General features: G+C 39.2%; 1 protein-coding gene across 1 annotated transcript; it reads right to left on the bottom strand.

Annotated features, from left to right (window-relative positions):
* Positions 1-27,103: 27,103 nt before the first annotated feature.
* Positions 27,104-65,838, bottom strand: LOC115776165 (protein crumbs homolog 1). The gene is made up of 13 exons (XM_030723739.1): positions 65,639-65,838; positions 53,996-54,691; positions 52,545-52,740; positions 47,971-48,110; positions 46,431-46,616; positions 46,214-46,327; positions 39,674-40,624; positions 37,764-38,305; positions 36,666-36,831; positions 34,284-35,145; positions 31,514-31,630; positions 31,239-31,365; positions 27,104-30,969 (listed from the first exon to the last, which is right to left on the bottom strand). Exons 1-13 carry the CDS (start codon positions 65,706-65,708, stop codon positions 30,748-30,750), a joined length of 4,389 nt encoding a protein of 1,462 aa, XP_030579599.1. The 5' UTR covers positions 65,709-65,838; the 3' UTR covers positions 27,104-30,747.
* Between the last annotated feature and the right edge of the window lie 6,251 nt (positions 65,839-72,089).

The raw sequence follows: 72,089 nt of genomic DNA, 5'->3' as shown, positions 1-72,089 counted from the left end.
ACTGCTGATAGAAGCAGAAGGATGAATTCTGAAATATCCAGAGCTGCACTCTGTGCTTAGATTCCACCAAATGCTGCAAAACTGGTGGATGGTGCTTCACGGTGCTTTACGGTGCTTCACAGTGCTTCACAGATAATGACCAGCAAGTCCACTTCTGAGTACCCCCTGGACAAAAGTGATTGAGATGCATTGGCATGACCTTAAACAAGCTGTTCATGCTTGAAAACCATCCAATATGGGTACACAGCAATGTAATATAATATTGTATTTACCTGGGTTTTCTTTGCCAAATATCGTCAAAAATGTTCTGATGACATGATCTGAAACATGTATCATGTCAAATGTGCAAAAAAACCCCAAAAGAAATCAGGAAGGGGTAAATACTTTAATAAAAAATCCCTGAGTGAATTACAGCTACAAATAATAGAAAGCCAAGCTGATTTGACAGGCTGTTATACAGTGGGTTTTTGAGCTTCAGCTTAATTAAACAACCTTTTGTTTCTCACTTCATATTGTCTATTCAGGCTTGCCCATCCAAGCCAGCTTGACTGTCTGTCCCTTTTTCATATGCTGCCTTTGTAAAAGTTGCAGCATTAAGTTCTGTTAGGAAAATCTGACACATTTTGGACACTTCTTTCACAGTTGAATCTGAAAGAATTGCTTCCACAAATGTTTGCTCTTTTGCATTTAAACATTAGTATCTACTTTTTCTCACTATTACTTTTCCAACAGTTATGAAAATGGGAAGAGTTTCAAGATTCTGTTTCTCATATCCACATTTTCTGGTGTGTGGGACTGAGTAGTAGCTTCCTCCAAAGCGTGGCTGGCCTCTTCCTTAGAAATAGGGTGAAGAGTGCAGTCATTCAGGAGAGGCTCAGAGTAGAACCGCTACTCCTCCACATCGAAAGCAGCCAGTTGAGATGATTCAGGCTAGGATGTCTCCTGGGCACCTCTTGGGTGACCTGTTTTGGGAGGAGGCCACAGGGTAGACCCAGGACACACCGGAAAGATTATATCTCTTGGCTGTTCTGGGAATGCCTTGGTATTCCCTTGGATAAGCTGGAGGAGGTGGCTAGGGAGAGGGTGGTCTGGGTTTCTCTGCTTAGACTGCTGCCCCTGCAACCAGGCCCTGAATAAGTGGAAGAGGATGGATGGATGGATGGACGGATGGATGGATGGGTGGATGGATAGATGGATGGATGGATGTGCTTTTTACCATCATCACAATCTTTGCATGACTTTAGCCAAATAGTTTATGGTGCCTTACCTTAACTAGCCCAAAAGCACAGTGTAAAAGTACTGTGGTCTTGTGGCATCAGGATACAAGACCACAGTGTAGATCAACCTGGACTGTACCACATGTCACTCATTACATCTTGGATGTTTACATACTAGCTTTACTCTGCAAACTTGGATACTTTTGCTGGAGTGCAATGTATGATCTAATGAGCATAAGCCCATTCTCCCCAAAACAAGCCTATAGTCACTGTTCTCTATGTCAACATCGGGGGGCTCACAGCATTAAGAATGGATGCAAAGCTGAATAAGGAGGGTTCCACTGCAGGAACCTGCCTAAGTTTTCTAACTGTCCCTGCAAAATCATGTGCAGAGCTGTTTACAGGAGAGAGGGAAGCTTAATGCTAATGACTTGTTAAACTTGGAACAAGCACCATTTTTTTTTTAAAAGCTACCAATCAATAGAGTGAAGATAAAAACCAGCACTGAGCCAGAACAGTCATTACTGTCTAAAATGGAAGGCTTACAGAGCAAAAAGAAACCATTTTGATTCATTTCATGCTATCATTGTCCATTGTTTTAGCGCTGATGGAAGGAACATTGCAGTTATTTTATTATTTTATTTTATCCCATCCCAAGTCACAAATGGGTGATTAAAGGTGTAAACATTCAAGTCAGCTCACACCTGCCTCAACTCCCTGCAGTGGAGAGACACCTATAGCTACAGTGCCACAAAACAAGAGGAAGAAAAATAAATGTGATATTCAGAAAAAAAAACATTTACTTATGTGTCTGTAGCTTATTGGTTTAATTTCATTCTTACCTTTTCTTTTTGGCTGCTGTGGAAATAATTTCGTTTTTCTGATTCTAACTGGTCTGATAATCAGCAAAGACAAACACACTTTATGCTTATATTTTAACAGCAACATAAAACGCCATTACCAAAGTGACTCAATGTACTAGTCCCAGAATGAAGAATCTTTTAGTATTTCAGAGAAACTAATGGATGGATACTGACTGCCTAATACTGGATTTTTTAAAAACTAGAAAATAACAGATTTTTAATTTTTTTTTTTTTAGTATGCTAGTTATTTACATCAGAATTATATAAAATGAACATGTGAAATAAATCATTATTTTTAGCCTAGTGACAAATTGCCAAAAAGTGCTTTAGTTTTTGAGATACCCCTACGGAGGTAGAACTAGAACTTGTCCAAGAATCCATTTCATATAGAGGAGATGTTAGAGATGAGGGAAAAACATGGTTGGGTTTAGTTCTACCTCCGGTAGAGTTATGTCAAAATTTTGGGGGCATTGTCACTAGCCTCTATAGCTTTTCAATGTTCATAAAACATCCAGTGTATATTTTGACTGGTATTAATTTCTGTCTTCTCTGCAACTGGCTGACACCTTGATGTTGAGGAAGATAGGCATGAAAAATTTTACTCAATGCAGTTGCAATGTATTATATTAAAAAAATAAAAGAAAATGTTTAAGGATGCCAAAGCCTTACTTCTCTACCTAAACTGATGTTGCTGACAGCTAGATATTTAAAAATTGAATGTAAAATCACTGGATGTTTTAATGATAATTGTGCTGATAAGTCACTGCACACTATGTGATAGCTCTCAAAAGTTTAGCACCTGCAAAACAATATATGAGTGTAACCCTGATGTCCATGTCCTCACCCCTGCCTCTCTGTCCCTGACTGGCACAGAGCCATTTTGACTGGGCTTTGTCAGCTTCTCTTGACTAATTAGCTCTGCTGTTCTCCTCCTCCCAAGATTCTTTCTGTTTCAAGTACAGACCGTCAGCACCCGGCTTTCATGTTCACCTCTGCAACTCATCTACAATACAGCTGTTTATTTGTTTATTTATTTGGGTCCCCATTAACTTCCACCACAGCTATGAACAAAGCCAGCTAGATGAATATGGCCCTTCTGCACCCACCAAACTGCTGACCGCTCTGAGGAGTGTGTGCTACCCAGCAGACTTGAGTAGAAAAGTGGCATTTGTCATTAGCATCTGAGTTGATTGTACATACTTCTGAGATGGGTTATGTTGCCTTTAGGTACCATTGAGGGAACCAAATTTTAAATTTAATTGCTCAATTGGTATTTAACCTTCACTACAAAGCAGTGATGTTAGTGCTTCCAAATGTGCTTCTGATTGCTGATCTAAACAAAAATATATGTGTGTTTATGCAAGTGTACACAATTTGCAAATTTTGTGTTTCCAACAAATGATCAGCTTACCATGCACAGTCTTTTCTGCTACAAGGTATTACAAATTGTGGAATGCATTACATAATGACATTTCTATCACATCCCCAAAAAGACATTTGGACGTTGTTATAAATGTATATATGCCTCAAAACAAGATAACAAATGCAGTACAAATACATTAATCCAATCGAATTCAATTTTATTTATATAGCACCAAATCACAACAAACAGTTACCTCAAGGCATATTATATTGTAGGTAAAGAACCTGCAATCAGTACAGAGAAAACCCAACAGTCAAAACAACCCCTATGAGCAAGCACTGGTGACAGTGGGAAGCAAAACCTCCCTTTTAACAGGAAGAAACCTCTGGCTGAACCAGGCTCAGGGAGGGGCAGTCATCTGCTGCAATCGGTTCATGCTGAGTGGAGAGACAGGACAAAAGGCACACTGTGGAAGAGATTAACAATAACTAATGAATAAATGCTTTTCTACTCTAATTGAGCACTCAAAGTGCTTATACAACATGTTTGCATTCACCCATTCACACCCTTTCACACAAGCACCCATTCAAACTCCAACGCTTGAGTTGGAGAGCAACTTGGGGTTCAGTATCTTGCCCAAGGATGCTTTGGCATGCAGCCCGGAGCAGCTGGGAATTGAACCACCAACCTTAGTAGGTGACCTGCTCTATCACAGCTACCCCAACTAAAATGCAAAAAACGGTCCTACATGTTTGCTTATTGAAGCATATATGTTGGTCAAAAATGACTCCAAGATTTCTCACAGTGTTGCTGGAGGCCAAGGTAATGTCGTCCAGTTTAAGTATCTGGTTCGACATCACATTTCTAAGATTTGTGGGGCCAAGCACAAGAACTTCAGTTTTATCTGAACTTAGAAGCAGGAAATTAGAGGCCATACAGGCCTTTATGTCTTTAAGACATTCCTGCAGATTAAGTAATTGATATTACTAATTACTGTATTATTAATGCAGTAATTAGTACAGTAATCCCTCGCTACTTCGCGGTTCGCTTTTCGCGGACTCACTGCTGGTGGTCCTGGAAGTAACACCCGCGATAAGTGAGGGATTACTGTAATTGCTCATTTTCTTTTCCTCCATATAAATCCTGAGAAAACACAGGAAATTGGTCACATTGGTCATCTCACCTATGAAGTCAAACTAATAATGAAAAACTGCTTTATATCTCCTAAAATATAGTTTAAATCTAATCAATCTAATCAATGTAAAACGTCTACAAATAAAATAATTTTAAATCCCATTTGGCCTGCATGTCTGCATCTGTACAATGTCCCAAACTGGCTTTTAACTTAGTAAACAATTAGATGTTAAAATAATCTAAATATAAGAAGATTAAAATATAAGATGATAAAATCTTGACGCAAACAAGCCAAGTTAAGACATCCTGCTTGTTTTCTCTGACTTACAGTGACTGTAAAAAAGAAGAAACTGTGATGGTGATGCAATATTTCTGCCTGAACATTTCTGTTGCAGAAGATGAATATTTAGCTCAGTTTAATTTGAACTTAAAGAACTTTATTTCAGTTTTTCAGGTGCATGGACAATCAGCGCTTTTTAAGTTTTGTTTTTTGTTTTTTGCCACAATCCTAGATTGCCATTTTCATCACTTTCCTTGCTGTTTTTTCTTTACACTCAGTTTGTGCAGTATGACCTGATGCCTTGTCACCAACAATGTCAACAGCATATTTTTTTAAAATTATTTTTACAGTCTTGTCATCAACACTTTCGGTCACTGACATAATCTAGTCACTAAATTATTTGCTTAAATCTGGGAACAAGGGGACACAATAACGAAACAAGGACAAAAAAATTAAAATGTATTAAATTATGTTAAACATCATCTATCCTTCAGCACTGACCTAGATTCAATATCTTGGATGTTTGTTCTTCTTCTCCAGCTACGAGTTTAAAATTAGACCTGGATTATGTTGTGTGTGAACAAACATACAGTTTAAGTTCTGCTTGCATGTCTGAGTATCTGTAGTGTGAGAGGTCCTCACAGTGGTGTGTGTGTGTGTGTGTTTGTGTATCTATTCCTGGGCCGGGGGATCCTCTCCTGCAGGTCTAATTACTTTAATGAGGGATGTCTCCCTCTCTATCAGCCCTACCCAAGGGTACACATTAACATTCCCCCCACATAGTCATACTCACCAACACTCACAATTAACCACAAATTCATCAGCAGAGTAAATACTCTTTCTTGCCGTATGAAACTTACTTCTCTCTTAAACTCGTACTTCCGTGAGAAAGCAGCCCCCACCCCCTCCAGTGAAGTGATTCAGCCCAGACTCGATTTGATTCCTGGGGTGCTTTAAGTCTATTTGCCTTCACTTCCAGGAGACACTTAAAGGTGAGAAGACACCAGGGTGTAACGTTTTCTTTTCTTTCTTTCTTAACAGATCAGACAATATGCAACAGAGTCATTATTCGGCTATGGTGTATCACTCTCATCTACTCATCCAATTTAGAAACCAAGAAAGTGGCTGACAGTTGGATATCTAATGATGTTTATGTTGTCACCGCAACTATTACCCGCGCAGTGTGTATTTTTTCTTCGTTTTTATGTGTGTCTGAGTGACTGTGCATTTAGCTTCAGAGAGCAGCCTAGCGTTTCCAAGAGATGGTGCAGGCACCACTAAGGGCCACAGCTTTATTCATGAGAGAGCTGTGGAAGCCGGGAGGGTTAGTTATTCAAACTGATCTGATGAGCAAAGCCCAAGGATGTGAAATAAACACGTTGAAAGTTGAATGTTTTCCCATTGCTCATCAGTGACGAGCCCGAGTTGAAGCTTGTGTCTGCCCTCTGCTGATAAAAACAGGGAACGGCATCACTGAGTCCAATTGTGAGGATTCACAAATGAAAAAGAATATCCAACAGCAATTTTCCATGTATTTCATGTTCACTCAGATGTCAGCTTTCACTGCCAAAATGGAACATAACAGACAATTGGACTAACACCAGATTTTTATATACATACAGTAATGTGAAAAAGAAAGCACGCCCTCTTTCAGTTCTAAGGTTTTTTGTATGGGGACGTAAAAAAAAGCGATCTTTAGCAGGTCTTACAATTAGGCAGATGCTACCTCAGATGAACATGTTACACCATGTCATTATTTATTTAACAATAACTAAGTCAAAATGCAGTTTTAATGTGAAAAACTAAGTGCACTCTTACTGCTTCCAGTTTAGGACCATTATCCCAAGCATCCGAGCCAATGTGCAACAGACAAGCTGAAAAAGTGAAGTCTCTGGGCTGATTTTCAACTTTGCTTTGTGTTGTTGGCTTTGTGTTTATACATAAACACTAAACAAAAGACTGTATGTGTATTCTCATTAGGATATGGATTTGAGTCAGTGAGTGGGACTGTAAATGGTAAATGAACAAGCTCTTATATAGCGCTTTTCTACTCAGTCAGAGCACTCAAAGCGCTATTACAACATGTTTACATTCACCCATGCACTCCCATTCATACAAGCACTTCCATGTTTGCTAAGCTAAGTGCTTTTTTTAATTAACTATCATTCACACACATTCATACTCCGACGGGACGGCCGGAGAGCAACTTGGGGTTAAGTATCTTGCCCAAGGATACATTGGCATGTAGCCTGGAGTAGCCAGGAATCGAACCGCTGACCTTCTGATCAGTAGGTGACCTGCTCTACCTACTGAGCTACAGCCACTGTAGTCTAAGGTTTCTATTGTTAACTGGTAATTACATGACAATGCATTTCAGGCATAACATTCTCTGGTGAGTAACTAAATGCAATGCAACGTGTTACTTTTAAGATAATGAGTAACGTATAATACTTTTTTTTTTTTTTTGAGTAATGATCCCAATACTGATGATACATTAAAAATTGAAAATGTCATGAAACGGCTGTGTGACAGGCAGGTTGTGGACCCAGATGCACGACGCTGAGCTCTCATAAAATACAAAACAAATGTGGGTCAAGAACAAGGAATTCAAAACTACAAATCTTTTGAGGAAAACACAGAACGAGGAGAAACACAACCATGAGGGAGCACATGACAAAGGACAAGGGGAGACTGAGACAAGGATACTTTGGCATACACAGTGGAACAGCCAGGGATTGAACCACCAACCTTGACAATAAGAAGATGACCTGTGCTGCCTCTTTAGTCACAGCCACTCCTAATCCAGAAATGCAAAAGCTAGAGAGAACCTAAAACCCGAAAACTCAAAACCCTGGGTCCAAGACCGCATGGCTAGCTGTTAAAACCAGAAAGTGATATGTTTCTTCACATCACTTCGATATGCTGTACATACCAAATAGAACTGCGTACACTGTCAATTTTATTTAGGTTACCTGTGTATAAAATTCTAATTTTCTTAATGTAATATGAATAAATGTCATTGAGTAATATTTTAATGTGACACAAATGTCAAGCATGGTAAGTAACTCAATAAGTTGCACATTTATTAGCATAAAAGATCTCCTTTAAGAAGACCTTTCCTCATTAACTAATAAGGTAAACTGCAAAGACCAGCATATGTAGCCTACATTCTGTTAGCATTTAAAATAACATTTCCTCTTCGCAGAATAATTTTTTTTCCATAAAAAAATTATGTAAACAAAAAATAATAATTCCAACAATATATTACTCCTTTGCTTATATCTACTCCTAATAGATCAAACTATTCCACACTTACTGTCAGGTGCTCTTTGTAAACCTGAGAGGTTCAAATGGAGGTTCAAAATTTAAAACCCACTAAGAACCAGTAAAGCAAACTATACAGGGATCAAAACGTAGCTATGATGCATTTGGCAAAAGTGGTGATTTTTAAAAAAAAAATCACTTTTAACAAGACAAAAACAAGTACAATATACTGCCAAAAGTATTCACTCACCCATCCAAATCATTGAATTCAGTGTTCCAAACACTTCCATGGCCACATGTGTAAAAAGCCAAGCACCTACTGTAGGCATACAGGAGCTCAGTGAATTCCAGTTTAGTACCATGATAGGATACCACCCATGCAACAAGCCCAGTAGTGAAAGTTTCTCGCAAGCAAATATTCCACAGGCAACTCTTAGTGCTATTATAACAAAGCGGAAGTAACTGGGAATGACAACAACTCAGCCATGATGTGGTAGGCCACGTAAAATCACAGAGGAACATAGTGCACAAAGGTCACCAACTTTCTGCAGACTCAGTCGTTACATACCACCAGCTTCATGTGGCCTTCAGATTAGCTCAAGAACAGTGTGTAGAGAGCTTCATGGAATGTAAAGCTTTATGCTTTACATCACCAAGCACAATGCAAAGCGTCAGATGCAGTGGCATAAAGCACACTGCCACTGGACTCCAGAGCAGTGGAGATGTGTTCTCTGGAGTGACGAATCACGCATCTCCATCTGACAATCCAGTGGATGAGTCTGAAGAACGGTACTTGTCTGACTGTCCTGTGCCAAATTTAAAGTTTCATGGAGGGCTGATCATAGTGTGGGGATGTTTTTCCGGAGTTGAGCTCAGCCCCATAGTTCCAATGGGAGGAACTTTTAATGCTTCAGCATACCAAGATATTTTGGGTAATTTCATGCTCCCAACTTTGTGGAAAGAGTTTGGGGGTGGCCCCTTCCTGTTTCAATATGACTGCACGCCAGTGCACAAAGCAATGTCATAGATGAGTGAGTTTAGTGTGGAAGAACTTGCCAGGCCTGCACAGAGTCCTGACCTCAACCCCATAGTACACCTTTGGGCTGAATTAGAGCAGAGACTGCAAGCCAAGCCTTCTTGTCCAAGATCAGTGTCTGAACTCACAAATGTACTTGTGGAAGAATGGTCAAAAATTCCCATAAACACACTCCTAAACCTTGTGGAAATCCTTCCCAGAAGAGTTGAAGCTTTTATAGCTTCAAAAGGTGGGCCAAAATTAAATGGATTAAGAATGGAATGTCATTTAATTTCATATGTATGTGAAGGCAGACAAGCGAATATTTTTGACAATATAGTGTATGTGCATCAAATGATTTCATGTTATTTTGTAGATCTTACAGGCAATAAAGAAAACCTCATGAGCACATCATACCAAGGTTCTAATTTCTTTGCTGCATGGTGATACACAATTACTGTATACCCGACAACCCAGGAAAGTGTGAGGTTTTTACATTGATAAAACAGAGTTTAACTGATCCACATGTGTTGCCTCATTCTTTCCCTCATCTCTTCTGATTAGGCTTGAGTGGCCAATTTGGCTTTGCTTTGGAGACCCCATCACAGGAAGCAGGGGTAAAGAACCTGTTGCTTTGTGCTGCTTCATCAGTGAGTTTGTGGGAGTTTCATTTATGGGGTCTCTGAAGCAGATTTGCCTGAGACTGTTGGGGCTGGACTAGGCTCATGCGCCCATATGTTTGCCACCCAGGCTGCCATCTGAAAGTGTGGAAAACTAGACTCAATGCGGCAGAAACCCAGATTTGCTCCTTACTCTGCTGTACGGACTCTGTTCCACATCTTTCTGCACCTGCCCCCATGGCTCTCTTTGTTAAAACGATGGCGATTAATGCCGGTCCTACTGCTAACAAGTCTTATATTTTAAATCACTTGTCCTGTAGTGAGAAGCTGGATTTTACGCTTATCTCTGAGACTTGGCAGCATGAGAACGAAGTCTTACATCTTTTAGAATTATGTCCTGGAGACTGTTCATGTTTCTGTGCACCACAGATTTCTGGCGGTGGAACAACCATAATTTTTAAAAAGACATTTTTATGCAAAATGATCTCTTTGACCTGTTATAGCTCTTTCAAGTTGACTATGATGAAAATTGGATGAGTTCAGCCCATGTAATGTATTTTAATTTATCATCTACCTGGCTCTTTTGTTTCTCTTTAAATACTTTTTATCTTCCATTATTAAATTAGGCAGGATTATCATTGTTGGGGACGTCAACATTCATGCTGAGGACACTTATACTAAGGAGTTCCTGAGCATCATGAACTCTTGTAACTTCATTTTACCACATAATAGTTGCATGAACTATGAGATTTGCTTTTTGTTTTTTAAATAACTTTACTTTGAGGGGTGGTGGTGGCTCAGGTGATCGACTAATCATAAGTTTGGTGGTTTGATTCCTGACTGCTCCAGTCTGCATGCCAAAGTATCTTTGGGCAAGATACTGAATCCCAAGTTACTCTCTGCAACTGCCAGAGTGTGAATGTGAATTTTAGATAGATAAGAAAGCACTTTGAATTAGTGCTTGTTTGAATGTGTGTGTGTGAATGGGTAAATGCAAATGTGTTGTATAAAGTGCTCAGCTAGAGTAGAAAAGCACTATATAAGAACTAGACCAGTTACCATTCATTCTACATGTAGGCATGGGTGTATTTACATTGCAGGGCATTCTTTGTCATCACTTATGGTGTTACCCATAACCATTTGCACATAAATTAAATGGTTTTCAGTAATGACAAGTCAGTTTAATTCGATCTTTCTTGTAACTCAGAGTGTTTTTCTCAAGCAGGCATATTGCTGATGATTCTATTATTTCTAAGATTTCTTTGTTTTTAATTTTACAACTTTTTCTGATGGTAATGTTGAGCTCCTTTTTAACCCTTTGAATGAACACTGCCACTGCCTTCTCAACCAGGTTCACTCCTCACAAAATGAGTCATTGTTATATATAGTCATTATCATTTCTCACTTACCCTGATTAAATAATCAGACTCTTGGCCTTTGATATTCCTGACTAAAAGCAGAACAGCTGTGAAAGTCCACAGGTTTGATTGTCCATTGTGAGATCTTCAAAGAGCTCCTTCACTCTTACAGTATGAGGCACTGAAACAGGCTATATCCTTTTATTTCAGCATTTCAGCATCTCATAAATCATAATAAGAATAATCCCAGGGTATTATTTGATACTTTGATATTTTGATCAACAGTACTGTTTCTCCTCCACCTCACCATGCTGTGTGATTTTCTGATGATGATTGTAACACATTTCTCAGTCACTTTGTAAATAAGGTAATGGATTTGTGAGCTGATATGTCCTTAGTGCAGTGAGCCACTTACATCATTCTCTCCTATCCACACTAAATGACTTAGTTACAGTAATAGACAAGATGAAACTGTCATCATGCTCCTTAGCAATATTATCTCCTTCTGTCCTGTTTGGGACACTCTCCAGCATTGGCCCTTCACTGCTGTCTATCAATAACAGCTCACTGAGGCAGGGTTGTGTTCCATCCTATTTTAAACATGTTGAGGTAATTCCTCTACCAAAGAAATCTAATCTTGAAGCCATGATACTTATCTGATAGGATGTTCTCTGTTAGGGTGAGCAGGCTCAGCTCTAACATTGTCCTTCTAAGCTGTGGGCTTCCACACAGTTCAGTCCTGGATCCATTATTATTTTCTTTCCACAGACTTCCTTTAGCTGGCACCATTCAATCTTTTAATGACATTTCTTATCATTTCTATGACAGTGACATTCATCTGTATAGGTCCTCACCAGCTGTATAGGAAATTACTTTGTTTTAAAAGCCAACAAGACTGACACCATGATTACAGCTACTCCTGAATTATATCCTAAAATCAGCCAGGCTCTTGCTTCTTTTTGTTCAACTGCTAAGTCCAGCATTCATAATCTTGGTGTAATATTTGAATCTTCTCTGGGCTTCGACTCGCATGTAAACTCTATGTCTTGTTCCTGTTTCATTCACTTAAGGAACAGTTCTAAATTGTAACATACGTCTCCTCAGCTGAACTGGAAAAAATTATTCATGCAGTTGTATCATTGTGTTTAGATTACTGTAATGCCCTGTTTAGCAGCTTGGACAAATCATCTCTTTCACGCCTCCGGGCTATACAAAATGTTGCAGCCAGGCAATTAACATGTTCTAGCAAGCAAGCTCACATCACTCCTATTTTTTTACTCTACATTGGCTCCCATTAGATTTTTGGATTTGTTTTAAAATTCTTGTATTATTTACATACAGAGCACTAAATGGCCAGGCTCCAGATTAGTGCGTGTGTGCGTGCGTGTGTGCATGTGTGCGTGCGCGTGTGTGCTATTAACTGAATGTATGCAAAACTTTATCTAGCATCATGCAGTTTGTTAACTGGTGCTTCTATAAAGAGCTTAAACTGTGGTAACTTGCACAGTGGCCATTTATAAGAATGGTTGTTTTTGCCTTGCTGGAGGAACCTGCTGGTGCAATTCTAAGAAGAGCACAATATCAGCTTAGGAAGATGGTGGGTATAATAATATAAGGTTTCCACAAAGGGAGAGGAGGTCCCAGGAGCAGGACACAAGGAGTACAGTTAAAGTTCTAAAATCCAGTTCTTTAATCTAGGCTGAGGGTAGGCATCGAGTACAGCGAATGAGCCAGGTGAGTTGCAGAAAAAGTATATGCAAAAAGTCATACATGTGAAGATCTTTTGTAACATGAGGAAAACACTGGGAATTTGCTAGAAATTAGTAATGGAACAAGCATTCTAACAAGGAACAGATGCACAAAGGAGAGTTGATTAACTGATTAGGGATGGATGTGGCAGGAAACTGGCAGGGAAAACTAATAAAGACCAGAGGAAAATTAACAGGAATAAAGAAGAATGAAGGATTACAAAATAAATGGAAGTGAAATAACAGAAACTCAGAACCGCTACAGTTGGGTCATGTGTTGCAGTGTTCAGTTTTTCAAAAGTAATCGGAGTAATTGTGCTCACATGCATTTGTTACCCCCAATGAAAACTTCAAAGAAGTGGAGGACTAAGAAAAATTGCTGTGTTAATGTAGCCAGTGAGGGAGTAATGTGTCAGACAGGGGTGGGTCTTTACTCTTTAGCAATAGGTTGTTTCCACTCCCACAATGTAAAGATTATTCGGGAGTTCATGCAACAACTGACTCTTTTAATGTAAAGTGTCTCTCTCACTCACACACACACACACACACACACAGACACACACACACACACACACAGTATTGGGATCCCAGTCAGCAGATGTCCAGTCTCTCTTCTGGCTCCTTGCAGTAGGCATGTTTTTAACTCATTAGTCTTCTGGTTCCAGGCAAACACAAAGAGGACAGAAGACTAAATCATGCTTATATGTGCTGCACCGACTAAGCAGGGATATATAATATTGAATGAGAAAAATTTATATTTATTCAAAAGTACAATGGGCTTAAGGAACAAATGGAGCAGTATCTTGGGCAAGATACAGAACACCAAGTTGCTCTCTGATGCAACTGTGTGAGTGTTAGATAAAAAGCACTTCGAAGTAGAAAACAGTGCTTGTGTGAATGGGTAAATGCAAACATGTTGTATAAAGCACTTTGAGTGCTCAGCTAGAATAGAAAAGCGCTATAAGAACTAGTCCATTTACCATCCATTTACCATCCATGTAACGTGGTCACTCTACTCCTGAATCTATATCCATATCAACTTTTAGTGATGCACTGGCTTAGGGGCTTGAGACCTGTACAGAACAGCAGCAGGGATAGTGCATCATTCTGGTGGATTCCGCACTTGATGGCAACTTGTGTAATTGCCTTGGAGTTGGCGTCCAGTAGTGACTTCCACAGTCCTGCTGAGTTCCTGATGAATGTTATTAGCACACTGTTAGCCTTGTAGCAGTGCTCAGGTTAATCTCCCTAGTCTTAGAGGCCTGGTGTACTGCTCCGTTAACCGGGAGCTGGTGCTTTGGCTCTCTGGTGTTATTTTCAGTGCCTTTCTGAGTTTTGTATTGACTCATGTGCCTATTCAGCTTGGTTGCTACAATTCCTGAGAGGAGCTTCCATGTTGTGGAGAGGCAGGTGATTAGTAGTTTGATGGTTTTGTACCCTTGTGGGGATCCTTCATGATCATGATTGTTCTGTCCTGTGTTAGCCAGTCTGGATGAGTACCTACTGTAGTCATGTCATGTGTTGTCTAGAGCCTTGTGTATCTTGTTGTAGCTCTTTTTAGTCCAGGACCTGTCTCTCATGATGCCATCAGTTACCCAAATAACATCCATTTTCAACCATTTTCAGTGATACCGGTAGTGGGGATGGTGCATAGAACAGTGTTCACATCTGCAAGCATCTCCTCTGATGGACTTTGTCAGTGAGCCGGGGGAGTCGTGCTCTTGGTTGGGTGGCTACCTTGAGTCCATACTGCTCACAATTGTTCCCACTGTGCTGAATCCTCTGTATGTCCAGCTTGTATTGGGTGGCATAGTACTGTAGCATTCCATCAATTCCAGATTGTCAGTCCTTGTCTATATATGCCTTATTCCAATAGCCCACTTCTCATCAATATATCTTCGTTCCCCAACATCTGACGGAACCTTAAAGAATACCAGAATTGGCAGGTTCTCCACTGGTGCCCTGTGCTTTTCACAGATGAGACCAGCTTTACCCTGATTACATGCGACAGACATGAAAGGGTCTGGAGAAGCCGTTGAGAAGGATATGACTGGTTTGGTGGTGGGTCTGTGATGGTCCAAGGAGGCATATCCAGGGTGGGATGTACAAATTTCTACAGGCTGGGCAACGGCACCATGACTGCCAGTAGTTATTGGGATGAAATCCTTGGACCCACTGTCAGAGCCGACACTAGTGTGGTGGGTCCTGAGTTCTTCCTGGTGCATGACAATTGCCCAGCCTCATGTGGTGAGAGCATATAGGCAGTTACTGGAGGATGAAGGAATTGATATCATTGACTGGTCCCCATGCTCGCCTGACCTAAATCCAGTAGAACACATTATGAGAACACATTATGAGACATAGTGTCTCTATGTCTCTATGTCTCATCCACCTCAGACTTTCCAGGGGGCTCAGTGATGCCCTGGTCCAGATCTGGGAGAAGATCCCCCAGGACACCGTGCATGGTCTCAGTAGGAGTATGCCCCAACATTATCAGGCATGCATACAAGCACATGAGGGCCATGCAGGTGCTGGTCATAAAATTAGAATATCATGAAAAAGTTGATTTATTTCAGTAATCCCATTCAAAAAGTGAAAATTGTATAATGTATTCATTCATTACACAAAGACTGATATATTTCAAATGTTTGTTTCTTTTAATTTTGATGATTATAATTGACAACTAATGAAAACCCCAAATTCAGTATCTTAGAAAATTAGAATATTACTTAAGACAATACAAAAGAAGGATTTTTAGAAATGTTGGCCAACTGAAAAGTATGAACATGAAAAGTCTGAGCATGTGCAACACTCAATACTTAGTTGGGGCTCCTTTTGCCTGGATTACCGCAGCAATGCAATGTGGCATGGAGTCGATCAGTCTGTGGCACTGCTCAGGTGTTATGAGAGCCCAGGTTGCTCTGATAGTGGCCTTCAGCCCTTCTGAATTGTTGGGTCTGGCGTATCACATCTTCCTCTTCACAATACCCCACCGATTTTCTGTGGGGTTAAGGTCAGGCGAGTTTGTTGGCCAATTAAGAACAGGGATACCATGGTCCTTAACCCCTTAACTGGCAGCAAATAAAATCACCTGAAACAACTACATAACACCCTCTGGTTATTATTGGCTCTGAACAACCCATTTCATAGCCTATTAATCGGCTGCGTCTGGTCCGCGGGCCGAATGAAGTGCATTTATATGGCAGGCTAGACCCGCCCATTTTGACTGACACCTCATTCGGCCAATCATGTTAAGAAATGGGTTTCCCAGAGCCAATAATACTCAGAGGGCGTCACGTAGCTTTGTCAGGTGATTTGGTGCAGCCAGTTACATGATTGGCCGAATGACGTGTCAATAAAAATGGGAGGGTCTAGCCTGCCATATAAAAGGGACTACAAACGGCCCGTCACCAGGCCCTTGCCAGTTAAGGGGCTACAGCAGATACTGGTAGCTTTGGCACTCTGTGCTGGAAAAATGCAGCTCCATAAAGTTGGTCAGCAGCTGTGTTGACTTTGGACCTCAGAAAACACAGTGGACCAACACCAGCAGATGACATGGCAACCCAAACCATCACTGACTGTGGAAACTTTACACTGGACCTTAAGCAACGTTGATTCTGTGCCTCTCCTCTCTTCCTCCAGACTCTGGGACCTTGATTTCCAAAGGAAATGCAAAATTTATTTTGATCAGAGAACATAACTTTGGAGCAATCAGCAGCAGTCCTGTCTTTAGCCCAGGCGAGACACTTCTGACGCCGTCTCTTGTTCAAGAGTGGCTCGACACAAGAAATGCGACAGCTGAAACCCATGTCTTGCATACATCTGTGTGTGGTGGTTCTTGAAGCACTGACTCCAGCTGCAGTCCACTCTTTGTGAATCTCCCCCACATTTTTGAATGGGTTTTGTTTCACAATCCTCTCCAGGGTGTGGTTATCCCTATTGGTTGTACACTTTTTTCTACCACATCTTTTCCTTCCCTTCGCCTCTCTGTTAATGTGCTTGGACACAGAGCTCTGTGAACAGCCAGCCTCTTTAGCAATGACCTTTTGTGTCTTTCCCTCATTGTGCGAGGTGTCAGTAGTTGTCTTTTGGACAACTGTCAATTCAACAGTCTTTCCCATGATTGTGTAGCCTACAGAACTAGACTGAGAGACCATTTAAAGGCCTTTGCAGGTGTTTTGAGTTAATTAGCTGATTGGAGTGTGGCACCAGGTGCCTTCAATATTGAACCTTTTCACAATATTCTAATTTTCTGAGATACTGAATTTGGGGTTTTCATTAGTTGTCAGTTATAATCATCAAAATTAAAAGAAATAAACATTTGAAATATATCAGTCTGTATGTAATGAATGAATATAATATACAAGTTTCACTTTTCGAATGGAATTACTGAAATAAACTTTTTCATGATATTCTAATTTTATGACCAGCACCTGTACAAACTACTGAGTACCATTTTCAGTTGATGGAGTGAAATTTTGGCGAAATGGACTAGCCTACGACATAATTTTTTTTTTTACTATGATTTTCAGGGTGTTTGAATTTGGCCCTCTGTAGGCTGATAACTCTCATTTCGACCAAATCATCTGGTATCTTTTCATTCCTAACACATTACCCAGTCCTGTATATATCCAGCATGATTTTTTTTTCCCATTGAAATCTGATGTGTTTTCAAAGTGTTCTAATAATTTGTATAAATATGATATATTACAATGATAAGTGTGCTTATAGATAATAGAATTATTAATTATATTACACAAACATACACACACACACACACGCACACAAGCTGATGATCTTGTGTAGCACAGTTACGTTAAGAATTACTGTTCTTTTTCAGGCTATTGAAATTGGCTGATTTCAATATATTTAAATGGCAAGCAGACAGTGTGTGCTGTGTGTTTTGGGAAAAGTGAAATGCAGTATAATTGCAAAGTGTAAATTTTTAATGAAGTTAGTGCACAAAACCATAAAACATTTTTTTTCTTTTCTCAAAAGATATAGCTATATTTTGTGTTTATTTTTGTAATAGAGTTTAATCTGCACATAATCTGCTGTAAATAAACTGTGAACTGTAGTCTTTATTTTCTTTGTAGTTTTGTTTCAATAGATGGCATAGTGAATGTGGTTAATTTTACCTTGCGGTGTAATGCAGACTAACCATATACTAGAATGTCTCATTAATAAAACTTGCATCATAACCACAAATATTTGTTGTATCATGATATTGTGGTGTCTGAATTATGCACTTATTAAAGCCATAATAGTTCCCCAAAAATTAATTAGCAAGCAAACAATAGGAGCAAAAGCCACAGTAGAATATCAGGTCTAATCCAGCCTTTGTCAGAGAGAGTTGAGATAGAGAGCTTGCAAAGAAAGCCCACCTGGCTAAATGAATAGGCAATGTTGTCAGGGTTTAGAAGAGTCAGTCGGCTGTGAGGCTGCCATATAATACAGCAGCTGTCAGCACTGACAAGTCTCAGAAACACACACCTCTAATCTCACCCCCCCTGCGTTTCTTCTCCCCCTTAACCATAAAAAAATGACACACTGCGCAAATATTAAACATCTTCCAAGGCCTATTCCAACATCTTCTTTTCTCTAACATAGTCCCCCTCCTGCTCCACCCTTCCTTCTCTCTCTCTCTCTTCCTCTCCATATCTCTCTCTCCCATCTTGTCTTGTCCTTGTCTCCTCAGAAGCCCTGGCAGCCGGATCATCTCCGTCTCTTAGTGTCAATTAAAAGTGAAATATCTGCATTTGTCAACATATCATTTGTGGTGGGCCCGTGATGCACTGCTGATTTGTCGGCCGATTCCTGACACTGGGGAGGGAATGCCGAGGCGGCAGTCTCCCTCATTAGACCTGGAGCTGGCACCATGATGGCTGACACCGCCGGGAGGCTTCGCTCCCCACCAACATGATACTAACCCAAGAACAGGCCTCGTCTGTCAGTCTTGTCACTTGCCAGCCAGCCATCCAGTCAGGGAGAGCGAGGGGCAGATGGGTAGAGGAGGAGGTGAGCGACGGTGGGAAGATGCAGCATGCACACTTCTTCAGGGCCAGGCAGGGATACAGCCTATAATGAAGTTTATTTGTAGAGCACAATGTCAATAAATGTCATACTGTTTGAAAGATATGTTCACCAGTGTTGACAAACTATAAACAGTTCTAATAATGATCTTAACCTCTTAACAACCACCAGGTCACTGGCGACCTGTCTAGGGTTAGGACTGGGTTTCATTTTAGCCACACACCAAGAATAAAGTAAGATATACTATAAGATACACTATGTACATTCCAAAGCTAAGAAATTCCTTTGTAACAGCAATTATGCTCTTTTAGAAGAGGTAGAAGAGGTTTAGAAGGGTTATGCTAAAGGATTCAGATTATTATGCATTGTCTTTGCCTCTTAAAATGCATTTTTATTAACATCAGTGCATCACTCACATCCAGTTTCTCTGATTGGACACCATCATTTAATCTTCATTCTTCAAAGCAGATGTCAGATTGGTTGTCACAACAACATATTAATAAAATCAGACCTACTTGGGAGAAGGTTTATTAACTGTTAAAAAGAAGAAAAATAAATAAATAAACTTCTGGGATCTTTCCAAATCCCTATCAGTTTGATGCAGTTAAAACTTTATTCCACATGCAGAAAACAGGCCCCAGCAGCCTAAAGCTCCACAACTTGAGCATGATTTAAATGTTCTAGCATTTAAAACTTCCCATGAATGTCATCCTTTTGGAAACAAGAAGGTCTTCCATAAATTTCAGGATCATGTGGCCATTTTGGCCAGATGGCAGCAGTCAGAGTGCAAACAGAGACTGAAGAGTACAGAAACAGTCTGATTGCTCCACGAAGGCAAATGCCCTATCTCACAATTTTTATAGAACCTAATCCACATCAGTACCCACATTTAATACAGAGAGCTCAAGAAGTTGATCAGGTTTCCAATCTTCCTTGATCCAATCTACCATCTGTTTGATGGAAACAAGGCCAATACATAGAGGCCTGACTCTGCATCTTCCTGGACCAAACAGATCTGATGCCAACGTTCTGGTGCCGGGCATCAGAGGACACCCCCACAGGTCCTGTGTTCATACCCACATTGGTCACAGCTTTTTTAATTGAACAAGGTGGACCTACACAATTATACTTTACCTGGTTTTAATATTTTTAATGATTCCACTCATATTTCAGATTTTTTTTTTTTTTTTTTTTTTTGCATACTATAGCATAAAACTGTTGGGTGATCCTATGAAAGGTCACAGAAAAGAATAAAAAAACACACAAAATGTTAAAATAGAAAAACTAAAACAAAGAATGAGATTTTTAGATTTCAGCAGTAAAGTAAAGAAGAATCAGTGACATTGAGTTTCAGGGTCTAAGCAAGTCCTCAGACCAAACGCTGAGTCATTCTATATTTTGCTGTTGTCAGCAAATCCTGTCAAGGGACAAAAACAAAAACTTTCTCTGACTCTCCAACTCATTTATTACTTGCAAACCTTAAATAAAAGTAAAAGTATTCCATATGGTGATTTTTAAAAAATTCTTATTTCTTAAAACTAATGTTCAGTAAACAGCAGCACTATTTTCAACAGTGAATCCATTAGTGCTAAGGCAGGGTGGTGTGTGTTCTGCTGCTTCAAAATTAGCACTCAGCAGTTGACAGACAAGAATGATGCAGAGCAATATCATATTGTAAATCCTCAACCGGTCTTAAAAAAATGAAGTAAAACAGTGTTTCATCAACCAGCTCAGCCAAAAACGTGTCAGACAGCAGATGTGCATATGACACTGGGTCCAGTGATGCATGCTCACCCCAAGGTTAGGTTAAACCATCCATTTAGCCAAATAACAAATTTTATAAAAACTGCAAGAAAGAAGCGGGAAGTGGAGACGCAACCAGGAAGACAGAGCTTGGTTACTTAGTTTATTTAAATAGAAAAGAGAAGCTTAGAAGCAGTTTGGCATGCAGGAAACAGAAAAAGAGAACAATCAGGAATTGGGGAAAAGAACAAAGGAGCAGTCAGAATGTAAGGTGATACACATGTGTGAGCCAAACTGACAAGGAACAAAGGAAAGCCAGCAGCTGAAAATATACTGTACAGGGGCTAATTGGAGAATAGAAAACAGGTGAGGTGTGTGTATGCATGTGTGAATCGGGTAGCTGTGAACAAGTCAGAGGACATCTGCTGGGTGGAGCAGGTGTGACAGGATGCAGAGTGTGAAAAAAAGCAGATATAAAGACAAACCGCTACAGTAAACAAATATTTTATGACTTTCTTACTCCCTTTCTCTAGCTGGCTGACAGTTTTGCTAGTTTGTTTTTTTGTCTTATTTTGTTTTTGTCCTCATTTCAAATATCTTCCTCTGATATTTATACCATCTCAACACAATGATTTAATTTAATTAGTTTGTGGTGCTCAATTTTGTTTTAAAATATTCCACAGACTAGAGTGTCCAGGTTATGGGGACAGTAAAATTTGCTACATTAACTTTCCAATTACACATATTTCAGTGAAAGAAAAGCTTTTGCAGTCTGACTGTTAAAGTGTGATTCTGGAGTTTTTGCTTTGGAATGGCACAGCCAAGCTAGAATTTTATTCTAGCATTCCTGGCTCCTCTGCCCCCGCACCGTAGGATCAGGGAGGAGGAGGATGCTTGTCCTGCTTCACTTGCCATCATTATGAGGAAAAGCACTGACCAAGCCAGCAGCCACCCTGGGTAGGAGTTGCTCAGAGACACAAAGAAATGCACTATTATAGCTTCAAAGAAAAGGGGGAGAGGAAGGGAGGAGGAAAAGGCTGAAAAACTGAGCAGAAGGCTGAGCAGTACAGAGTGGGAAAAGAAGATCTATTTGAAAAAGGAGGAGGGATGAGGAGGTGGTTCAGCATTTCATCTAATATGTATTTTTCAGTGCAAGTTTTTTTTTTTTTTTTTTTTATCCACTAACCATAACTATCCTGGTATAACTTAGAAGAGATGCATTTATTCAAATCCTTACAATAATAAAATTAAAATATTTTTTTTTCCCTTTTCTCATATTGGGGCCATGCTAAATAGACTTTTTCTAAATTATTAATTTGCTTCTTTTAACCAACTAAAAACCAAATATAATCTGTTAGCACACTGTAGTGTTACTGGAAAAAACTGCATTTTGCTCAACATCCTGTGCAAAAATCTTGAGTCACACCTTATTTCTTTACCTTTGCTTGGTAAATGGACTCATTCTAAAAATAGCACTTTTCTGCTCAACTTTGAGCATTTTATGCAACATGCCTCACTCACCCATTCACTTCTTTCTACAGCCAAGTGCTTTCTATTTATACATTCACACACACATTCATACTCCGACAACTGCATCAGAGAGCAACTTGGGGTTCAGTATCTTGCCCAAAGATACTTTGGCATGCAGACTGGAGCAGCCAGGGATTGAACCACCCACCTTCCAATTAGCAGGTGCCCCGCTCTACCTGCTGAGCTACAGCCACCCCTACTAGGCATTTTAGATAGGTGCACCAAGATATTGAAACATGTGCAAACAAACAAAATACAGTATATAAGGCAAAAAGAGTTCATAGAAGTCTGATGAAATCTCAGCCTGAACTCTATTAGGCAGCTTTCTTGTCATTTCTTTAATCTTCAGTAATTGTTCTTCAGGCTTCTTGAAGGACATTCTAAAGCTCTTTGGATGATGGCTGCTTTTTGTTCTGTTCTCTGTCAAGATGATCCCACACTGCTTCCATAATTTTGAGGGTGCTAGGGAGGCCAACGAACCCACTGAAAAATGAACCCAAACCAGGTTTCATGGATAGTTTTGCATGGGGGGTCAAAATCTGACAGTACAGTTTTCTGCATTCATAATTCCGTCAATTTGAAAAGATCCCCAATACCACTGACTGAGATTCAACCCTAAACCATGACAGAGCCTCCACTGTGTTTTACAGATGGCTGTGTTTAAACAAGTTCTCCAGCACTCCAACCTGTAATTGTGCCAGAACAAGAATATAACCATATTATAGTGGCTTGCAAAAGTATTCATACCCCTTGAACTTTTCCATATTTTGTCACATTACAATCACAAACATAAATATATTTCACTGGAATTTAATGTGAAAGACCAACACAAAGTGGTATACAAATGTAAAGAGGAAAGAAAATTATACACGATTCAAAACATTTTTTACAAATAAAAAACTGAAAAGTGCGGTGTGCAAAAGTATTCCGCCCCCCTGAGTCAATACTTTGTGGAACCACCTTTTGCTGCAATTACAGCTGCAAGTCTTTTAGGGTATGTCTCCACCAGCTTTGCACATCTAGTGACTGAAATTTTTGCCCATTCTACTTTGCAAAACAGCTCAAGCTCAGTCAGATTAGATGGAGAGCGTTTGTGAACAGCAGTTTTCAGATCTTGCCACAAATTCTCGATTGGGTTTAGGTCTGGTCTTTGACTGGGCCGTTCTAACACATGAATATGTTTTGTTTTAAACCATTCCATTGTAGCCCTGGCTTTACGTTTAGGGTCATTGTCCTGCTGGAAGGTGAACCTCCTCCCCAGTCTCAAGTCTTTTTTGCAGACTCCAACAGGTTTTCTTCCAAGATTGTCCTGTATTTGGCTCCATCCATCTTCCCATCAACTCTGACTAACTTCCCTGTCCCTGCTGAAGAGAAGCAGTCCCAGAGCATGATGCTGCCACCACCATATTTGACAGTGGGGATGTATGTTCAGAGTGATGTGCAGTGTTAATTCTTCGCCACACATAGCATTTTGGCCAAAAAGTTCAATTGTGGTTTCATCTGACTAAAGCACCTTGTTCCACATGTTTGCTGTGTCCCCAACATGGCTTCTGGCAAACTGCAAATGGGACTTTTTATGGTTTTCTTTTAACAATGGCTTTCTTCTTGCCACTCTTCCATAAAGACCACATTTGTGCAGTGCATGACTGATAGTTGTCCTGTGGACAGATTCCCCCACCTGAACTGTGGATCTCTGCATTTCGTCCAGAGTCTCCATGGGCCTCTTGGCTGCATCTCTGATCAATGCTCTCCTTGTTCAGCCTGTAAGTTTAGGTGGATGGCCTTGTCTTGGTAGGTAAGGTAAGGTAAGGTAAGGTAAAGTTTATTTATAGAGCACCTTTCACAGACAAGAAAAGTCAAAGTGCTGAACAAACAGTCAATATAAAAAATGAATTACACCTTTGCATTAAAAGCAGTAAAACAACATATTAAAAAAATTACAATGAGAGTAATTGATGAAAAGCTTGGTTGAATAAAAAAGTTTTCAACTGTTTTTAAAAAGAAATGACGGAGTCAGCTAGGCGAAGTTCGAGGGGCAAGTTGTTCCAGAGCTTGGGAGCTATAGCTTGAAAAGATCTGTCGCCTCTAGTCCTTAATCTTGTACGTGGGGGAATTAAGAGGTTTTGATCTACTGATCGAAGGCACAGCGCAGGGATGTATTTAACCAGTAACTGGGATAAATAGTCAGGGACTTGTCCATTTAAAGCTTTATATGTCAGCAGAAGGATCTTAAATTGATTTCTAAAATTAACCGGAAGCCAATGTAAAGCAAGCAGAATAGGAGTAATGCGTGTTCATTTGCTAGAACGAGTTAGAAGTCTAGCAGCTGCATTTTGTATCATTTGAAGCCTGGATACAGATGATTTATTTAAGCTGGTAAAGAGGGCATTACAGTAGTCTAAGCGTGATGACAAATGCATGGACAATCTTTTCCAGATCAGAAGGGGAAACTGTGGTTCTCAGTTTAGAAATATTACAAAGATGAAAAAAACAAGCGCGCGCAATAGATCTTATATGAGAGTCAAATCCCAAGGAGGACTCAAATAATACTCAGATTCCGAACTGCAGTCTTTGCAGGTGAATACGAGGAAGCAATCGCCTGGGTGATACTAGGGTAAATATCAGGAGGAGCTATGATCAAAGTCTCGGTCTTATTGGGATTTAATACAAGAGAGTTGCTAGAGAGCCAAGCACTGATCTGGGATAAACAGTCAACCAGGACAGATAACCTAACTGGTGAGGTTTAAAAGACAAGTACAGTTTGATGTCATCAGCATAAAAGGTTTACAGTTGTGCCATACTCTTTCCATTTCCAGATAATGGATTGAACAGTGCTCCGTGAGATGTTCAAAGCTTGGGAAATCTTTTTATAGCCTAAGCCTGCTTTAAACTTCTCCACAACCTTATTCCTGACCTGTCTGGTGTGTTCTTTGGACATCGTGATGCCATTTACTCCCCAGTATTCTCTTAACCAACCTCTGAGGCCGTCACGGAGCAGCTGTATTTGTACTGAGATTAGATTACACACAGGTGGACTCTTTTTAGTCATTAGCAGTCATCAGAGAAAAGGGGGCTGAATACTTTTCCACACCGCACTTTTCAGCCTTTATTTGTAAAAAATGTGTTGAATCATGTATAATTTTTTTTCCACTTCACAATTGTATACCACTTTGTGTTGGTCTTTCACATTAAATTCCAGTGAAATATATTTATGTTTGTGGTTGTAATGTGACAAAATCTAGAAAAGTTCAAAGGGTATGAATACTTTTGCAAGCCACTGTATTCATATGGCTAAGAGCCTTGTATTTTGCTAGAATAAAATAGACAAAAAAAACCCCCCAAAAAACCCAATACAATTCAATTAATTGGTATAGACCTTCCTCATTGGACACATCTGTCAGTTGATGTGGTCCAGGCATCTGACTAAGATGCCCCCGGGCATTTCTTGGGTGACGTATTCCGGGCATGTCCTACTGGCAGGAGGTCCTGGAAATGACACACTGTAAAGATATCTCCCTCAGCTACCCTGGAAGTGGTCATGTGTTCCTCTGGATAAGGTGGAGGAGGCGGCTGGGAAGAGAGAGGTCTTGGTTTCTCAACTTCGGCTGCTGCTCCTGTGACCTAGCCCTGGATAAGTGGAAGATAATGGATGGATGGATATTTAAAGAACAGAGCAAGTGTTAAAATATATGAAAGAAAGAATTATATTGTGACTGAGGAGCATTCTTACTTGAGAGATGTTGGGGAATACCTGGAGAAGGGTATGTTGGCAGGGAAGCTGAGCTCAGCGTGGGGCCGGGTCTTGATGGTGGAAAGTGGGCAGGCAGACGGGTCATCGAAAAACACTGTAATCCACAGTTTTCCCAGGCTTGAATGATTGCTTAATGAAAATCCAGCAGCAGCACTTGTGCTCCAGACTGAATGGCAGGTGAGTATCTTGACATGGATAACAGTAACACCAGGCAAACAACTAAGGAGCAGAAGACTGTTTATCGACAGAGGCATGAAGGACAACATTAGCAAACTAGAAGGCTAATTTACCAAAGACAGGACAATCTGGCAGAGAAACACAGCTACTGCCAGCCTTTAAATACACAGGATGATAATGGACTGCAGGTGTGCACAATTAGCCCGGGACACATCTACTCTGCCCACGGGTGGCACCATTGGATGCCCACACCTCCACCTGAAAAGCAAAGAGAGAAAAACACTACTACAGCTTACCCCAAAATAAAGAGTGTGATTAAAGTGGTGGGTGGGCTCATCTACATTTTGGGAGAAGTTAATTGAATCTAATAATAGATTAAATGTAGTGTTGAGGCTGTCATTTTCAGCATCTACATGGATGTTCAAATCACCCACTATAATTATTTTATCTAAACTGAGCTCTAAATCAGCCAAAAAGTCTGAGAAATCAGACAAAAACTCTGGGTAAGGACCAGGTGGACGATAGATAACAAATAAGACAGTTTTTTGAATTTCCCAATTAGGGTGGACAAGACTAAGAGTCAGAGTTTCAAATGAAATAAAACTCCATCTGGGTCTTTAGTTAATTAATAAGCTGGAGCCGAAGATTGTTGCTAAGTGCTGCTCCTCGACCTGTGCTTTGAGGATTCAAGGAAAATGGACACCACGAACATCCTTATCAGCAGAGATTACCTGAACATGCAACCAGTAGACAGTGATTTGTTTGGGTTATGGATAGGGTAAGGTTTATATTTACTCATTTATATGGAATTTTCATCTATTTGGAATACTCAAATAGAAAGATACATAGAGGGGTCAAGTCTTCTGGTTTCTGAAACTATTTAGCATTTCATTAGCATTTAGATAAAATGCATCCCAACCCTGACCTGGTGGATGTTAAGTAAAAAAGTACATATCATTGGCTTCACAGGAGAAAAAAAAACAAAAAACAAAACTTTGTACATGTTATTCAGTTTGCTAAGGTTTTATTTTTACTTTAACACTGATTAAGACACATTTCATACCAACAAACTTGATTCTATCTCCAGACCCATTTCCCTTATATACATAAGCAAACAATGTAACCATCAACATGGATTGGAAGAATACATTTTGCGTTGCACACAAGTCTTTCTCATACAAACAACTATTCTCAGTAAAAATGAAGATTCTTATGCAAGATGAGTTGACAGATGAGAGTTTGTAAGACAGTTACAGTGTAAATGTAGACAAGTGTAGAACAATTGTGTTGACCCATTATTTTCACTCATAAACCAAATGATGTCTCCAAACAACACAACAGAATTGTTGATGCTTCCTGAAGAGCCTATGTAATGTTTTGGAGTAGAACTCCTCATGCACAGAGCTAAAGAATGCTGTACATGGCACAGCTTTCGTAAAAACAACTCCAGTGTAAAATCACTATCATTCTGTACATAGCTGAGATATTTGTCTTGTGCATAATCTGTTAAATAATATTGTAAATACTGTGCGTACCTTAACGCTTTAATCAACATTTAAATATTTGAGCAGTGAGACATTTGTTAGTGGCTGCTCATGTGTGGTCTGCAAGAAGGTGTAAAAACATCTAAACAGGAACAAATAACACCACAGGATGCTCAGGTTTTACAGATCCAGAAGAACACAAAGGCACATACCTACACATTCCCTGCTGTCACTTTTAAAGGAGCCATTTAAGGATTTCAGACCTTTCTTAAACACTGTGGTCAGACTGTAGGAATATACGCAAGCCGAGATGCCAAAAGCCTGAATTACCACACATTATTACTATTACCACAAATAACTGTATAAATAACCACATTTTTTTAGAGCAATGATTTCGTCAGTGTATAGTCCAGTCAACAATGACATTTACAGCTCATCCATAAAAGGTTACAAGACTTACAAGTAAAGCCTTGGAATTTAATAATGAAGAGAAAAAAAACTTTAGCCCATTACATTTATATAGGGCATGCCTTGATAATTTGGGATGTTTGCCTTAAACTTGGCATTTACAATTAAACTCCATGCTTTGCACCAGACACCAAGCACAAACTAGACTGTGCCTGTGGCAATGTGGCTTACTGTAAGTCAACCAAAACCCAAACATAACCTCCAACCTGATGGTATGACAAAATGTAATTTTTGATCTTCTTAAAAATTGTCATGGGACAAAGAAAATAATAATTCAGTCATGCATCAAAAATCTCCCAAAAGGGGAGTTAGTATATAATTTCAGTATTATTTGTTAATTCTTGGACATCATAGTGCCAGAGATATCATTCTCACTGAAAACTTTGAGCATTAATGTGCAGCTGTAAAAGCTTCCACTTCCCAGCTTTCTCATTTTCCATCAGATTAAAAAAAAAAAAAAAAAACCTTGTTGAAGGGGTTTGCTTCTTCAGCCACAACACGTTTGGCTCATAGTTTGTATTCCAGTTGTTGGATAGGCTTGGGTTTGTCCAAAAAACAATGAAGAACCTTGATGTATAGATTTATGTTGAAACAGAACTGGAACAAATACAAAAACTATCAGCGTAAAGTCATACGCACGATCCTGTCGGAACTGAAATTTTCTTTTGGTGAAAGAAAAGACCAAACAAAACAACAATGGAGCTCTGCACCATCATTAACTGTAAAAGTCTCCTAGATTTTTGTAAAGTTAGCAGCACTGGTGAATACAGAGTAAAAGGCAAGTGAGCAGGTGAACAGGACTACAAATGTAAAGACAGTGGCATCAGATTTTAAAAGCTAATTCCTGGAATTCTTAACTTTGATGAGGACATTTTACACTACTCTCAAGGTCAAATTCAGTCTGATCAGTATTTGTGAAACAATATAAAACAACTAGCTTAAAATCAAGCTGAATGATTGGTTATTGGCCTTAATGTATAAACTGATACAATGTAATAATGGTAGGTGTGTTTTCTTGAAATTTATGTCCACAAATACAGATGTGACCACCTCAGACTACAGCAGTAAGATTTCTACAGCTAAACACTCCTCCACTTAAAAATATAAAAGAAAACAAACAGAAAAACAAATAAAGTGATTTCAAATTTTGCAACAAATTAAACACAACATAAAGACATACATACAACTATCACATTATAATTACATAGTAATAAAGAATGGGCAGAGTGGTTGACTGTGTTGAGTCATACAGTGCACACTGACAATATAATACAGCAGTTAGCTTTGACTCCCACTTAGGCCACAGTGATATCCATTTACACATTCGATTTGGAGCTCTGGTCTCATATTCCATCACATGAACTTTTTGCACTGTTTCATTAACGCCAAAGATTAAGCAGTTAACGTGCTGCGTACATCATGTGATTGAATAATACTGCATTTTTTTAATTTAACCTTTTAACATGCACCAGGTCACTGGCAACACAACTACGGTTAGGGTTAGAGTTAGGTTTGGGTTTTGTTTTAGCTAGGTGCTAAAAAAGCTAATTCTAATAAAGAGTTTATTAGATTTATTATTATTAGATAAAGTTATACAAAGTAAAGCCTCATCCACTCATTTTAGCACCAGTACAGATTTTCTGTTATAAGTTTATCCATTTGGTTTCAAATAGGCCAAAATTGTATAAAAAGGTATGGTATTTCAGCTAAATCCTACCCCTAACCATAGATGGGTCACTGGTAATGTGCTCGATGTTAAGAAGTTAAAAAATGCTCTTTTCCAATGGAACACCATTTGTATTAGGCAAGTATAATCCCTGACAACATTGTAGAAATTCAACATTTTTGAATTTGCAATTTAACAACAAGAGGTTTATATTCTAGATTAAAAAAAAAAACAAAAAAACAAAATAAAACAAAAAAAAAGTTCAATCTTCCCTGTGGAATGAAAGAAAGATGAAAATCAGATGGCAAAACCTAATATGGCAAAAGAGTACAAGGAAATAAAAATCCTGAAAAAAAAAAATAAGCAGACATCCTCTTCAGTGTGTAACTAATACTAGCACAAATAGTGGGGAACTAAGTGATCCTCAATTTACATGGATCAGTCAAAACATCAAAACTAAACTTGTGTAGTGTTTGTTCTGCCAAAGAAGCTCCAAACATAATGTAGCTATATATCCATGGACATGGAATCTCTGCAGGTGTCTTGTGGGGTCTGGAATTTGGGACTGACATGTTTTGGCCCTTTTAGCCTCCTGATCACATGCCAAAAGCTCAGATTAGACTGGGACCTGAGGAGTTTGGAGGATGGGTCTATACCTTGAGTTCTTTGTTGTGCTTTCAAACTGCTCCTGAACTCCTGTTGTGGTGCAGTCAGTGTTTTGTTCTTACATAGATGTTCCTCTTTATTTAGACAAAACAGACTTATTGTTGGAATCTGAGAAGGAATGCCCAGTTTTTCGGAGGGTTGAACATCAATGACCAGGCTCATTCTAACAGAACAGTCTTCTGTCAGCTTCAAGGTAATTGTTCACCTCTAAGGTGTGAACAACACAAATTTTTCTAGGCAGAAAATTTGATAATGATTATTTCTTTACCTCTTCCCTTCTAGCAAAGTATGACACTGAAGACTATATGACCTCTCACCCTTAATATACATCCTTTGGATGTAAGCCTGTGAGTAAAGGCTTCACACTTCAGATAAGCCTCTCCTCTGGGGGCACTTTGAGGACGCTGCCCATTTCCAGTCTGGCACCAGCTACCTCCTGTGAGCTGGGGCTGTATGTGCCCTCTGACTGACGCTTTTTTCGTGCTGTCATGATGAGAAAAAACACCACCAGGATGGCCAGCAACACACATAAGGTGGTTAGTGGAATAGTTACTGCCAACCAGGGAACTCGCCCATTTTGTTCTTCTTTCTGCAAGCAAAGAGCACAGAATATTTTCATTTTAAAGATTTCTCTGATCTGAAAAGGCCAGAACTTAACTGTTGCCAGAAGCTGAAGCACAATCTCAAACACTGCTCTGGAAGTTTAATCATGCTTTCTACTATGGTTAAAGGAAGGAGCTAAGGAGTCTAAGAAAGATATTTTAAACTGCAAACTCACTGAGCATAATGGAGCTTATGTGCAGTGAAAGTGTCTTAACTCAGAGCTGGTGTTAGTGAAAGTAACTGTCTGTCACTTACATTGCTCTCACAAAGTGTGCCACTGTAGCCTGGCACACACACACACTGGAAGTGATTGATTCTGTCCAGACAGGTGGCACCATTGAGGCAAGGATTGGACTCACACTCATCTATTTCTGTCTCGCACCTGAAACACATCAGCAGGGTTTAAGCACAACACTGACTGACAGAGCAGCAGCTCACACATGCCCTTCTGACCTTACCACTTAGATGTGGTTCAGACACACTTAAAAGAACGGTGTGTGGATGAGGAATGCGTGTTGTTCTTCTCTCACCTGGAACCAGCATATCCTGGCTTGCAGGTACAGTTGCCACCAGAGTCACCTCCAATACAAACCCCTCCATTAAAACAATCAGTGTTTACATTGCATGCCACAGGAGGAAAACGCCACCTATTAGACACACAAACAAACTTTTTTAAGTTCTCTATGTTTCTACAGCAGAGCTTCAGCTAATTATTATTTTTTATTAGCTGGAGCTAACTAGCTCTCCCAGTTATTAGATATTCTGTTCCCTAAACTATAAGACTAGAAAAAAATAAGCATATCCTCCAGAAGTGGGGGCCATCAAATGTTTCCTGTTTGTTTTTGTTTCCGCAGACACTCACAGATTTCAGAATAGTTGCAGATTTTCTATGTTGATCCTCTAGTTTATTAATTGCCTCAGTGTTTAAGCTCTATTCTATGAAAATATTAGTTTTAGTAAAAAAAAATAGCAGTGCAGGTGAAAAACAAACTGCCTATCTGGGCAATTAAAGAGTTGAAGAGTTTCCAACTTAAACATAATCAGTGTTTATTTCCAGGTATTTACATCTGGATCTGCTCCACAGTTCAGAATATAGCACTTTTTGTTTGAACCCACCCATTTCTCTTGTGAGCAAAAGTTGGCACAGATTAACTTAAAATCGATGAATGAATAAGACTTAATATTCAGTTGCAAATCCTTTGCTTGCAATAACAGGATCACGCCTGTTACTCAGTGACATCACTAAACTTTTGGATTCGTCTTTTGTGATGCTTTTCCACGCTTTCAATGTTGTCTCTTTCAGCTGTTGTCTGTTTTTTTTTTCCACTTCCTGCCCCTGTCCTTTTGTAGTTTTGGCAGTGTGTTTTGGGCCATTATCTTGCTGCATGATGAAAGATCTTCCAATTAGTTTGGTTGTAGCTTTCTTTAAATTGACAGACAAAATGTTTCTGTAGACTTCTGACTTCATTGCTGTCATCAGTGAAGATTAATGATAAGAAGAAGCCATGCAATCCCAAGCCATGACATTACCTCCGCCGTATTTCATAGATAAGCTCGTATGTTTGGGCTCATGAGCAGAAACCTTTCTCTAAACTTTAGCCTTTCCATCACAAAGATTAACATAAAGGTTAATCTTTGTCTCATCAGTCCAGAAAAACATAGTCCTAGATTTTCTGGGGCTTGCCTCTACTTGGCAAATTCCAACCTGGCCTTATTCTTCTTGCTAATTAGTGGTTTGCATCTTCTGGTGAAGCCTCTGTACTTTTTTTATGAAGTCTTCTATGAACAGTAGATTGTGAAAGCTTCAGTCCTGCCCTCTGGACGTTGTTGCTGATGTCACTAATAGTTGTTTTAGGGTCTTTACAGCATTTACACTCTTTCTGTCATCAGCTGCTGTTTTTTTCCTTGGTCTACCTGTTCAACATGTGTTACTTAGGGCACCAGTGATGACTTTCTTCTTCAGGACTGTTACACCCCTCTGCTCCACCTTATGTTGTGGCTTTTGAGACGGGTCATAATGAGGACATTCCAAACTGTTGTACTGACTATGGCCAGTATTTGTGCAGTGGCTCTGATTTTCCATCTTCTCTTCAGCTGTTTTACCTATTCTCTAGTTTTCATGTTGGTTACTCCTCTAACTGTAAGAGCACAGTCTGCAAAGGCAAAACCCAAATCTGAAACTGAGCACAAACAAGCACTATTTATTGTTTAAATAATCAATGTAACAGGATATACCTGGGTAACAAAACACACATGTTAGTCACATGTTCCAATACTTTTGCTCAGAAGAAAAAATGTGTGGGTTCAGACAAAAGGTCCTATCATCTGAACTGTGTATCAGATCCAGATGTAAATACCTGGAAATGAGATGAGCTGAGCTGAGATGCTGATCTCCTCATATTCATCTTTTAATGTCAAACCAAAATGTTTTCAGTTTATAGAAAAAATAAAGGGATTGGCCTCACTCTTCTAATACTTTTGGAAGTGAGTGTAGCAAACTGCTGAAGTGCTAATCTTATCTAATGCATCAAAATTCATCAAAACATCTTGGGTTAATCTGCTTTGTAAACTAGATAGCTTGCTTCTACCTTTTACGTACTTTATCAGCTAAGGTTGTAAAATAACCAACATCAAATTCTTACTGTTGAAGTTATAGTCAGCTAGCTGATTTACCTTAGCTTGCTCTCTCACTATCTCAATATTTTCAGATGTTAAACAGTGTTTCAGATATTGCACAATAAATGGTACAAACTGGCATAAAAAACTAGCCAACTGTCAAAATCAGTCTGTGAAAAAAAGATAGTAGTAGAAGGCAAATAGATTAAATATCAAGTCTGCACAATATTCAGGCAGCCAAGAGCACCTTTTTGAAAGAATAATTTTTGAATTCTTTGTGAATGTTAATAAAACAGTTACAATTGTCTAAACTTCTAAATTTAAGAATGGAAGCCATTTGTGAAAGGTTGAACCACAGTAATCACAAAATAGCACAACCTGTTGTGAGCAATTTTTTTAAGTGCTCCTGTGAGCTCTTAAGACATTGCCATAGAAATTGCTATAGAGAGGACTACTGCCTCTTATTAGAAGTGGAGAGATCATCTGAGAGACAGACAGTGACATAAACTAAAGCATACTCAGATACCCCGACATGCAACATTAAATCCTATACACTCCCCAGCACTTATCTCTGTAGCAGGTCTCTGTAGTAGGTCTTTTTAAGTGCAGTCAAAGTTTTGCCTGACACAGTTTTGCATATTTAAAAAAAATGTACTGTAGAGAAACTGAAGGCTGTATACTCACTGGCAACGCTTCCCAATGTAGCCAGGAGGACATGAACAGGTGTGATTTCCCAGTGTTTCCACACAGACTCCTCCATTCTCACACTTGAACTCCAGACAGTTATCCACCTCTTCCTGACAGTTTTTCCCCTTGTATCCAGGCTCGCATTCACACTGGAAATCTGCCAGGAGGTCTTTACATGTACCGTAGACACATGGAGTTGAAGAACACTCATTTATCTCTGTCTCACACAGTTCCCCCTCCCATCCAGGTTTGCAGCTGCAGTTAAACTCATTAAACTGGTCCTGACACACACCCTGGTTGAAGCAGGGCTGGGAATCGCAAATAGGTGCACCTTGGCACCCTATGCTTGGCTCATGCCCACCCACTCTGGTGAACCGGCTCATCTGAGGTGCATCTGCTACCTTTATGAGTGGCAGGTAGACTCCACCCAGTCTCACCTCTCCTAAGCATCCTGTGTATTTCTCTGCCAGCCAGATTTTGGTGTCATTAAGAAAGTTGAGATTACCACTGATTCCAAAGCTAACACCAGCTCTGTGTCCATCTACAGTGAGGCGCCAGCGCGATTCTGACTGTGTGGGGTCGACCATGGTAAGCTGAATGTGGTGCCACGCCCCATCTGCAACTGTCCTGTCACTGGTGAAGGCGAGCAGCTCTGCACCCTCCCCACTGTCCAGTTTGATCAGCAGGCTGGAGTTGAGCAAGCCCAGGCAGAAGACCTTAGATCTGCTGACAGCCCGCAGCAAGATCCCATTCTCATCCCGTGTTCGTATGTCCATGGTGATATTGGTTACAGGGCTCAGCAGGGAGCTATTGGCAACGTATTGGAGAGAATTGTCTTGAAAAGTGGCTTCAGTTAAACCTGTGAGAGGACAAGACCATGAGAATTACTGGCACTAATAAAAAAGTATATCAGCTTCTCTTCTCTTCTGCTTCTCTTCAAAAATACAGATTAAAATAAATAAAATAAAACTCCAAGAACTTTTCATGTAAGTCCACTATTGTAGCTCCTCAAAAATATACAGAAATCCAAATAAGATGCTTTTTTTTTTTTATTTCTTCTGATATCTTTGTTAGTTAATTACCAGTATGGGGATTTTTAGCCTCTGAAGGAGTTCATGTTAAAAGGTTTGACATCAAGGTGTTTTGCATTTGCTGTTTGACTGTTCCTCCCAGGATGAGTTGTAATAACTTTAGAGCAGGGGTATTCAACTCCAGGCCTCGAGGGCTGGTATCCTGCAGCTTTTAGATGTGTCCCTGATCCAACACACCTGAATCAAATGGCTGAATTATCTCCTCAGTATGCAGTCAAGTTCTCCAGAGTTCTGCTAATGACTTCTATATTTGATGCAGGTGTGTTGAAGCAGAGACACATCTAAAACCTGCAGGACACCGGCCCTCGGGGACCTGGAGTTGAACACCCCTGCTTTACAGGTTCATTGACTTATTTTCCAGTCAAAGGGAAAGGTCAATAGGAAAATATCAGAAAAACAAGAAAAATTGTTACATCCACAGTGCTCCAGCCATTTATGACAATGCAGTCCTAAGAGTAGAGATCTCATTAATTGTTTACATCTACCAAGAAGGTTTTGATTTGTTCCGTTTGTTTATTTGTCTGTCAGCAGTACTAACACACACTTACACTCCGATGGATGCATCAGGGACAATTCAGGGTTCAGTATCTTGTCCAATGACACTTAGACACATGGACTGGTATAAAGGGCATTGATCCACTTACCTGACTTGTAGATGACCCACTCTACTGCCTGAGCCACCACTGCCCCATTATAGATTAGATTTATAGATTTATCTACATAAAACACTGAAATGGGAATACAAAATTTGGAGGGCACTTCAACTTTGCAAGCAAATTTTAGTGATTCCAGAGGAAATTGTCAGATTAACTCTTTCATTGCAAAATTGTTAATTTTGCCATATAACACTAACACAATAAGCAGTCACTTGAAAATGAGTCAATAATGTGATGAGTCAATAATGTAGTGTCTATAAGTCTTATTTCTTGTGTGGATATTGTTGCATTGTATATAAACCCTGCTCCTCTCTGCTCCAACTTGAATAATGGTACATAGTAGAAGCAATATAAACTCTACATTTATTATACCTATATTCCAGGATGCTGCAGGATAATCTTTCTATACCTGTTACAGAACTCTTAAGGTCACTAAGTGTCTTGTTTGCTAAGAAATATCTCCCATGATGGAGTATAATCTTGGCAGGTCTTCCTAAAAATTTCACATTGAAAACCTTTCAAGACTCCAAGTTTAAGTAAGAGATAAAGAGCAAAAACAAATTCACCTGACCTGGCCTGAACTGAATAGCCCTGCCTTGAAAAAACAGAATCACTGCTAAGGGATCACTCACACTCATAACCATCCTGTAGCTCCATGCAGTGCAATCCATCAGAGCAGGGCTTTTCAATGCACCACAAGCGAGTCTCGCATAGTTGGCCCGAATAGTTAATGTAGCAGGTGCATCTGAAGTCATTCCAGGTGATCTGACACTCTCCACCATTCAAACATGGCTCATTCTGCGCACAGACAAACACAGATGGATGGATTAGACCACTGCTTGTAAAATCTCTCACCTGACGTGACCGTATAGGTAAAAGCTACAAAGAGGATTGAACGCTAACTTACAGACCAACAGGATTCACCATCAGATCATTGCTAATGGGGTTATCACAACTAAGCTATTAGACAATTCTGAAATTGCCATGGGTTCAGCTGTAGAGCCATACGCCAGCAAAATGTTACACTTATTATTTGGTGCCTGTAAATCAACTTTGCAGTGTGATACATACAAAAAATATGTAAAAACTATTACGAGTTAAATCTTATGAGTTACATTTTTTTTTCTCTATAGTTAAATGGACATTGATTGACATTTATGTGGTGTTTTTCTAATCCAACTGACCACTCAAAGCACTTTTTCCTACAAGCCACATTTAACCATATACTTTATTCTGTACAGTTTGAGCATTACTGCCTTAAATCCAAGGCCAATTTACAATCACCAACTAACCTAACATGCATGTCTTTGGACTGTGGGAGAAAACCAGCGAACACCCACACAAGGAGAACAAGTAACCTCCACACAGAGAAAGGCCCCATCCAGGGTTTGAACTAGGAAACCTGTTCACTGTGAGGGGATAGTGCTAACCACTCCTCCACCACCGTGCCACCGGGGATAATTTAATAATTATAAATAGAAATAATAAGTAATCAAAAAAAGGATGTCGGTGCCCAGGTGGCTTAGCGGTGAAGCCGGCGACCGCATACATATACCGTGTTGTGGCGCGGGTTCGAGTCCCGGCCTGTTGCCAATTTGCCCGCGTGTCTTCCCCTGTATCTTTCCCCCATTTCCTGTCTCCCTCCAATGCCAATCAAAGCCACTGTGGCCAAAAAAAAAAAAAAAAAGGATGTTGAAAGGAAGCCCTCCAACATACATCAAGTCTCTTACATTGCATGTGTCATCACTTTGGCATCCTGGCAGCAGGTTGTCCTCGGTGCTTGACTGGTAAACCTCCATTCTATCTGGATAACCTTCAGCAGCCAGATGCTTGTGATCCAGTCGAATGTCCTGCAGACAGCCCTTGAAGTTTCCACCCCAGGCATTCATGTTCTTGCCTGCAGGGAGCCCTCCAACATATACCACATCCCCTGCTTCTACACTTACATTTCCTAAGGCACGTTTATTCCCCGCTTTGGGGAAAACCACATGGCCACAATGTACCTTTACAGTCACCAGATTATTTTTCCCATCAGTAACTAACTTGGCTTCTGAGAGAAGTGTGGTGTGAGGACTGTAAATAGCAACAGTGCCTTCCTTCAGGTAAATAGTCAGGTAGGCCTCTCCTTCTCGACAAAACTGAAGCAGCATGCCATTGTGTTTGAGGGAGCGCATTAAAAAGGAAATGGTAAAGTTGTCTCCATGGGTTTCTGATATGTTGAAGGCAGAGTAGCTGGTGCTGTTTTCATGGCCAAAAGTCCAGGATGGATACTCTGAGGTAGAGGGAAGAAGGACACACTTTCAGCATTATGAGTATGTTTATAATTTTAGTCTTTACATTTTGCACTCAGTATTTTTAAAAAATAACTTATATTAAAGAATAACCATCTTGACTAAGAGGTATTGAATACTTTCTCCACGACTGCATAGAGGAAGCATTTTCAAGACATCCTTTTGTGTTTTGGCATGGGCTTGAACACTGCACATTTTTAACAGAGCCATGGTCTAATAAAAGACTTGACTGAGTTTTCATGGGAAGTATGATCCAGGAGCTGTCGAAAGGTGCAACAAATAAATAAATAAACTTGCCTCCATCAATCATTAGTATTTTGCCTCGTGCAATTCCAGTTTTGGTGGCAATTATTTTTAGTTGACAAGCGCTGATTTGAGATGAGGTGATTTTGCCCTGGAGGAACTTATCAATGTTTTTGGTTAACCACAGTCTGACTGAAATATGTGCTAAAACATGGCTCTTAACTAATACAGCAGCTAGCATTAAAACTGTTACTCATAACCTCTTAACACCCATTAGATTACCTCCAAACCATGTTTTGTAATATTGTGTTATAGTTATGTGTTATAGTGTTATAGTTTTTATACTTATTTGTTTTTATGTAAGCACGAAGTACCGCAGCAATTTCCTAATGTTGTGAATCTGTTCACCCATATGGCAATAAAACCTTCTGATTCTGATTCTGAGGTTTAGGGCTAGGGTTAGAGTTAAGGTTGCGTTTTAGCCACAGCCAAAATAAACATATTGACTAGCCCTGTAAAGTCTGAACCATGACATAATTGCCATTTTTAAAAACTGGAGTGTTTACTGAACTTTCTGACAAATAAAGAAATAGAAAAATTAAATATTAATTTGCATATATGAGGGTTTTTTTTGCTCAGTTGTACCGCATGTGTCTGATTGTATATTTCAGGTTTTTCACACTGATGATGTAGAGGTCTCAATAACTCATGTATCAAATATTATACATTTGGTGTTACAGGGTTACAATATGCTATTTTTTAACCAGATCTATTTGCATGCATTTTGGCCTCAAAGTTCTTTTGTAAGATTACCATTTAGTTATTCCCACTAGGCAAAAATTCCATAAAAAAGATAGATGTGAAAATAATCCTAACCAGGTCACTAGCAACCTGGTGGATGTTATGAGAGAAAACACCTTTTCCTCCGTGGAGTGCAGTAATTACATTCTTATACTGAGTTACTCACCCTAAGGAATTTTTACCTACTCTATAGCCACAGAACAATTCATCCAGAGAAACATAAACACACACACACACACACACATATATATATATATTTTTTTGGCTGTTAAAACAGTAGTGAGGTGTGCTGTGTATACTGCTACCTTCTTCGCAGTGTGCTCCATAATATGGCCGATAACACTGACAGCTGGCATGAATCCACATGTCCACACACTGTCCATGTTGCATGCACGGGTCATCATGACACCAGTCTTGTTTGGTACATCCCAGTTCCAAGCCCATATTATCTTCCCTGATGAGGTCTTGAGGCAGCAGCAGCTTATGGTCAACTTGAAGGTCTTCCATACAGCCAATGAATGTCTTTCCACTGGACAAGTTGTCCATATATTGCAGGGGTGTCCCCCCTATATACAGCTGTTGGAAGGAGCTGGATTGGAGGAAGATCAGATAATTTTGAATCTCATTCTTTACCTGGCATCCTTCCTCACAGCCGGGTCCTTTTATAGTCAGAACCAACCTCACATCCATGATCACAGTTACTTGGCGCCATTCTCCATCAGTGACTGTGCCTGGGTAAATGACCTGCAGTACCTTCCCTGACTTTACCTTTGCCTGGAGGGAACCTTTGACAAGTTCCAGAGATACAAAGCTCTCCATGGTGCCCCGGTAGTACAGCACCATGTCAGGTAGAGTACTTCTGAATCGAAGCTGCATGTGTAGAACGTTGTAGTCGTCAGAGTTTAGCTTTGTTTTGTTCTTGAAAACAGGCAGCTGCATATGGACATAGCCCTCAGAGTTAAAGGAGAAGGTGGTGGAGGTATTGCAGCGATCTCCAGCCCAGCCAGCAGGACACAGACAGGTGTACCCATGTTCACCATTTTTGGTCAAATTGGGGATGCAGCCTGCCTCATGCTGACACTGGTGCTGCCGGCAGCCAACAAGTCTGATATCACAGTCTTGCCCACCCCAGGGCTCATGGCCAGGCTCAAGTATAGGGCAGTGGCACCTGTAGGAATTGGCATCATCTTCACAGGTGGCACCATTCTGGCAGGGATTACTGTCACACTCGTTGATGTCTACCTCACAGTGTACACCTGCATGGGGAGACACTGATCTTTAGTGTTTCTTATTTCAGCTTACTGTAACAAAATGGATTCAGCTTTTACATGCCAAAATACATTCACATGGATCAAATTTATATCAATGACTTTAACAACATGACTTAAATGGTCTGAATGACTTAAATGATACTAAGTCAAAAAAGCACACATACAGAAGAAGGAGAGGCATGAGCTTTCCAGTGCAATATACGTACAAGAAAATGACCTGAGGAAATAGCTGTTAATTTAACAATTAGACATCAATAAGAGCTGCAATCTCCATTATCAGAATTAACTCAGTGACTGTCATGTTGATTGAATCAACTGAACCTTGAAATAATGCATTCGTTAGACTTATACACCCGCCCCACACACACACACACACACACACACACACTGTGCTGGAAATAAAGTCTATCTTCCTACTAATCAGAGTCTTGTCAAACTGGGTTCAACATTAAGCCTAGGTAGCAGCACCCAACTGGCATTAGCACAGTCCTTTGAAATACTCTAAACCCAAGGCGTTCCAAAGCTGTTCCTCCAGTCTGCCAATACTCCACCCTCATAAAAAGCATGCAACTTTTCTCTCTTTCTATAATGTAGCATTTTAAAGTGCTGCACCATACTGTACCTGTCAGCCACCAGGGCCCACAGCAGTAGCACAGCAGCAGCATCAACCTCTTTTCCTCCATGACCCACTGAGGCAATGCACTCCTCACACTGGATGACTCAAGTGACATAACCAGTTCCCTTCTATCTTTCGTTCCGTCTCTCTCTCACAATCCAGAAGTTCCTCCTCTTCTTCACTCAGTACCAGGCAGACAGGCAGAAGTGATTACAACTCAGCCCTGCCCACCTTTTCTTCTGCCCTTTTTCTCCCTCCCCCTCATCTGTGAATTCCTCCCTCCTTACCTTCCTCACTCACACCCCCTGCTCCTACTCCTATCTGCAGCTCAGCCCTAGCAAAGCGATTAGCCTGCAATGTCCAGCTGGCTCCTGTCAGTGGTTGACAAGAGGAATGCTGTGCTACAGTCTCCTGCCTGCTCCATATGCTGGTTTGTAGATACCCACTAGTGGCAAGTGCTTCCTGGAAAGAACCAGCAGGAGGTGCTACAAGTTCAAAGTTTAAAGTGTTTGGGACAGGTTTGAGAAGGACTGGATTCATACGTCGAGCCTTTTTTTTCGCTTTTTTTCTTTTTTACATATTTTCTTTCATGTGGGAAGACCTCATTTTTGAAGTTATTGAAGTTCTGTAGGAAGACTTCAATTTGGAAGATTTAGTCCTGAAAATAAGGTGGAAAAAAGAAGCCTGTTTGTCACACATGGACATGTGGGCAGGACCCTTGGCATTACAGTTTAAGGCACTAGTTAGCCTTAAGTGTCATATTTCAAAATTATGATTTTTTTCCTAAACCTAACAAAGTGTGAAAACAAAGCAAAACTAGTGTAACTGCATTTAGTGGTTTACAGCAAGGATACTGTGCATAGTTTTGACAAAACAGCAGTATTTGACAGTATTTGGGAATAAGAATAGATTGGAAAGATGGGGTGTTCGACAGTTATTACAGTCATAGTCATGAAGAAATATATTCAGCCACAAGAATAGCAAGTAGTCCTGTAACAGATGGCTTCCCATTTGATAAGATGGAAGAGTCTAAATCCACAGAAGAACCAAAAGAACATAAATTAAGTGCTCCAAGATACATGGAAAAAACTATACACCCAAAAGAATGGGTGCAAGGAGAAGGGGGCTTACAAGGTATACAATTTTTGATGACAACATCAGATTCTGCTCATGAAATGCAAAATAATTGTTTAAAAATTTCCTCATTTAACATTTTTCTCTTTGATTTGTGGACTGCATATAGCCTAAATGGCAATATGAATGTACTCTCACTTCCTCTCTTTGTTTTATTTTATTTTTTGGATCAACTAATAAACTAAATGCCACTCGGTCAAAGTTGGTTTAAGTCCACATGCTCTGGTGCCAACCCTGGATATAGTGCAGGATAGAAGGCACATGACATATATGTTAATTGGAGGTCCTCATGTTGCTCACGCTGTTTTGTATATTGCTCTTTTTTCATTGGACTTTAATTGGACTACTAAGCAGCTTTGGTGTAATCTCCCCTCCCCCTGACAAATTTCTTAGGAGACCTGTTTAATGCCCAGCATGAATGCCTGACATATGGCACCTTTATTGGCTCTGTTGTTTTCTGCTATGCCTGTCCATAACATATGTCCTCTCATCCCCTCCTATCCTCTGCACTAAAGCAGATGTCACATCTTGTCATAATACTGTTAGCAAGTAGGTGCTCATTTTCTTGATGAGAGTCTGGCTCAACTCCTCACTTCTAAGACCAGATTTTTAGGCTTCAGTGTTAGCTTTTGATTCAGTTCCTCCTGTTTTCAGTAATTAAAAAGTGCTCTGAGTCCTCAAATTGAGTAGAAAGGTATTATTTAAGTACCAGTCTGTTTACCGTTTAATGCAGGGACAAATCTCCTCTAATGAGGAATTAATGTGGAATGATAAGCACAAGGATTAACCCTTTATTGTTTGTCTTAGGAGATTCTGATGTTATCTGTCTACAGTCATTTCTAATGAGGATGTTCAGCTCACATCAGTTCACACATAGAACTGTCACACACAAAAAAAGATATTTACACCATGAGGCAACAAAAACAGTGCAAATTCTGGGTTGTAACACAAAAAAACAGGAAAACGTAAATGACACAATAAAGTATTGTACATTTAGACATCCAGCAACTTGTCACTGGGCAGTACCCTCTACCCTAAAATGCAGGACTTGGGAGTCAGAACATGAACAGAAAATACAGCTTTTAAAGAAGAAAAAAAAAAAAAAGAAAATACAGCTTTAATGCTGATGATTCAAACAGAATACAAACAGAACTGGAAGAAGGAGTCAGGCTAGGAAGAGAACACAGGACAGTGTATGAGAGACAATGCAACAGGGAACTGAGGAAAACTCAGGAATAAAACACATACATGGGGTGACTGGGGAAAGAGGACACAGCTATGGAGAACAGGTGAACTGAATCTAACTAACAAGACAAGGGAAGCAAAACTGAACACAATCACGTGCTACAAGTGACTGACAAAATAAAACAGGAACTAATACCAAACAGAAAAAGGCTAAACAAGGCACGGGAAACATATGGAAGGCAAGAAACTAGAAGCCCTATCATAACCCCAAAATATCATGAACTCTTCAACTAAGGACAACATAACAAACTCAAAGTGACCAAGAATAAACTAAATGAAGAAATACAACGATGAAGAAATAAACCATAAGCAAACTAAGAAACAAACTGAAGAAATGTAACAATAACAGAACCCCAAAGACCAAAAAACACAAAACACTGGGCAAAAGGCCCAGAGCCATGACATACTGCCATGGTACCTTTGACATGAGCTCAGCAACTTTGTTTCCTGTTCCAGAACTGCTGATCAGAGTTAGTTCCATCAACTCTGAGTATGCTCACACTGAGTTAAGCTCAGTAATAGTTTCACATTTAACTGAAAAAATGCAGGGCAGCTTCCCAAGTCTTTAATGAATGCACAGTTAATCAATAAAGGTAAACATGTTGCAAGAAATGTCCCAGCTTTATAGATTTTAAATAGTTAAGTACAGTTTTGGGAGGATGAGCCATTTTAAATAAAGAATGCAGATAGTGTTGGGAAAATTTAAGCCATTATGAACGGATCCGGATGGGATGAGCTGGGAAATGGAGCCTGAAGTGGATCAGGGTCTGATCCTCTCTGAATCCAGGATTCTGATACGTTTTGGTTCCCTCCTGTTGTGCAAATGGATTTGGACACAGTTTGCTGAGCCGTTACAGAGCCTGTGTCTGAGATTTTCAGTGGAATTTCAGACACTGTAACTTTCAAAATGTTGACAACATTTAAGTCACTTTAAATACATTTTGCTTAGTTTTCAAGTCTTAAAATGATTTCAGCCCCATCCATCCATCCATTCGCTTCCGCACATCCTGTTAAGGGTCGCGGGGGGGCTGGAGCCTATCCCAGCTGTCATAGGGCAAGAGGCAGGGTACACCCTGAACAAGTCGCCAGCCTGTTGCAGGGCCAACACAGAGGGACAGACGACCTTTCACACTTACATTCATGCTCTCATTCACACCTATGGGCAATTTAGATTAGCCAATTAACCTAACCCCAGTAAGTGCATGTCTTTGGAATGTGGGAGGAAACCGGAGTACCCGGAGGAAACCCACGCAAGCACGGGGAGAACATGCAAACTCCACACAGAGAGAGGGAGAGGCCTGGGCCAAGGTGGAATCGAACCCAGGCCTTCCAGATGTTATTCTAACTGTGAGGCAGCAGTGCTAACCACTACGCCACCATGCTGCCCTATTTCAGCCCCATCTTCACTCAAATATTCATATCATCTCCAAGATTCAGACACGTTTCCATCTGTCAGACCTTTTACGACATGACAAATCATTGATCAGTGTGTTCTGTGTCCAAAGCTTTATACAGATTGTAGACTGTAAAAGCGCTCATGTCACGTACAAAAATAATGATCTAACGTCTCACTGGGATTTCAGTGCTTGTAAAAACATAAACATATGCAAATTAATTTACTACTCTGATCGCTCTGACAGCAACTTTATGAATAAGGAAATGAATCAGAGTGTCATATAGGTGGTTCAGGTGCAGCAGGAGGGGTTCACAGAGTGGTACTGTAACTGACTCGGAGTTGAAGTTAACACTCTTTCTGGAACCGAAAACCAGAGTTTTCCATCATTTCAGGATTAACAAACTCAGAGTTTTAACTAAACTTGTTTCCTGGAACAGGGCACAGGTACTGCTAGCTAGCATATAAAATAAGAGTGTGTTAACAGGTGTGAGAGGCTGTGTCACTACATGCTAGAGCTTAAAGACCAATAAAGGATGAAGAAAAAGGACCAGAGATCAAAATTACTTGTGACCAAGAGAGGAGCTGTGTCTGCTGCTTTTTGGTTTAAAAACAGCAACAACAATAACATTTCTGATTCAGCCGCTTCACTCAGTGCGCTGATGGGCACAGATTTCTTTGGGCCACTTTGGTACAGAATAATTTGAGCTACATAGCTGAGATGAATAAGTCCAAACAGAGTTTGTTACAAAACTGCACTTCACAGTTGTGCTGTGGAAACATTAACACTAACTTTGCTTAATAAGTGCATGTTTGCATATCAAGCAGCCTGTTAACGACTGACTCTGTTTCTTTTGTGTTAACAGAGCCTAAGAGCAGATTATTATTTTGGTAGTTTGGTTCAATTTTCTTTCTTTCTTTCTTTTTTATAACAAAGTGTTCCATATTCTATATCCTCCTGACAAAAAAATTAACTATTGTAATCCTATAAGACTCACTTACACACAAATGTTATTAATAATACTGTGATGTACTGAGCTTTGTGATAGGCCTCATAAATCAATCAACAGTTGTTATTCATAAGTTGAAGACAGCGCCTCCCCTTTGTGCCTCTGGAGGAAGAACAGCTCAGAAAGCACAACTTGTTAGTTTTAAGATTAGATAGCTAATAAGAGGTTTCTCCTACCTGTAAAGCCATCTGGACAGACACACTGATAAGAGTTGACAAGATCCTGACAGCTTCCTCCATGCTGACATGGAGCAGACTCACACTCATCCACATTAACAGAGCAGTCATCTCCTGCAAGAGGATCATATCAGTGATATTCATTTATGTTCCCCTTCACATCGATGAGGCAATGTGCAGAGAAACTCAAGAGGTTTTTGCGGTGAGTCTGGCTTACCAATGAATCCTGGCGTACAGTGACAGATGAAGCCAGCGGCCACATCATAGCTGAACTCGACAAGGCTGAGTTCAGGAAGCTTCCCATAGTTCAGGACATCTGAGCGCTGGAAACACTCACCACCATTGTCACAGGGGTGCTGCTGACACTCATCTATATCCACCTGGCAGTTGTCTCCCTCATAACCTGGACACACAGGCATTTGGACATAAACACAAATACATTCTTCTTTGTGTCTACCACAAGAGCATTATGTGTTATTTTCTTAAACCTGCGTTATTTATAAACATCAACACAAAATTCACGTTTTACATTAGTAAGCCACTTCTGTCAAAATGCAGCCATCAAAATGAAACTTGGAAGGTGTCCACTTTGTCTACTTCTAAGAGTGAAAACCTACCTGAACCTTAGAAACTACTTGCTTTTTATTTATCTATTTTTCAAGAAACCCAAGTGTAAAATCTGTCTACTTTCTGAGAGTAACCTAGTCTCACCAAAATATATATTTCAAAAAAATATTCAAATTATCCAGCTTTTGACTTTTCTAAAAGCCGTTCTCTAGTTATCAGACAGAACTACACTGTTTCCTTCCTCAGTAAGACATTACTTCCACTTTAACCGTCTTCCACTGGATATGGGATTGACTTTTTTCCCTAAGCAATCAATGCAAACATGTGAGTCCACACTGATGATTAAGCATGTCAGTGTTTTAAAAGGGGAGTTGAGCAAGATAAAAGTACAAATAATTTCTCAAATTGTTCAGAAGTAATGGCCTGTCCACACTGAGCAGTAACCTCTGGGGCTGAAAAATGAAGCTCATTCAGAAATGTTAAAAAAAAATAAATAAATAAAGCACTTTCTGGAATGGCCATTTGAGACTAGCTTTAACAGTAAGTTAATCCCCATAGGAGCCTGAGGTAAAATACTCAAACCAACAGAATAAAAAAACAAAAAACAAATGAACAAACAAAACAAACATGTTTACAACCTGGTAGAAAACAATGTTTTTGTCTCATTGGATAGATTCACTTTCTATAACAAGCATAAGTTTCTTAAATATCTCATCAGATTTTTAAAAATTGGCTCAGAATGTAAATAGACTCAAAATTGGGGCAGCTATAGTCAAAGGCAATGACATTTGCAGAACAAACACTGGATGCGCTCCTGATTCTCCTTAGCTTTTGTCCATTTCTTTCAACATACATATCTACATCTTTCCTACAGACAAAGTACTTATGTCATACTCACTGGTTATTTTGAAAGTAGTTTAAAGAGTGTCCCTGCCATTGGATGCGTACTCTGCACTTTAGTCCCCTCCTGTTCCTCAAACTCAAGAGTCAGGGACTTTTACTCCTTTGTTTAGTTTGATTTACATGTGAGAAACCCAGCAGCAGCCTCCAGAACATACTTATAATCTACACATAGCTGCACATTCTTCACTTTTTAGCATTGATTTTATTTTCTGTGAACACTGTGACACTGTTCCTACACAATGGTGACAGCTGGAATATACCACACTTAAAACTGAACCACAGTGTACCTGTCAAACAGAGGCAGTAGTACTGGTTGGTCCCCTCCAAACATGTGGCTCCATGCTGGCAGGGGTCAGAGGCACATTCAGGAATATCTTCTTCACAGTGGTCCCCTACAAAGCCTGTCCCCTCACAGTCACACACATAGCTAGGAGAGAATAAAAAAATAAATAAATAAAATATTATTATTGCTGTTGCATTAATTAAAAAAAAAATCTGCTTTGGATAAGTCATCCATCGATCCATCTTCTTAACCACTTTTCCAGTTAATGGTTATGGGGGGCTGGAGCCTATCTCAGCTGACATAGGGTGAGAGGCAGAGTATTACCTGGTCTGGTCGTCAGTAAATAAAATTTTATTATTTCATTTTTTTTCTGTTATAACATAAAAAAAGAAATGCAGATCATAATGACTCTTAATGAGCGTCAAATGTCTTATGCCCCATTGACCTCAACATAATATATGAAACATAAATATCAATGAGATAAAAAAATTCAAAAGGAGTGCATCCTCACATGTGACAAGATAGAACCATGAAATACTATGTTTAACTTTTATGAAAAACTATCCAAATAGTAACAATTTATTGTTGTGTCATTTTGAATATTATACACAATATTATATTTGAAAAAATTTACATATGTGGATAGACCAGAGTAGTAGTAACTAAACCACTGAGTGTACTGGGTGTTTTTGATTTCTTATAAATCCTCCATTCATTTATAAGGGGAATATGAAATTAAGATAAGATAAGATAAGATAGTGTTTATTTGTCACATGCACAGTTATACACAGTACAATGCACAGTGAAATGTATTTTGTACCTGCAACCATATATACCCACACATATAAATAAGAAGAATAAAAATTAAAAAAAAGTAATTCACACTATACACTATACTCTATATACTATACACTATACACACTTTTAAAAAAGTGTGTATAGTGTATAGTATAGTGTATAGTGTACTGAAAGAAGAAATTCCTTCTTTCAGTAGACTGACAAGATCATTGCAGATGCTGCTCAGAAAATAAGGAACGCAATTGAATCTTTATGTATTAGACATCAGAAAACCAATTAAATAACTGATTTATAACTGATTAAATAAATGATTTTTTTTCTAGTTTACATTTACTTGTTTCATTCTGGCACAGTGTGAGTGTCATGGTTTGCAGTGTGGCAGACAGGCTGTGGACCCAAACACAGAACTCAAGACGCAGGAATGGAACATTAAGCAAGCCTTAAGTAACAAAGTTCAAAATAATCCAACTGGAAATCCATCCATTCATTTTCATCTGCTTATCCTTTTCAGGGTCACGATGGGCTGGAACCTATCCCAGCTGTCATAGCACAGGAGGCAGGGTACACCCTGGACAGGTCACCAGCCTATCACAGGACTAACACAGTGAGACAGACAACCATTCACAATCACCAGATAACCTAACCCTGGTAATTGCATGCTTTGGACTGTGGGAGGAAACCGGGGTAGCTGGAGAGAATCCACACAAACACAGGGAGAACATGCAGACTCCACACAGAAAAGCCCCGGTGGTGGATTCAATCCCAGGACCTTCTTGCTGTGAGGCAACAGTGCTAATCATTGCATCAAGGTGCTGCATCCAACTGGAAACACTACTAGAAAAACAAACATCTAGTACACATAGAACTGGGGTGCACACAGTACGAAGGGGACAACTCAACAAAGGGCAAGGGGCAACAGACAATATACACACACCATATAATTAGGGAGATGGGAAACACCAAGGAACACAGTTGCAACTAATCGGAAGAAACAAGACAGAGGAAAGAAAACTAAATACAACAATTAAGAGAGGAAAGACTAACAAAATAAAGCAGGAAGTAACTACAGTACAAAAGGAAGACCCAACACAGAGATGGAAGCTTGACAAGATATGTGGAAAACATGAGGAATGTAAAAGTAAACTGAAACAAGGAGCAGAATACATGCAAACTATAACCTTGAACCAAAACCCCAAAATTACAACTGAAAACCTGAGAATGTAAATATAAAGAAACAAACCAGGAAATCTTTAAAAGGATACAAAACTCAAAACTGCAAACACTACACTAAGCCAGCGCTGGGTCACAGACCCAGGATCATGGCAGTAAGAGGTATAATGGGTTCTTATAACCTGCTTTTCCCTAAAATAGAACATCCTTTATGTTCTTCACTTTATGCTGTTCTGATCAGTTTCACTGTACCAGGTATTCACAGTGCCTCTGGCTGTCTAATGATTATGACTATGATTGGAAGTAAGAGGATTAATTCCTATCCCTGGTCAACTTTAATGTCTGCCATGCAGCCCTGGGCAGACACAGCACACTGCTGGATGACACAGTGGCCTTACCAGGCTTAGCATGAACTATAAACGCAGAGTTATATTCTGCTATATTACACATATGTGTTTTATAAGGAGAGTCACTTGCTAACACCAGACCTCAGTTTTTTAATCTACCCTTATTATAATAATTTTTCTGTTTTTTTTTAGGTTTTTGTTGCAGTGATTACCTTCAATCTGCAGTTGTTTCTGCAGCATTATAACAGAGACATGAGAAAAAGAGAGATAGAAGCACTCAGTGACTCATGAATAGAATGCTATAGAGAGTTCTCTTATGACAAATACAGCAGAAGTCCTGGAAAACATATGAGATAGTTGTTATTTCACTAATGAATGTCCACACTGTGTAGAGTGATTATATCGACTTGGTATAGTGGTGAAGACGTAGGTAAGTGCATTTTCTCATTTCTCATGTTTTCCATTATAAGACTTTCAGAGGTCAGTGTGAATAAATATATGAAAATGACTCAGCTCTGTAAAGTGTTTTTTGATGCTCTGAATTCATTTTGTTTCTGTTTTAGCATTTTGTCAGTTTTCACTCTGAAACAATGGTGCTTAGTGGCTTAATGAACATTTGTTTCAGTTCAGTTAAAATCACTTTTATTCATATACTGTAGCACCAAATCACAACAACAGTTGCCTCAAGTCACTTTATATTGTAATGTAAAGATCCTACAATAATACAGAGAAAAAAAAACAAGCAGACACACCCATTTGAGCAAGCACTTGGTGATAGTGGAAAGGAAAAACTCCCTTTTAACAATAAGAAACCTCCAGCAAAATCAGGCTACAGGAGGGCCATCCATCTGCCGTGAGTGGTTGGGACTGAGGAGAGGGAGACAGGACCCAAGACATGCTGTTTATAGGCTAATCCAACCTTCCTTTTATCTCAAAAAACTTCTCCAAAGAGTAGCTGTAAAACAGCTAGCTTATCATCTGAAGAGGAATAGTTTATTTGAAGAGTTTCAGTCAGGTTTCAGAATTCATCACAGTACAGAAACAGCATTAATGAAGGTTACAAATGATCTTCTTATGGCCTCTGACAATGGACTCATCTCTGTGCTTGTCCTACTAGACCTCAGTGCAGCATTTGATACTGTTGACCATAACATTTTATTAAAAGATCAGAGCATGCTATAGGCATTAAGGGCACTGTGCTGGAGTGGTTTGAATCATATGTATCTAATAGACATCAGTTTGTTCATGTAAATGGGGAGTCTTCTTCACACACTAAGGTTAAGTATGGAGTTCCACAGGGTTCTGTGCTAGGACCAATTCTATTTACTCTACACATGCTTAATGTAGGCAGTATTATTTAAAAGCATTGCTTACATGTTCACTGTTACACAGATTATACCCAGCTGTATCTGTCCATGAAGCCAAATGTCACACATCAATTAGTTAAAGGAATGCAGGAATGTCTTAAAGAAATAAAAAAGAAATGACCTCTGATTTCGTGCTTCTGAATTCAGATAAAACTAAAGTTATTGTACTTGGCCCTACAAACCTTAGAAACATGGTGTCTAACCAGGTACTTATTCTGGGTGGAATTATCTTGGCCTAAAGTAACACTGTGAGGAATCTTGGAATCATTTTTGATCAGGATATGTCTTTCAGTGCACATATTACACAAATATGTGGGACTGCTGTTTTGCATTTGTGCGATATTTCTAAAATTAGAAACACCCTGTCTCAGCATTCTGCCGGAGGTTTCTTCCTGTTAATAGGAGTCCACCCTGGGACCTTCTCCCATGCTTCCAATGCCTAGATGATTGAAAATATCTGTTTTCCCAAATACCCACCAGAGTGTTTCTGTTCAGTCTCCCTTTTCAAGTGTCCACAGATACCTGTGTTTTGTGTGATTTCTGTGACCTTTGAGTGACTGTTCGTTTGGATGTTTGCATTTGAGTCATCCTCTCTGAAGTATGGCTCACATCGCATAACAGGTCTAATAGACATGTTGATGGTTTTGAGGAAGTAACTACTAAATTTAACTAAGACCAATCAGAGAAATCTGGAATAGATCTGGATCGTCCCCGCTTACACAGCTCTTGTTTGCGTTGTAGACTGTTTGATCAGGGGATAAATCTTTTTACATATAATCATTACGTAAATGTTAGTTTGAAGATATGGTTAAAGGTTAAGTTTAGGCAAAGAGCAGAGAGATTTAGGGCAATTCTCAAGAAATTAATGGAGGTTAGAGTATTGTGAGAAATACTACCTGTTCACTCTATCTATGCATTTTCCTTTATTTAGACAGGGCAGGCTGGCACATTCGTCAATGTTGACCTCACAATCTTGCCCCTGGAAGCCAGCCATGCACTCGCACAAGTACATGGCAACATGATCTTGGCAGGTGGCGCCATTCTGACAGGGATGACTCTCACACTCATCGATCTCCACCTCACAGTTAATCCCTACAGAGGACAGAACAGGGATAGTAGAGGGCCAAGGCATAAGATTTGGCAATGCATCTTCATATATAATAAACCAACACAACACATTAACACTCAGAGCTGCCATGAGCTCAAACTAATGCTACGTGAACCAAGACTCCACATGTGTTAACTGTAAGAAAAAAGAAAGCACTGTGTGCCCTCCTCAGTCTCAGTCCTGCAGCTGCCATGTACCACTACCTGCTATTATACACACACACACACACACACACACACACACACACACACACACACACACACACACACACACACACACAGGCCATTCGTGCACACACACAAAGACAAACACACAACAAGACACACTCATCCACATCAACCCATCTTCATCATAATCCTTCTGTGGGCTATCGAAAAATGTTTGACTCATCACTCCCCAACTTTAAATGTAGCATTTTTTAAATGAGCAGTTAGCTTGGGGCCTAGATGTCAAAGTCTGTGTTCTTATGGTGTAATAAATCAATCATTTGAAATGTATGTTGGCTGATAACTTCCTGTTGTCCACAGAAACTCATTCTCAATCCCAACTTTGCACATTTAGTCACATTTCAATATACCAGGTACTCCTTTCGAGGAATTTTCTGAGACACAGGGTAGTGCTGTGCTCCATATTGATATTTTACCAGTGGCAGGGCATATAATTACATGCCTTTCAAAACAGAAGACTAGAGTTTGAGTCCCATCTGAGACAACTGTTTTAACAGTTTAATTCACTTTTGTTTGACTTTGGTTTTCTTTGGTTTTCTCCTTTTCTGTGGTTTGTGTTTTGCAAGTTTAAAAAGGATGCAATAAATGTTTTGTCTACAAGTTTTCCCAAAGCAACGAGTATGTTTATAATTAGAAAGCTTAAGCATTACAAATACAGTTGTTACAGTTAATAGAAACCGATGTAAATTTAAGTATTTAACAGGACATAAAGTCTGGTCTCTCCCATGAAAGTCAGATATGCAGACTTAGACTACTGTCTCGCTACATAAAGGGAATATGATTTCCTACACTGTCACTGCTGAATCATCCAACAAGAACTTAATTAAATTGCACTTTTATTTGACTTTTATTTGTGAAAGTAATATAATTCTAGGACAATCAGTAAAAGCTAGAAATTTTAAATATGTTCATATGAAGCTTGGTAAATGGAGTTTCTGGATGAGCAACATCTGCCTCTCCTTTCAAAAGCCCAGCCTGTTTTGCGCCTGTTGTACTTCAAAATTCTTCTTACCTTTAAAGCCTGGAGCACAGTCACACCTGTAGTGATCAACCTCATCCTGACATGTGCCATTATTTTGACAGGGTCGGGAAGCACACTCGTTGATGTCCAAATCACAGTGGAAGCCTTGAAATCCTGGCACACAGAAACATTGGTATGCATTCACCCTGTCTTTACAGATGGCTCCATTCTGACAGGGCTCAGACTGGCACTCATCTATGTTCTCCTCACAGTTTGTCCCCTGGTAGCCTGCAGCACACTGGCACCGGTGCCCAGAGTCAGGGATGTCCATACAGGTTCCTCCATTGTGGCATGTTTCCTCTGAACATTTGGTCACATTATCCTGGCAGTGCTCACCTCCGAATCCAATTGGACAGTGGCAGGAATAGCCATTGACTGCATCAACACAGTAGGACTTATTACCCTTGCAGGGGTTACTCTGACATTCATCAACACCCTGGGTGCAATTGAGCCCTGTGAAACCATCTGGGCAGTGGCAGGTGTACTCGCCAGTTCCAGGTTTGCTTGTGCAGTTGGTGCAAGTTGCGTCAGTGCAGGCGTCATATAGCTCATCACAGTTTTTACCTGTATACCACAAGGGTCCTTTGGGGCAAAGGCACACATAGTCACCAAGGTGGTCGAGACAAGTGCCGCCATTGCTGCAGGGAGCTGATAAGCATGCATCTTCTGCTGCTGTACACAATAGGCCTAGAAATGAAGGAAAAACATCCTGTTAAGAACACATGAAGCAATATTTTTCAATTTTTTCTTTCTAGAGATCTAAATCCTAAACTGAAACTGATTTTAATGTCACCACTAGTTTATCCACTGTAAGTCTTTCTACTATACCTTCTTCCTAAAGGTACAGTACCAGTCAAAAGTTTGGACACACTCACCTTTTGACTGGTACTGTACATGTGGAGCTCCAAGGTCTCTCACAATCAAAACAGCATGCTAGGTAGGAAACATGCTTTGCTCCAGGACACTCACAAAAGAGATTCTTAATCACAAGAGTTTCACTTACTGGCTAACAAAGGTTTAAAATGTTTATATAGTTTAATAACAATACTACTAAACTGTAGATTAATAGATAAAATAAACTTTAGTAAATAGTTAACAGTTTAGTAAGTATTTGAAATTATAAAGTGAAATTACAATATTGTTTACTAATCATTCATTGTCATATTTATGTTTATGTCATGCATTTGTGTGATTAAAAAAGTAACATTTTATATCCATAATAAATTATAGATTTCTTTGATTTCCAAATGCTACTGTCACTTTGTGATAGAAGTTTCTTTACTAATTAGTGAGTCCCACAGTTGCTTTTTCAAATTTGCTTACAACTCAAAGATATACTTAAGCTGTCTTTTAGCATTGCAGGTCATGCTGCAAACTACATTTTTTTTACCACCCTGAGTTGTTTTTGCACCTAAAACAAAGCAAACAGAGAAAGTGAGAAAAGCTAAACTTAAGAATGAGTTAAATATATATCACAAACTGCTTTCTCCAGTTTCACATTCTTGTAATTTATGCCACTGAAACCCCAGCTACCTACGAACATAGTCATTAAAACAAGTCTCATGAACATCAGTCAATATAATAGACATCCAAATTATATGGTAAATGGACTGATTCAAATATAGCGCTTTTCTACTCTACTTGAGCACTCAAAGCACTTTATATATTATTATATATATAGTATTCTTTGGAGTGCCAAAGAATACTTCAGAATACAAGTTGGGGTTTAGTATCTTGCTCTTCGGCCACCTAAGCAACTCCATCAGTGGCCTCCTGGTTCGTCCCCTGAGAAGCTTTGGTATTGGCTTCCTATTCTGCATACTGGGGAGTCCCATATCCTCAGCCATTACCAGCTCCCTGCAAAGCCACCAGAGTTTCTTTGCCTCTACTGCTGGCCACACAGCTGGGCCCCAGAGATCTATCACCCCAACTGCTGGCCTCCCGCTAACCCCTTGAGCCACTCCGTTCCCGTTGCAGGGTTCTGTCATGGTCCCTGGGTTTTGGACTATGGGTTTTGAGTTTTCCAAAGTTAACATTTCTTTTGCTTTTTGTGAATAACCTGCTTGAGTTTTGTTTCTTTTGTAACTTTGCTGGCATTATTCTTTATTTATTCTTTATTCCATTGTGGTCTGTGTATATATTTAGTTAACCATTTGTGTTTCACTGTTTATCCTCGTTCTAGTTAGTATTTAGTTACTATTTTAGTGGTTGCTTTATTTTAATTCTCTATGTTTTGATGTTTAGAAATTTTGTCTGGGGCTCTTTTTGAATTTAATATATTTCTCTGTGCTTCAGTTATTGTTAATTTTAGTTACTGTTGACAGTTGATTCTAGTTAGTTCCCTTTTGTGTTCCTTGATGTCCCAGTCTCGTCTGCATTTGTCCTTTGTCTTTCCATATTCATATGTCTAGTAATTCTGTTCTCTCATACATTAAGTTAAGCTTTGTTTCTTGTTCAGTTGTGTCTTCCTGCTTTATTGTGGTAATTGCTGTTTTCTGTGGTTCGTGTTGTGTTTACTTCACTTGCCTCTTTATGGCTATAGTTTCCAAGTGTGTTTCCTACTTGTCTCTCCTGCTGTCTCACCTGTTATCCTGTGAGTGTATATATTATCTCTGTCTCTTGCTGTTCATTGTCACATTGTCCCTCATTAATCATGACTGTGTAACCCCAGTTCCTAGTCCCAAGTTTTCTATTGTATTTGTATCTCCCAGTGAGATCTGTATTCCCTGGCAATGTATAATGTTTTGATTCCCATGCTTTCTTTCTTGTCACCATTAAATGCTCCTTTCTACATTACTCCTGCCTCCTGTGTCCTGCACTTGGGCCTTCAACAAGTATCTTAACAAAGATATGAAACTGGTCCTCTGTTTTCAAGGAAGAAAGAAAGAAAGAAAGAAAGAAAAAGACATTAAGTAAAATAATCATTTTACTCTTATGTTTTAATGTTTTAAGGTTTTTTTATTTAGCTTAAATGAAAAGCACTGAATTCATCCTGAGACATTCCTGTATTTATCGTGTATACCAACAGGACTTTGGTGTAGTAGTAAGCACTATTGCCTCATAGCTCTGGTTTCCTCCTGCAGTTCAATGAAAGAGTTTAATTGGTAATTCTAATTTCAATGTAGGTGTAGAAGGATTAACCTTTGAGTGCCAAGTGAGACTAGAAAAAGTAATTTACAAATGCCACCCCATTTCCAAGTGTATGATGCTTCCTCCAGAGGTGTTTATCTCAGTCCTTATAAACCAACAATCTGACTGAATATGGACATTGAAACAAAAATCCTGAGTGCATTGAGCAGAACTAGGAGCCATTTATAGATTGAACTTTGAACTTTCCATTATGAGAGTTGTTTCAAAAGTTTCAGTGTTGCTGTAAAATTATCGCTCCTAAGGTAGAAGAAACACCTGTATGTCAAGCAAGCCAATTGCGACACCTTCCTCTCCTGTGTCTCCTAACAAAATGTTTGATTTTCACAACAGGAATCTACACTCACAAATTTATTGAAGGTGTTTTGAATAAAATCCCCCCCAATAAAATGGCAGACACTGTGCTCCTCTGCTGACAACATCCCATTAAGAATCTGTTTTTATCTGTTATAAAAAAAAACAACAAAAAAAAAAACAATCTGTTTATATCTTCCCCACAACACCCACAGTCCTCATTTCCCACTGTATCCACTTTAACACCCCCAGTTCCTCTCACATGCATTTGCTATCACTTTTTTTTATCTGCTTTCACACTGAGCCTTCCTTTTCACATCAGTGTCTCACTTCTCCTCCCACAACCTTTCTGTTTTCCATACCTGAGAAGTGCTGCATTGTTTGTGCTTCCCCAGTTTTAATTTGAATGCTGATAAGGATAATAAGCTCCAGCATGCTTGTTAATAAAGCAGTTTAAAATCAATGTCATTGGCCAAAGTGGTGTACACAGGTTTAAAATACATGTAAAAACAAAACAAAAAGCAAAACATAATGTAAAAAATTAAACAAAACAAAACAAAATGTAGAAGATAGTGGTTAGAGCAATAAAACAATAAGAGCAATAAAAAAAAAAAAAAGTTAAAGCAATAAGAACCAAAATCTCAGATTAAGGGAGATAATTCCACAGTTTTGGGGCAGCGACTGAAAAAAAATCTTTCAGCTTCCTCTTTGTCTTTGAGGTGGCCAGCACTGACAGGTCAGCTGACCTGAGTTAACGTGTGGCGGCATACAGGTGGAGTAGATGAGACAGATATGGTGGGGCAAGGACATCCTAAGACAAGTAAAACTATTTTAAATTCAAGCCTAAAACAAACTGGGAACCAATGAAGTGAGGTTAAAATCAGTGTACTGTGTTCACATTTTGTGACACCAACTAAAAATCGAGCAGCAGCATTTTATACCATCAGGAAAGTAATGTATTGACAAATGATTTAAGAAAATGAGATAAAGGAAATCTCATGCAGTAATTCTGTGTAATACAATATATTTCTTTAGCAGAGAATAATCTGCCAGAGATGATGATTATTATTATTGTTGTTGTTGTTGTTATCATATTTGTGAGCTATTAGACTATAGGCGTGTTAATATTTCATCTCTAATTCTATTAACTAGACAACCTCCTGTGTAGTAGGCAAAGGACAACATCTATGTGCTATATCTACTTGAGTGATTACAACTGGTAATGGCCATGTAACTGTGATACATGTTATGCTGTTGTAAGACAGAACAGTCATGAAAATGCAATATAAAATTACAGAAATAAAGTTGAATGAGAGAGTGTGTATATATTTCTGTATATATTTGAAAAAACATCATTTATACTGGTCTTGTTCTTTTTTAGGAAAGTTATGACAGAAATGCAGTGTACCACATGCTACTCTGTGTTTGTGGCCAAGGTCTGATGAGAAAAGTTTTGCATACCTTTTTATCTTAACTCAAGCAGTGATGTCTTCTGCAGAGGCATTGTTTCCTCTCTCTTGTGTTTGTAATTTTGTAATCTTGTTTGTAATCTTGTGTAATTTATCATGAATCCTGTACAGGTGGGCTAACAGGGACTACTAGTATCCTAACTCCTCACTTTTTCAACTAAACCCAGTCAACACATTCCAGGGAGTTCCTCCTACACACAGCCCCCCCCCCCCCCCCCCCCCCCCCCCCCCCACTCCATCACAGAACACTTCATAGATCACGGCTAGACAGGGTCGATTCCCGACACTGACTGGTACCAGCATCTCAGCCCAACAATAACACTAAGCAGAGACTGACTGTTAGCAGGTAGAGTGATATCAAACTGCCAACGCTCTCCAGAAACCTCAGCAAGTCTCTTTAGGAGAGGCTTCACTTTAACATAGTCCACGATTACTCCTTCTTATGGGAAGAAGGGCACTGACTCAGATGTAATGTTCTTTCTTCCTCCCTCTTGGATAAAACTCATAATTTCATTTAATCTTCAAAAGCTAAGTCTAAACCACACTTCAACTCTCTGAGCTCCAAAACTCAGCAATGAGTTATAACTAAAAGAACTTGTTTGTTGTTTGTATTTTTTGTCACCACGAGTCTCAGGGACATTGGAGAACATTTCTCATATTTTGAAATCACAGGGTAGGTAATAGGGGTCCTTGATAAGTTTAATATGTTAAAGTTGCAAACAAATATGATAACTTCAAAAGGACATATGCAGCTTATATTTTATTTAACTGGCTGACATTCTACTAGTCACATGGTTTATTGAACATGGTATAGCACTTTTTGTATTGCCAGAAGGAAAGAAAGAGATGTTTAAAACATCCATCCATCCATCCATCCATCCATCCATCCATCCGATTATCCAGGGCTGGGTCACGGGGGCAGCAGAAGCCCAGGCATGTCTCTCAACGGCCACCTCCTCCTCCAGCTCTTCTGAGGAAAAACTGAGGCATTCCTAGGCCAGCCAAGAGAAATAATCTCTCCAGCATGTCCTTGGTCTACCTTGTGAATGTCTCTTGGACTTCCATAAGGTAGACAAGAGACGTTCTCATCAGATGTCCAAACCACCTCAGCTGACTTCTTTTCAGTGTGGCAGAGTCTACTCCTGAAACACACACTACTGAATTTCTCTAACTGGCAATTTATGCCTCAGTGGGAAGTCTATGCCGTAGGTATGATTTAAACACAAAGATATCTGAAACTGTCAGACACCTCCCTGAAAATGTAACTACACATTGTCTCAACACAGCCCACAACTACTGTGACTGGCCTGCTCAGTGCCACTGATTTCTCCTATACATTTACTTTTTTCCACAGTTTTTAAATTTATCAGTGAGAGAATAACAATCATCGCCTCAATATTAGGGATAATAATCAATATAAGAGCTCCCAAATGTCATCAAATTCCTAGAGAGAGGTTCCTAGAGGAACCTATCAGAATGGACATGAGGGAATGTACAAAGAAGTGGGAAAACTTAAATAAAGACACTTAGCACACAAAGTACAGAAATTTGTGTTTGGTGTTGGAAAGTCTGTTTATTTCCCCTTAGATGGTGCCACATTTGTAAGGAAAATGTATTTGTGGGTTAAGCAGCAGAGCTGAGTATGTGGGTTGCCCCCATGAAAAACTTGCCAAATCGTCTCTGCACTGCTTGTTGGTTTGTTGATATTTGTTGAGCGGTTAGAAATGTTGCATTTAAAATGACCTCTCACTTAGAAAATGTATCTCCGTTCATGCTCACTCCTCTTCTGTAGCACTAGCTAGATACTGAAGTACCACAAGCACATGGACGTGTGCACCAAAAACACTGTTCTGGACCATTCCAGCTCAATTTAACCCTGAGTATGGTGCAATAAATGATGCATAAATTATATGTTTTTGGATACACTAATAGGACTCTGTTATGAGTTATTTTTCCTTCCATTTAGGCTCAGATCAGTTTGATGTTTGAAAGCGTGCAGTAATGTGAAGTAAAAACATTCCTCAAATGTGTTAAACAAGAATTAACAAGCCTGTTTTGAAACTATAAGGACTACAAAGTAAGGATATTTTTGTTAAAATTTAGAGAGTAAAAATAAAAAGTTAAATATAAAAATAAATACTGAAGTAAAGTACAGATGGCCTGATAATTCTATTGCAATATAATAACAAAGTATTTGGCACCACATATAAACATCTAGTCAATTTAGAATCACCAGTTAACCTAACCCCATGCATGCTTTTGGACTGTTAGAGTAAGCAAAAGCACCTGGAGGAAAGCCTTGGAGACACGAGGCGAGAAAGCAAACTAAACACCGAAAGGCCCCAGAATCAAGAACCTTTCTTGCTGCGAGGTGTCTGCTAACAATTCAATTTCAATTCAATTCATTTGTATAGCACCAAATCACAACAACAGCCACCTCAAGGCACTGTGCCCTCCCCGCAGAATGGAAAAACTCAAATATTACTCTAGCTAGCTAATAAACCAAGCTTTGCAGCAACAGGAATAGCTAGCAACACTTTGCGAGAAGTTATTGATTTCAGAACCGATTGCTACATGTGTCACAATCTTATCACAGTCTCTACTGGTCAAAAAGATAATAGGCAGTAACAGAATCCTTGGTTAATTGCTATAAATGGGCTTAATTTGTATGCAAACTACAGTGACTTGATATATAATTAATGAAAAATGTAATTCAACTTAGAAGTTTAATTTTTAATCTATCAATTGAGGGGACTGAAAATCGGACTGGTTTCAGTTCTCAATGGTTGCTCTGTAATGATTAAGTGTGTCTGCTTCAAAATTCAAAATAAAATACAAATGTTATGACAGGGGCCTTGTCACAGCAATGTTACAAAATAACATAATTATGTTAGATTTACATTCTGAAGACATTACATTTACATTTACTTAATGGGACATCACAAGTTGGCATTACATAACATATTTGTAGTTGGCTGACAGTTCTAAAAACTGTTGCAAAACTAGAGCCTAAGTGACTCACTAGGGCTCACAAATATGATATTCCTTTATTGGTGACTAAGGTGCAAAAATTTATAGTTTCTATATATGTACAATACAAAGGAACTAGATAGATATGTGTTATTGAAGATCAAATTTAGTTTAACTCCATGGAGATGTAAAAGGCAGGAGGGAATGTGTTTACCCTGAGTCACGGCAACAGCACCAAAAAAATCAACAGAAAGTGCCACTGCAAGGCAGAGGAAACAGCAGCACTGTGAATCATAAAGAAAGGGAAGCCCCTGGCTAACACACGACTTGAGCTCAGAGGAATTTTATTCAATCACCACAAGAGACTGGGCTCTGCTTTGTGCTCCTAATGCTTCACAGCAGGTGGCTGCTCTGCTTTATACAAAAAAAAGCACAAATCTTTTCTGACTCAGCAAGTCAGAGACATACATTTTTTTGTCTCCTCTGTGAGTTACTACAAAGGCTGTATCACTTTCAACTCACTGTTCACGTCTAGTTTCGAGGGAAATATGTTATTTTGTATAATCTACACCAACTCCAATACTATTAAGAGTTTTGTTTTGTTTTGTTTTGTTTATTTGCTTGTTTTTCTGGGCAGTTCATTTGTCAGTTGGCTCATTCCAGTTCATTCAAAAGGTCTTTTTTTTTTTCCTTAAAAACCAGAATTTCCTATTCACATTTCATAAATTCTTCTTGAATTAGTCACAGCTTTATGCCTATAGCCTAGAACTGCTCTGACAAATGCACTTGTCTCCATTGTGTTCATCATCTGGAGATGACAGCACTCAGGAGACCCATGGATAGGTTTTAGGACTGTCTCTCGTGTTTTTTTTCCATTTCCTAAAAATAACTGATTTTGTACTGTAACTGTGCTGTATTTGCGAATTTGTTTTTCCATTAAAAACCTTTATCTTGGTCAGCCTTTTGAGTTCTTTTCAAAGATGCTCATTTGTTTACTTTTTCTAAATACAACTGTCTTTCTAGGCCAACTTCATCTTAAAATCAATCTTACACTCCCTGTCATCTTCATGTTCATCTCTCCACCTTCTCCCTGTCTATTCTCTCTATTCTTACCTAAGTTTTTCCTTTCAAACATAAAGTTACAGCCTGTAAATGTTTCACTGCTAGATGTCAGTAAATTGCAGATTGCAGTCAACTAAGTTCTGTTTTCTTACCCCTTCAAATTATAATGTATAGTACTGTCTACACTGATTGCTGTAGGAAAAACATGTTTTAGTCAGCCAAGAGAGACCAAAAACAATAAAATTAAGGAAAATATAAGGAAAAAATACGGAAATAAAAAATGAAAAATGATATGGTGAAAGGAGTCAGATACAAGTTGATAACTCAGTGACGCTCATTTCCGACTGATGGCAGCGATACTGAGGTAAAGTGTTGAGGATATGCTGCTTTTCTATCAGTAAGAGACTCTGCTGGGCGGCATTAGTTAAACTGCCTTTGAAGTGGATGTAACATTGTTGGACTCTGAGCCTTAGTGAATAAACATTCATACATTCATAAACATTCATACAATTTAAGAACATAATCAAACAGTTGAGAGAGAACGTGATTTTTAAGACACTCAAGCCTGACATTAGCTACTTAAAGTTAGCTTGTAACCACCTGTTTGTGTTTAGCTGGCTCGTCAGCTGTCAGGAGACAGGAGGGTCTAATGTCTAATCGGTTGATGATAAGTAACAGCGACAATATCGGTAATAAATGAGCATGTTTATGGACATTTTCATGTGTCAGAGCCCTGACTTCAGTTCAGAAGACGAGCTGTGAGGTGAGAAGAAAGAGGATGAAATTTATCAGTGGCATCATAAGATACCAGTGGCATTGTCTCTATCTTTTAGATTTTTGTTTTGTTTGTGAAGGGTACCTCTTCTCAAATGATAAAACATAGGTATGATGCTTCATACCTTGAGTCTAAAGGTGCAGGCACAAATTTAAAGGTTCCTCCACAGCACACAAATGTCTACGAGTTCTCTTCTCCTGCGCCTTTGGTTACATATGTGGCTGGTCTCTAGCCACATACATAAAACATGATTAGTCAGAAGGGAGATGTACTTCCCGGCTACTGTATTCAAATATAGTGGGGGAACAATTGCAGCTTTCACAAAATGGTACCTGCACCTATGTATGTTGGATTAATTATAAGTTTCTGAAAAGGCATCAATATGTTGGAAGATGTGACACACAATTAGAAACTAATCTATGTATATTTATAAATACAATATCCTTTTTTTTCTGTTAAATAACTTAAAAAAAATGACTGAATGTACCTTTAAGAGCAGAATGCCAGACCTCTTGGCACGCTCCTTAATACCCATCACCCCTCCATTCAAAGATGAGACAAAAAAAGCTGTGCAGCAGTGCAGCCGGACGCTCAGCTCGTTACCATGGTGATCTTTAACAATGCCACCCGCAGCCAATCCCTGCTGCTGCTGTGCCACAGTTTAAATAAGCTTCAGACATTTCACACAAATGAAGGTTACGGGGAAAATAGGTCAGTGGGGTTTCATAAGGTGCTGACCAACAATCCCACCCCTAGACACCCCAACCATAAACACCCAGACACACCCTGCTGCAGATCGAGCGCACACATCTAGGACTCATGAGGAGTACATCTACTTAAATCCTGTTCCATTAATTGGTTCTCTGGTAGAGTATGGAATCAGGAAGTTGTAGAATATGCTCATTTGACTTAATCTTATGGTGGCATGAGAGTAATATAATTTAAACAAACAAATGATTGTGCTTATCTTCCTATTAAAAGGTGTATTACTTGCTGATAGTATTTAACAATAATAACATGGTTAAACTTTTTAATAAATTAAATAAATTACTGGGCATTTTCCCCACACCCATTTCTCCTTGAAAGAAAATGTATTCAGAATTGGGTTAACCCACAAGAATCCACCGTGAATTTGAAATTGTCAAATTTAAGCAAACTGTTTGGTGGAACTGTATTAATCTTAAATAAAACCAAAACATATAGGTCATTTTTGGAAGTAGGAATAAAGATGTACACTTCAGTGATACAATCAATGGACTAAAGATTGAAATGGTGGATTAAGTTGAATTTCTTGGTGTGATAATAAACCATAAACTCTCCTGGAAATGCCGGATAAGATCTATTCCATCAAAAATCTCAAAAAAAAAAAAAAAAATGTTGCATAAAGTTAAATATCTGTTAGACTACAACAGTTAAATTATTGTATTCTTCTTTAATCCTGCAATATCTCAGTTACTGCTGGGCTATTAATTAAAACCTATGACATTAATTTAAAATATTCAATAACATCATAGAAAAGAACAATTAGGATAATACACAAAATGGGCAAAATAGAACTCATATCTGAAATCTCAATCAGTAAAACTTCACGATTGGTTGACTTGAAACACTTAATTATGTTCAACGCAAGTTTTAGAAAATTCAGTTCAGTAGCTCGGTTCAAAGTTTCCATGCTTATTTTTGTTTTTCTCTTTTGTTTTTGAGGATGTTAATGTATGAAATATGAAGTTGTCTGTATGTTTATATGCTTGTGTAATGATGCGCATACCCGCATTATTGCCGTAAACTATTCATTTCTAAAATGTGCAGGTTTAGATTTTCATTTTCCTGCAACTCGTTTGTTCGCCTTGATGCAAGTTTGGAAGTTATTGTGATTTTATACATTCTAAGTCAAATAACTCAAAGGTCGGAGCTCACCCAGTTTGAACATCATCATGGTGATCAGCAGCGTCCTCTGATATCTTGACCAAACTTTTCCAAACTCCATGGTATTACAGGCTGCTAACGTTTCCGATCAGTGTAAAACGATGCTGTCACTCCGCAGGTTCTCCATCCAGCAAAGTATAGCGATCCAGCTGCTCCAAAGTTAGCTGCTGGGAGCAGGCACCTCCATGCTGGACCGCTGGGACTCTGGGTATGAGTGCGCGTGTGTATGTGTGTGCGTGTGTGAGTGTCTCAGGGGACGAAGCTCTGATGGAGTAAAGCAGAGCGTAATCACCCCAGCAGAGAGAGAAGGGAGGAAAACACGGAGTGGAGTCCTGGATCCGACTGAGCAGTTCGTTGAACTTAACTCCCTGTTCACTGCCTTTATTTACAGAGAGTTTATCGATAAAAAAAACATGCACATTAATCAAAGATGGTGCTGGGATTCCATGTATTAGTTTATACTGGTTACTTTTCCAGTATTTAAAATAATTGTAAATAACTATAATCTTCTATTTTTCATCAGCTGATTGATTGATATATCATTTCTGTTTGTTTAAAATTTCAACTTGAAAAACAAACTGTAAACAACTGCAAGATGTATGTTGTGGGTATGGAGAGGATCCAAATGCAGACAAAGCAAAAATGAACAGAGAAAGCCTTAGGTATTTACAGCACCAATCAAAAGTTTGGACACAGTCATCTTTTGACTCATATGCCAAGTCCAAAAGCATGCATAAAGTAGATCAAAGAATTATGAGAATTAAGAAGAGCATCTTACTGGGGTTAGGTTAATTGGCTACACTAAATTGCCCATAGGTGTGAATGAGAGCGTGAGTGTGAGTGTGAAAGGTTGTTTGTCTCTCTGTGTTGGCCCTGCGACAGGCTGGCGACCTGTACAGGGTGTACCCTGCCTTTCGCCCTATGTCAGCTGGGATAGGCTCCAGCCCCCCCGCGACCCTGAACAGGATGAGCGGAAGCGAATGGATGGATGGAAGAAGAGCATCAAAAGTTGTCTTGAGAAAAGACAAAGGGAAATCTGGGTTATAGCTCTACTGAGGACACTGGGAACCACCCAACAGGTGGAGACAATTAGCATGGGGCTGACACAAAAAATAACAACAACACAATAAATAATAAAATTGCCTTAGGACACCTGCATTACAGTTTAACAGGTGTACTGCCCCAGTGAAACCCTCCACCCACCACTGTCCCCAGAGTCTTCTGGATTTGGTGTTTGGGCTTAAAGTAAGGGCATAGGTGCATGGTCGTAGTGAAGGTACATTGAAGGTACATAGTCCTACGATTAATGAAAATATAAAGTAAATGTAGAATTCAGGATAACGTTACAACTTCACTTAATAATAGAAAACCCTTCAGCAGACATCTTATTACCTTCTGCAAAACTATTTTGCCCTTATTTGGAGGCCTTGCCCTAAACTTTTATCCAAAAACTTTTAGTCACCCCTGGGTTAGTAAAAAACAATAATGCATATTCCAGTTCATGTTGCACATTTTTGAAAAGTAAAGAAGGCATGGTTTTGGAGTCTATAGACCAGAGAGGTTAAACCTCATGGACAGACTCCCAGACCAATGGACATATGAATATTGTTGCACATGTTTGAAGGGTAAGGAAGACATATCTCAAATTTCATGGCTTAAAATTTTCCTTTTTTCATCACGCTTATTTATAGTTAGGGTGACCAGGTGGCCGTGAACCCTCCCTTAGTTATGCTGCTACATAACATACATACAGGCTGCTGTATGTGTTCACTGTGTTTATATACCATTCTGCATGTAATTATTAGTTATTATTCATCTCCTCTGGAAGTTTCTTCCTGTTAAAATGGAGATTTTCCTTTCCACTGTTGCCAAGTGCTTCCTCATAGGGGTTGTTTTGGTTGTTGGATTTTCTCTGTAAGTATTTTATGGTCTTTACCTTACAAATAAAGCACCTTGAATCAACTATTTTTTGTGATTTGGTGCCAAATAATTATTTTTTTCCATAAGCTGCTAGTGTCTCATACAGCAGGGTTCTAGTCAGCAGTTGATCATCCAGCGCTGCAATATGCTAAGGCCGTTTTGTGCCAGGCTGAGAATTTCACTCACTAATGCTATCACTGCAACCTGGTGCACACCCCATGCGCTCCGCATTGTTGCAATTACCAGAATCAGATTTTTTTTTCTCGCTAGATCGATGCACTATAGTATTATTTCACAGCAATTTGCAGTCTACCACCAGGCAAAGCCAATTTAGTTCACAATGTCCTGTTCTTGCTACAGAAAGCAAAATGGTGACCAGTGTGAACGCAAGGGGGAAGAAGAGGAGAAAGGGAGCTCAAAGGTTAATTTCAGGCTTCTTATTAAACATAATAAGAAGCCTGAGAGAGGCTGCTGTCATGCTGACAATGTGATGACAGATATATGAATGTAGGGAGTGCTTTTATCAGCAGATGGGACTGAAAAAACCCAGATCGTATGGACATTTTAATACTCTTGCTACATTTAAGCTTAATTGTTTGTGCATAGTTTAGGTTGTTACCTATAGATAAAAGATGGATGTAGCCTCCCACTGGTTAGTGAGTGCATTGTGTAACCTTAAATTGATTTAACTATTGCCACATTTATGTTTTGATACCCTGACATGACAAGCAAGGAAGTCCTCTTACTGAGAAACTCAGGGATTGTGCATCCTCACCAGCAAGCAACTTGTCATCCATGGTAAAGTCCTCCTCTGCTTTATGATCCTTTATGACTCTATGACTTTATGACTAAGTATACCATAACTTAATAAACATCATTTGATATTCAGTATGAATTTAAACTAGTTATTGAGACCTTAATCTCATGAAGAAATTATTAACTGAGGTCATAAAAATGTTTATGACGTTCCTCTGAGATGATGATAGAGGTGATGTATATGTTTTCACCCTATTCAGGGTGTCATATGGAATAGGCTAAAATGGATTAGTAAATTAGTAAATTAGTTGGTTTCTTTGTATGGACTCAACTTTTAAGCATAGTCCACAAATTTTCAGTTGGGTTGAAGTTGGGGCTTTGTAAACTGAGTGTATATAAACATTTGACCACAACTTTACACACAAGATACACTGTGTACAGTGCTATGAAAAAAGTAATTGCCCCATCTTGATTTTTTTTTCTCCATATTTGTCACACTTAAATGTTTCAGATCATCAAGCAAATGTTAATATTAGACAAAGATTACTTGAGTCAACACAAAATGCATTTTTGAATGATTCATTTAATGAAGGAAAAAAATCTGTTCAAACCTTACTCGCCCTGTGTGAAAAAGTAATTGCCCCTTAAGCCTAATAATTGGTTATACCACCTTTGGCAGCAAGAAATGTAATCAAGCATTTGTGATAACTGCCAATGAGTCTTTCACATTGCTGTGGAGGAATTTTGCCCCATTCGTCTTTGCAGAATTGTTTTAATTTAGCCATACTGGAGGGATTTCAAGCATGAATGGCCTGTTAAAAGTTATGCCAAAGCATTCCAATCAGATTTAAGTCTGGACTTTGACTAGACTATTCCAGAACCTATATTTTTTTATTGTTTATTTATTTCCCTTTATTTTCTACCATTCAGAAGTGGACTTGCTGGTGTGTTTTGGATCACTGTCCTGCTGCATAACTCGAATGTACTTGAACTTCAGGGCATGAATTGATGACTGAACTCCTCCAGGATTAGTTCTACCAATTACTGCAAGTTGTTCAGATCCTGAAGCAGCAAAGCAGCCCCATACCATCACACTACCACCACCATGTTTGACTGTTGGTATAGTGTTCTTATTATGAAATGCTGTGTTAGATTTATGCCAGAAATAATGGGAAGCAAACCTTCCTAAAAGTTAAACTTTTGTGTTGTCAGTCTACAGAATATTTCTTCTCTTATTGTTGAATCATGAACACTGACCTTAACTGAGGCAAGTGAGGCTGGCAAGACTTTAGATGTTGTTCTGGACTCTTTTGTGAAAATATAAAAGTGAATCCACACATCAGAAATTGCTCCTTAATAGCTTTCATTGCATATCACCATGTATGTGATGTGTATGTGACACCCTACAGTATATACACTCCTAGCAAGGTTCATCATGTTTCTAGGTTTTGTGCATTTGTGCATAATAGCTCTCACCATGGTTCCCTGGAGTCTCTAAGTCTTAGAAATGGTGTTGTAACCCTTTCCAGAGTGATAGATGTTAGTTTCACATCAGTTCTTGAGTTTCTTTAGATCATGGCATGATGCACTGCTTTTTGAGATCTTTTAGTCTACATCACTTTGTCAGACAAGTTCTATTTAACTGATTTCTTGATTCAACAGGTCTGATTGAGATGCTTTGCCATGACCTTAAACAGATGGTTCTCACTTGAAAACCAACTGTAATCAAATACTTGATTACAGTTCTTGCTGCCAAGGGTGACTCAACCAGTTATTAGGTTGAGGGGGCAATTATTTTTTCACATAGTGCCAGGTAGGTTTGGATAGCTTATTTCCTTAATAAATGAAATCATCATTAAAAAACTGCATTTGTTTGATGATCTAAAACAAGTAAGTATGAGAAAAAAAGAGGGGGAAAATATTCTTTCGCAGCATTACCACTGGTGTTTTCTCCTGGAGGACAAGGTAAGCCAGGCTTACCCTGAATTGAATTGAATTCAGTTTTGTGCCAAAGGATACTTTTGGGAGTTTTATCAGTGTAAAACAGACTTGGACACAGTTTGGTGTCAAGCATAAAATCATTTATTTTCTGCATAAGCAGTTGAATTCATATATATATTTTTGTGACTGTACTGGGGATTTTATGAAGCTGTAACTTTAATGCCATGCTTCCTTCTTCAGTGTTAGTAGGATATGGCTCAACAAGCTGCATGTATAAAATGTAATCCTAGTCTATATAGCACTGCAGACCATTGTCAGGAAAAGTGGCTGTGATGCCACCAAGGAGGAGAACCACATTCATGATGCTGAGAACTCTTTTTTAATTTCAGCATATCCTGATGCCCATTAATCTTGCTCAGTAGCACACCTCCCAGGTTACATGGACAAATGAGAATTTGATTGTTTGCCATGCAGGCTTAGTTTGTTATGTTGGCCAATGATAATGAAGGGTGGACAAGCATATAACACAGAGTTTGTGACTCTTTTTATATATATATATATATATATATATATATATATATATATATATATATATATATATACCGTATTTTTCGGACTATAAGCCGCTACTTTTTTCCCACGTTTTGAACCATGCGGCTTATAGCCCGGTGCGGCGTTTCTGTGGATTTTTCTTTAACCACCAGGGGGCTCTTTAGCAGGATATGAATCATGGGACGTCAAAGTTGGAAATCAAAGAAGAAAGCGCCAACAAGTGCTAGCAGCAGGCACAAAAGAGATTTTTTTCAAACTCCCTCATCATGGAAACCACAAAAAGAACTTCCTATGATGCCGCTTTTAAGTTGAGGGCTATCGACCTGGCACTACAGGAGGGAAATAGAGCCGCTGCACGTAAGCTCGGCGTGAACGAATCCATGGTGAATTGACTTGTTATAACTCAAATTTGGGGTTGTCTGTCCCCCTCTGCTGAGTGCCGAGTAATTGTGGAAAACCGAGAGCGGCGGAGATACCAGCGGCTTATAGCCCGTATATGTACGTTTCCAGTTTTTTCCAAAAAATTTGTAGGTGCGGCTTATAGTATGGTGCGCTCTATAGTCCGGAAAATACGGTATATATATATATATATATATATATATATATATATATATATATATATATATATACATGTAGCCTACTATGTAATGTGATGGTGAAATTTCTACTGCATTTGGAATAAATGCTTCTCAGAGAAGGAAAGTGAAAAAGCAAGCACCTTGTTTTGGTAAACATGTGTTGTTAGATGGGGTCCGTGCAAGTCCTGTGATACAATTTTGTGTAACATGATAGCAAATGATATCATAAATCTACCCCACACTGGTAAACAGAACAGCTCAGGAGTAATCAGAAGGTGCATTTGTCCGCACGTTTACAGTCTTTGTGAAAACGATTTTATGTACAATTGCAGGCACACATACCAAATTAATTTATCAGTATTCATTTGCTATGTGTGCTTGCAATTGTACATAAAATTGTTCCATATACATTGTACATACACTTATACATTCTAAAAAAAAAAAAAATGACTGTACTTATATATAATGACACCTATTTTATTATGTACATATCCAAAACAGATATAAATACTTAAGCATTACTGTCACAGACACTGCACTCACAAGTTATATATGTATATAGATTTAGATGTGTATATAGACAAATTATCTCTTTAGTTTTTATATTTTTATGCCTTTAGTGTATGTTATTTTGTTTTTGGTTTTATTCATTTAAATGAAACGGTTGCAGCTGTAACAACAGAAATTTCCCTCTA

This window comes from Archocentrus centrarchus, unplaced genomic scaffold (genome assembly GCF_007364275.1).
Source record: "Archocentrus centrarchus isolate MPI-CPG fArcCen1 unplaced genomic scaffold, fArcCen1 scaffold_27_ctg1, whole genome shotgun sequence".
In the NCBI taxonomy this organism is placed as follows: domain Eukaryota; kingdom Metazoa; phylum Chordata; class Actinopteri; order Cichliformes; family Cichlidae; genus Archocentrus; species Archocentrus centrarchus.
This window is presented reverse-complemented; position numbering and strand designations above follow the sequence as displayed.

Coding starts and splice junctions, on each gene's coding strand:
- LOC115776165 (XM_030723739.1), bottom strand. CDS start 65,708: ATGGAGTTTGGAAAAGTTTGGTCAAGATATCAGAGGACGCTGCTGATC. Junction 46,328..46,430: donor CTGTACGCCAGGATTCATTG/GTAAGCCAGACT, acceptor ATCCTCTTGCAG/GAGATGACTGCTCTGTTAAT. Junction 31,366..31,513: donor CCAGGATATGCTGGTTCCAG/GTGAGAGAAGAA, acceptor GATGTGTTTCAG/GTGCGAGACAGAAATAGATG.